Here is a 72,089-nt window from a genome sequence, read left to right on the forward strand (position 1 = left end):
AACATAAAGATATGAAACTGTAATTTTTTGTGAAGAATCAACAACAAGTGGGACACAATCATGAAGTGTAACGAAATTTATTGGATATTTCAAACTTTTTTAAATTAATAAAAAAAAAAAAAAAAAAAAAAAAAAAAAAATATATATATATATATATATATATATATATATATATATATATATATATATATATATATATATATATATATATATATATAAAAAGGAGTAAGAAACAAGTAAGAAAGGTATATCTTTCGTCTATTCCTGGTACAGTAGTTCTTTCTGAAAGTTCTCACGCCCTTCAGATATTTTTGGTTGTATCCGGTTAATGACTTATGACGTAGAAAGAGACGCAAGCGCGCGACGGGAAGGAGAAAAGCAGGAACAGCGCAGTGTAACCGGGGGATCCTGGTGTCTGACAGTGACACATTTGTTTGGAAAGATTTGGGCAAGTGAATAGTGAGAGATCAGATCTAAGAGACGATATCAGCGTTTATCCTTTGCATAATACACGACTAGAGGACGAAAATAAGCTGAGTCTAGAAATAAAGAGCAGTATAAAAATGGCTAGCAGGTGAGTCGCGCCTCTGGTGCATTCACAGCCTTTCCCATGAAAACCAGTGTCACGTAGATTCTCCGTAAATACATTCTCAACAAACATGTTCTATGAACAAGCCCAGTAAATTTCGCTAAGAAATCGAGTAGAAATACTAAAGCGAAAATATTTTCAAAGTGTGGGGCGTTGCGTCTCATAAATTTCAATCGCGCTTGTGCAAAATATTGCAAGGGATTGTGGGGAATGTATTTTTCTCACTGCATTGGTCCTCTTAAGAAGTCGGGCAAAACAAAAAGGCTGTGTTTATTATTGTTTTATTTGTGCCTGTTATCTTGCATGCATTGCTGTTCTGACTCTATCTGTGTTATTTTTCTAATGCATCATTTAAGATGAAATTTGGGATGCTGTGATCGACATGTCTAGTAAAGAACGTTCAGAAGGAAAAAAGGGGTATGTAATATATTGATGCATACAGTACTGTTTAAAAAGCCATTATTTACCACTTTATATTAAACCTTGTATAAGTAATTATTAAGTACCAAAAAAAAAGTTCTTTTTATAGATAAACTGAAATTAATGTAAAGTTCACAATGTCTTATTTATTTTGGAGAAATGTATGTAAATAGTGAATTTGGTAGTATTTCAACTCAAATGGTGATATTGTGTATTGCACATTAAACATATGGCAATATTTTAGCGATGGCATATGTTTTACATGCAAGTAATATGCTCGACAATATGACAACATAAAGGCTGGTTACTTGTTATTATTGTGATTGATGGATTGATTGATTGTTTGATTATTTATTGATTTATTTATGTCAACAAAGCAAATTCCTTGTAAGTGCAAACTTGGCAATAAAGCTGATTCTGATTTATTTGCAGCTCACACCACACAGAACTGTATGCTCAGGTCCCAGCAACATGTCTGCCAATCGTTTACTCTCCAGTGTATAACATCACCTTTATGGGTCTGGAGAGACTCCATCCGTTTGATGCTGGTAAATGGGGCAAAGTTATCCACTTCTTAAAAGGTAAAAACACTAAGGAATTTTTTTTTATTCCTCTAATTTTCTTGTTTATCTCCCAGTATTATATGAAAATAATGTAGAGAAATATGTATTGAGCTGTTTTAGTTGTTGTGTAATAACTTTAGGTATGTCATCTTGATCAGTGAAGTTGTCATCAAGTTCATTTTGAATGTACAGAACTCGTCATAATTTTGCCTGAATTCACATATGCAGTCAAAGGGTTGATTTATTATCTTTAACAGCAGCTCTGACAAAGTGCTGGCTACGAGAGAAGCCACAAGGTTTATAGCTGTTTCTGTTGAAAGGTTTATATTAATGCAGTATTGTTTCTTTGATAACAGCTTATTCACAAGGACTTTTATGGAACATGCTCTATATAATCAAAGACTGTTAAAAAAGTGAAAAACCCCACAAACATTTATATTTAACATTTCTTGAATGAGTCACGTTGGGAAAAAGTAAATAAAAAATAATGCAATAATATGCAAACTTCATAAATTCATTAAACCCTTACTTTATTTATAATAGACCATAGGAAACAATTTAATGTTCAAACTGTGGAAATGTATCATTTTAAAGAACATATAAGATTATTTTGAATTTGGTGGCTGTAAAATAAAAAAAAAAAAAATAAATAAAAAGTTGGGACAGGGCCATGTGTTTCATCCCCTCTTATTTAAACAACAGTCAGACTAAGGAGACCAGTTGCTGGAATTTTGGGAGAAAAATGTCGTCTCATTAATTTCTCATAAAGGATTCTTGCTGCTCAACGGTCCTGGGTCTTCTTTTTCATATATTCTGTTCATTATGCACCAAATGCTTTCAATTAATGAAATGTCTTGGCTGCGGCAGGCCAGTTCAGCTACCGGATCTTTCTGAATAAAGCCATGCTGGTGACAGATGCAAAGGACATCTCTAAAGTTCCTCCGGATGGAAACGTGAAAACCCATGTATACGTTCACTTGAATTTAGAAATGACATGGTAAACTGTGTTTACAGACCATGATTTCTGAAGGTGTTCTTTAGCCTATGCAGTAGGCTATGAGGCTATTTTTCACTGCAGAATAATGCCTGATGTCAATGCAGTGCCACTTGAGGGCCCAAAGATCATGGGTACAAAATATAAATTTTCACTCTTGCACCTTGCATGCAGATTGCTCTAGATTCTCAGATTCCTGATGAATTTACTGTAGATAGAGCTTTTTCGAGTCTTCATAATTTTATTTTGAGAAACATTATTTAAATAATAATAATAAAAAAATACAATCTGTTTGTCTTTACTTCTGGGTTATTTTGCCTCCCTAAAATATTCCCTCAGCTATATTATTTACTTGGCCCTTAATCCAGACTTTTGTTGCCCTTGTCCCAATTTTTTAAGACGTGTTGCAGTTATGAAATTCAAAATTAGCTTTTATATATAAATAAATATGGTACATTTACTGAATTTAAACATTTGTTCTGTTTTCTACTTTTTATTGTAAATAAAATGTGTGTATGAGATTTTTAAATAATTGCATTCTGTTTTTATTTACATTTAAGATAGCGCTACCATTTTTATAAAGCTTCTCTTACCCAACTAGTTTTGCTAATGATGTATGGCAGTTCTGAGATCATGAGACAATGAAGCCTTCTGATGAGCGACAGCAATATCAGACAAAAGACCAATTAGTGACACTACCAGACAATGCTGTATTTACTAATGGTTGGCAACCATTTTTCTGTTCACACATAGAGGAGCAGTTTATCACAGATGAGACCATTGTCGCAGCAAGAGAGGCGAGTGAGGAGGATCTCCTGGTGGTTCACACCAAACATTACTTGAACAGACTCAAGGTATTTCCTTGTCTTTACACCAGTCAGTACATTATTTAACACTTGCTGAGATAAAATGGTGCTTCTCAAACCCTCCTGCTTTGCTCCCATTCAAACGGATACAAAAATCCAACCAATCAGCAGCTAGTTGCACTTTCAGCATAGGCTAGATTTAATGACTGTAACTAAAAATATTTATTGGCTCCACCAAAATAAAAAAACAAACAAGCATTTAATGAACAATTTTTACAAATTGGTTTTCTTTGTATTTTGTTTGAAGGACAACAATTGCATCATGTGTGAAATTATAATTAGTGGGCATAGACAGATCTCTAAATATACAGTGTTTATTGTTGCAGATCTAAATGAGAGGGATGATAAGACTTCAAATCGTAATAGTCAAGCATACACATTGTTCATTGCTCTTTCCTCTGGTAGTGCAAAATGCCATCGATCAGACTGAGATATTAAACGATGACATTTACCATTAAAGTAATTGTTATACATGATGAATCGTTTTTTAAAGCAGATTATGTTTACCAGCGTTTAGTACTATTTTATCATTGCATTTTTAAAATGCTTTTTATATTTATTGAGAGCCCAAACAGCAACACTAATCCTAGCCCTAGCACATGATAGTATAACATCTATACTTAAGTATGGGGAGACTTTTAGTTTAACTTCACTACAGTTTAAAGTCAAACATATTACTTTTTTCTCAACTACATTTTGTGAAAACTGTTGTTCCTTTTTATTTATAAGTGGAAAAAATGTGTATTATTACTTTCAATTTTAGAATTTTATTAATAGTGTAGCGAGTGAAGTTTTAAGTCATCGATGATGTACTGCAGCTTTATATAAAGGTAGGGAAAAGTGAGAGAGAGGGAGAATTAATGGGTACAATAGGGGATTATAGTCATACTTTGGATACATTTGAAGTCATCTTTTATACTTTTACTCAAGTGTAAGTTTAAAGGAAGCACTTTTACTTTTAATGGAGTAATATTTTACCTACTGTATCTCTACTTTAACTCAAGTGCTTGCTTTTTGTGTACTTTGTCCACCAATGCATTCTCCTGGTGCAGGTGAAAGATGTCTCTGTGTTACTCTTAGTTCTGTAAGAAAAAACAAAAAACAAAACGGAAATTCTGACAAGAAAGGTCAAGTAGTAATGTCTTAATGACAGTCTAATGACAGTCTAATGGCCTGTCAGTTAAAAAAACCTCCCCATCTTGCAGTAGCATAGAACCTGGTTAGGTGTTTCGAGACTTGTCTTTGGAGAGAATACGGACGTATGATTTTCTAGTTAATTAGAATTTATTTATTTAGAATTTATAACTCCAATTCAAAACAGCTGGAATCATGATCATGTATCTAATGCTAAAAACACTAAAAGGCCATTCTGTGCAAATACTGTGCAAAACAATATATTATATATAAGTAATAAATCTGACTTTTTAGGTTAACAAATGACACAGTGAAATGTATCTGTTACTGTACATTCCACCCTTTTTTGGCTTTGATATTTCCTTCTATCACTGACAGACTAACTGATAAAATGCATGCACAATTAAAAACACCCCAAGGAACGCTTCTTCCCAGGTTCCTTTCCAGAACGAACAGGTCACATCATTCCTATTTTTTTTTCTCTCTTTCTTTCTGTCATTTCTTATTTCTTCTTATTTATTTATTTATTTATTTATTTATTTATTTATTTATTTATTTATTTATTTATTTATTTATTTATTTATTAATTTTAAGTATGACTCAACCAAACTCCTTTATTAACTCTTCAAGAAGCCTAAGTTAAGGGACTCCCTAATGCTCAGAAAGCACAAGCCAAGGTCAGTGTGTGGCCTGGCCACTGCCTGTGTTTACTGATGCATGACTCAGTGCAGTGTGAATCACAATTGCTCTCCATGATATGAGCATGAATTGACAACAGAACACTGGGGAATTACCACTGAGCCAAAATTTGTTTTCCACCCTCAAATTTGACCAGCATGAGCCTGTTCTCAGATGATGGACAACGTTTGTTCAGTTAGAAAGTATCAGTTCTATAAATTAGACGGAGTTCATCACCCTTAAAAATGCCTCTGTCTATTTATTCTCTTTCTGCATGCAGAACGATATCTTGGAGGGCTCGAGAGAGGTATATCAGCTTCACTATGGCCAAATTTATATATGCTTTTACTATTTTCTAGTGCTGTGTAACATTCTCTATAGGGCTAAAAGTATTTGGACACCTGACCATCAAGCCTATATCTGCTTTTTGAACATCCAAGTTTCCAAATTTAGTTTTTCTATGCTGTTATTAACTTCACTCTTTTTTGAAGGCATTCTCTTAAATGGTGGAACATGACTAGAGTTTAGCTTTTCAGCCACAGGAACATTAATGTGGCATTAATAAGGCAATGAGTGGTGTTGGGTGAGAAAGCCTAGGGTACACTAACCATTCCAGTTTATCCCAAAATAGTTGGGGTTAAGGTTAGTGCTCTGTGCAGGCCAATCGAGCTCTTCCACACCATTCTTAACAAACAATGTCTAGAGACCTAATATATTTATGCCTCTCAGTTCCAGTGAAGGAAAACTGTAATGCTACAACATACAGAGACATCCTTAGCAATTATGTGCATTCAGCTTTGTAGCAACAGTTTGGAAAGGCTTCACACTTGTGTAAGATTGTCCGGTTTCCACATGCTTTTGGTCATATAAGGTACTTGTGTAATGATTTGTCTCAGTAACTCCAAACAGCACACTGACACTAAAGGGCCAAATTTTAATTTAGGGTATGATTTACCTGATTGTGCGAAGTTCTCCAAAAGTATTGTGTGTTTCTCTTAATGACTGTTATAATAACACTTAAATGCTTTTGGAAACTATGGCCACAATGTTAATGCAAATTATATGATTTGTGTGGTGGTCTGGGAAAATGCATCAGATGTCATTGTAGCTGAAATTCAGGAAAACAGAACAAAAATATGTTGGTATGAATAACACATCTTAACATCTAAATAAGAAAACATACATGTTTTTATTTAGGTTGCTTTCTATCTTTGTCTTTGCTGCCTGCATTTCTCATGCAGTGAATGTCAGGGATTGCCAGCAGTTTGTGGAGAGCTGTTTACCATCACATTTAAATGAACTTGTTGAACACCCCATTTCTGATTTAGTAATCCTTTGCTGGTATAACAGCCTCCACTTTTCTGGCTATGGAGATTTGCTAATTCAGTCACATGAGCATCAGTAAGGCCAGGCATTGATGTGAGCTTTCATGTTTATCCCAAGGGTTGAGTTGATGTCAGGGCTCTGTGCAGGACACTCAAGTTCTTTCACATGAACTTTGACAAACCATGTCTTTTTGGTTTGTCATAGGGCATGGACATGCTGTAACAGGTTTCCATTTCCATGTCTAATTAATATTGACAGGGTCAGGATTATGTAATTGTAATTCTCTATCATACAAAGACATTCTGTTTAATCGTGTGCTTCTTTTTGGCAACAGTATGGGGAATGTGTACATATGGATATTGTGTTCAGTTGTCCACAAACTATTGTCCACATAGTGTACACGCAAGACATGGAGAAAGCATAAGCAGTTAAGTTTATACATGTTTGGACACAACAAAATAAAAACAAAATGCAGTGATTTGCAAATCTCATAAACACATTTTATTTACAATAAAACATAGAAAACATATCAAATAGAAAACATATCAAACATCACAGTGGACAAGGGACAAGGGCGAAAATCAATATTGGATGCCTTTGATTGCCGGGCACTTAGGTGGCAATGCATTTAAAATAGTCAAGATTTTGTACTGAAAATCACTGCATGGGCTCATTAACACCTCCATAATTCAATGTCTGTGAACACAGTTTGCCATGTCATACACAAATGTAGGTTAAATCTTAATCATGCAAAAGAGAAGGCCTATGTGATCCAGAAACGCCACAAACCTTTCTAGGACAAATCAAAATGTTAATTTGGAAACCACAGACACCATGTCCTTCAGACTAAAGAGGAGAGGGATCATCCGGCGTGTTATCAGTGCTCAGTTTAAAAAGCTGCATCTCTGATGATATTAGAGTGTATAATTGCCTGTTGAATGTGCTCTATCAATGCTGAAAGGTATATACAGGTTTTAGTGCAAAAAATGCTGCTACTCAGGAAAAAATATTTTCAGGAAAATCATTGCATATTTCAGCAAGACAATGCTAACTGCATCTATTACAATAGCATGACTTGGTAGTAGAAGAGCCCGCTTGCAGTCTAGACTGTTTACCATTAAAAAACATTTGGTGCATCATGAAATGTAAAACACAACAAAGGATACCCAGGACAGATAGAATCCTGTATCAGACACACATGAGACAACATTCCTCTCACAAAACTTCAGCAATTTTTCTCCTCAGTTTCCAGATGTATGCGGACAGAAGACTTGCTACACAGATGCTACACAGTGGCAAACATGGCCTTGTCCCAACATTTTTGAGACTTGTTGAATCCATCAAATTCAAAATGACCTTATTTTCTCAATTTCCTTATGTATTTTGTTTTATTATGAATAGAATATGGATTCATAATATTTGCAAATCATTGCATTCTGTTTTTTTTTTTACTTTTGGGAGGTTGTGATTGGGGCTGTAATCAGATAGAGGCTCTCAAAACACTCCTAGTCTGTCTGTAATGCTTCTACATTTTATCATCATCAAAATGGAGAGGAGGACAGCATTCTACAGATGACTTTAAAAAGGTTTTCAAAATGCATAAACTATCTAAAAAAACCCAGTAAAACAAAATTTTTTCAGTGAAAAAGAGATCAGTAAAGTGTTAATACAGAGACTGATGTGACTGATGCTGAAACTCAAATTTAGAACTCAAGTCATTTCCATTTATAAACGTATACGTTTTTTTTTTTTTTTTTTGAGAAATGGGCAGCAATAGTTTTTTTTCAAAAGTAGGTTATAAATGTTGCGGTAGATGGGATGTCTTTCAGTGGAATTGAAATAAATATTGTATTTGTTTCCCTCTTTACACTGGTGACAACAGGATATAAAATGCTGTTTTACTTCTGGTTGTCATACATGCAAAAGAGAAACAGTTAAACAGCTAGCAGCCTTCAGCACTTTATATTAGTAGAAAATCTTTCCCAGGCCATCATAAATGTTATACTTTTTTTGTCTCACAGGTACTTTGTCGTCCCGTTTGTTGTTGTGATCTGGTTGGCATATAAAATGTAATATATAAGCAAGACTTCTGTTTCAGCGAACAAATGTTTTTTTTCTGTCTCCAGTGGTCTCTGGTGGTTGCCACTATCACAGAAATCCCTCCTCTTGTTTTTCTACCCAACTTCTTGGTGCAGCGCAAGGTGCTGAGACCGTTACGCACCCAGACTGGCGGTACTATTATGGTAGGCCATTAGAGAATCTCACACACAGAAAAAAACGATTCCAAAGACCTTTAGATTCTGTGTTATGTGTCATGTTTCAATGTTGCACTTTCATTTTAACCACAGATTTGACATTTTTTTATCCTTTTCCTATTGGGTGTTTACTGGGTAGTGCCACTCTCTGCCTTACATCTCATCTTATACCTTTGCTTGATGGAGCAACCAATTTCAATATTCCATAAAAAATTCAATTTTAATGTTCCATTAAAAAGCAAAAGTTAATTTTCCATCACAGAATGTAGATTTATAGCAGCCAATAATAACCTCCTCATGCTCTGGGTCTGCCATTTTTCTGTCTCAGCTTTTTTAAACATTGTAGCATTGGCAATAAGAGGTGTATTGTCATCGGTCAGGAACACACTCCACTGGACACATTTCAGTGTTTTATTAAAAAAAACAAGTCCTTTCCTTTGTGGCGTAGTAGAGTCATTGTGGACACCTCATTAGCTGGAGCAAGTGCAACCTGGGGAGGAATGGCTTTATTTGAACATCTACATGACACCCGGATAGCAATTGCTGTATTAAGCCTGACATCCCCTTTTGAAATTATTATAGGAATAGACTTATGACTGGGTTTTTTTTAGCAGGCAAGATAAGCAGCACAAGGGAAGCGTGAATGCTGTGCTGTCAAAGCTAAGTGTGTGTTTGGAGAGAGTTTCAGGAATTGCTAATAAGTTAGTTAAGCATGGAGAAGTGGATGTTTGAACAGGCTAATCACAGAGGGAGGCATCAATCACTAGTGTGGCATACACTTGGGATGTAGTTACTTTCTTTAAGGTTTTACTTCTGTCATGTTTCACTGAAGATACTAATTATTTTAGTTCATAAACAGTTTGTAATACGTTGATTTGATGAATATGAATGCTTAAATACTTAATTTAAAGATGCACATCAATGGCAAAAATGGCTAAAATGTTTTAAACCCTTAGTCCTCTTGGCTGAGTTTAAATCATATATAATAAATATGAAATTTAAGATTGGCTGCTTTGGATTCATCCTGACCAGCATAATTCAGGCTAAAATTGCTGTGCATTATGTTGCTTTAATCAAGAATTAGTGTGCAAATATTGAATTAACGGTTCTCTTTGGATAAGTATGTAGTAAACCAATAAATATACTTAATCAAATGTGAATTTAAGCAGCATTACAACATTGCTGACTCAAATATAGTGTGCCGTGTGGTAAATAAGGAATAAATCGGGGCTCCCCAGTGGCACAACAGGAATAACATGCATTCTGCTCATGTGAAATTTGGGGAATCCAGTGATGCCTCAGCCATCTGTAGCCAGGAATGTAAAGGAGCCAAACTGAATATGTTCTCTGGGTGGGAACCCCATAACATTAGACCAATGAAATTGCAGAACGGGTTTAAGGTGAACCAATGAAACTCTTTATATTAAACCACATCATAAATATGGATGAAGTTCCTCTGACGTTTGACCTGCCGCTCACTTGGACTGTCAACAGGAAATGCGAATCATTCGTCATGCTGAAAACCACCGGGCATGAAAAAACACACTTCACCTGTGTTCACAGCTGCACGGCATCGGGAGAAATGATTCACCAATGGTGATTTTTAAACGCACGACGATGCCAAAAGATAAACTCTCGAGAGAAATAGTTGTGAAAGGAAGGGGAAAGACAGTGAACAATGACTTCCTTGGTCGGCTACTGTTTAGATACAAGCCGTTGTAACGCGTTGAGTCTGGGTCAAGGGAGAGCTCGCTAACTCCAGTTGCAACAGAAATCATAGAAGCACAGACAGGTTTCCAAAACTCGTGCTTTTTTATTTTTCTTGGCAACAGCATTAAGGGTTAGTCAAAGAAACTTAGAAATAAGCATCAGAAAATAATAAGGACATATTCCTCGGTCTTGCTCACATGCAGTAATACCGGAAAAAATGCGGCGGCAGGCTATTCCCAAAATGCCTCTCTGCTCTTAAAGGAGCCACAACATATTTCAACCGTGTAACAGGCACTGTCGTTAAAGTCTGTGTAAAGTTCATTAGTTTAATTGTAGGCTTATTTATATTAAAAATTTAAATCTTTGTAAAATTCAGTGGGTGCGGCTTATATTTGTGTGTGCTTAAAGAGAAAAAAATTAAAGATTTAATAAAGTGGATGCGATGAGGAATCTGTTAAACAATTTCTTCCTGTTATAACTTGCATATTAGCAGGATATTGTATTTTTTATTAAGAACTATATAATAATACTGAGTAAATCATTTTGCTTTCAAAACAGCATCAGTAATTAATGCCATGGATTCCGTTACAGTGTTGCAAAAATTCCTGTGAGATTCTGGTCCATGTTGACACGATTGCATCACACAATTCCTGCAGTCATTTTCAGGTGGACATTTCATGCCATGGTCAAAACTGACTATTTTTTCCCCATTTTGATGGATGAGGTGAACATTACCTAGAGCTTCTTTTTTATATCTTCAGGATTTTATAGACTGAGTAAATAATTACATGAATGAGGAGGTATACCACGGCTCCGTATTTACTGTTATATTAATACTTTCTCCAGAAAACAAAAAACCAAAAAATGCAACTTTTAAAAGGTCTCTTTCCAGAAGCTTAACCATTTTACAGTGCCAGTTTTACTTTGACCAAACAAATATACTGTATAAATAAACAGATGATTTTCATTGAAAAATCCTATAGCATGAATAAGAGCTTTGCACACTCTTGACATTCAAACAGTTTTTTCAAACTTCTTGTGAATCTTGCCGAAGGTGTTCTTTGCTAGATGGATATTACTTTCTGACTTTGTGATTCAGTTCATTCTAGAGAAGTTTATTTGGATTCAGGTGCCATTACTGGGCAGGCCAGTGCATATTAGATAACCAGTCGACTGTTTGCTCTCAAAACACATACAGATTTTGGACATTCATATACTTTGTCTTGTTGTATGGTGAAGTTGGTTAAAAATAGTCCAGACCATAGCTATAGTCTAGACAGAATTGCATGCTGTGGATAAGGAATGGTTGCATTGTTGGTTCAATATACCTTTCACCTGGAATTAGTCTCCAATCCTCTCTGCTCCAAAACAACACCCAAACCAGTAACCTTTCATCTACATGTTTAACTGTGGGTGTGAGGCAGTATAATAGCATTTTCCCTTTTACAGTGTTGTGCATTACTTTTTCTGTTTGAGCCAGATATATCAAATTTGGACTCCACAGAACTTTCTTCCAGTCGTTAACTGTCTAGTTCTTGTGTGATTTTGCCCTTTATCTAGTTTGTTGCACGAAACACGAATGCGACTCAAAAACGATAAAAGACTAGGTGTTTCCAAACTTTTGACAGGCATTGTAAATATATGGTTAATTTATTAAAAATAATATGGCTTTTAAATTTGTTTATTTTTAGGTGTACAGAGTGTGGACTGTGCAAGTCTGTGTGAATTTGCTGTTATTACATAATTCTTGTATTAGAACAAGCATATTGAAATACAACTTCTGTAAAACCTGTTATAAAAAAAAAAAAAACCTTCTGACCAATCACAGCAGAGAATTTATTAGCACTGTGGTAGGTATAAATAATAATTAGTGATTGCGTAAGTAAGCGATTATTTGGGAAGCATCAGTTTCTCCTTATATAGCTGTGCCAGATGGTGATGGTGAAGCAACAGTGCGACTTGGAGTTTGTGATAAGTTTGTTTCACATCACTCTTTCTGTCTCTCAGATAGAGAGTGTAATTACGCCACCTGTCTAGCCCTTCTCATTCGCGACCATGCGCTGCTAATTGACCACCAGTCTGGTCTGGCTTTGGAGCAGCATGTGGCAAAACTTTGAGGAAGAGTTAGTGTGTAGGTGTTCAGAATTGGTTTGCTGGAACACAGGAAAAGAGTGGATTATAAAGCTTTGTGTCTATAAACCAAAATCTCTTACTCAATTTCTGCAGGTCAATGCTGGGGATGCTGTGTACAATTGTACAATGGTATAGTTCCTTTTTTTCCTTCATCAAGACTGCATTTACATTTTCATTTACATTTATGGTGTTTGGAAGATTCTCTTATCCAGATAGACTCACACTTATCTTATTTATGCGGCTGAACTGTTGTGGGTTTAGGGCCTTGGTCAAGGGCCCATGAGTGGGAAAAGTGCGTCTTAACCACTGAGCTGTGACTGTAATGTGATCTGAGCAGCCAAAGTACAGACATAAAGAATATGCACAAATGTGTAAGGTTGCTGAAGGCAGCTTTTAGTCTTTCTTTTAGGAGCCAATGTGCCCCCCACCCAGAAAAACAAAAAAACATGTGGCATTTTTTTGGCCACGCTGACACATGCTGTGCAGTCTGTAGCTGTGTGCCGCTGGCAGCCATGTGTGACGCTCCCTCTCAGCTTAATGTGTGTGAATTAGGGTAGTGGAGAGCTATGAGATGTGTCAGTGATTGATGGTTCCATCAAAATGATTCTGGTTGACTTCTGGCTCACATTTGAAGCGGCAGCTTAATAGCTTTCCAAAAATGTAATACATAGGCCAATATATGCAAGCTATTCTACCCGAATCACTGAAGGATGATTGCAATTTCAAACATTTTGTGCTTTAGCAGGTGGGTCCTGCATTGAGGAAATAGAGACTATTGGCAGAGGGAGGTGGTGGGAGAGGAATGAAGGGTGAAGAACAAGAGTGAGTGAGAGAGTGAGAGAGTGAGAGAGTGAGAGAGTGAGAGAGTGAGAGAGTGTGAGAGAGAGAGAGAGAGAGAGAGAGAGAGATGCTTATATAGAGAGATGGGGCAGAAAGCGAGAGAGAAGTGCAAGAGTGAGGGATATGCTGCCTGGTGCCAACACCTCTCTGATTACTTTGTCATCATGCAAAGCCTTGTTCTGGGACTCATGGGAATTTGCTGCGTCAATAAGACTATACTGTATCTAGAGGTGTGTGTGTGTATATACATTTGCCAATGTAACTATAGTGCATGCGTTTTCACTGTAACTGTATAAAGTGTGTGTGTGTGTGTGTGTGTGTGTGTGTGTGTGTGTGTGTGTGTGTGTGTGTGTAAAGGTCCTGCTGTGGCTTTTGGTGTATGGTGTATTGATTAGATGGACTTTTCTCACAAGGGCTTGCCTCTGGATTACTACCTGAACTTGCACATAAACATGTGTACACTTAAAATAAAAACAAAAATTTAACTTGCTAAAAATGCTGGGATTAATAACTCTTTAGAAGATTTTTGCTATTTCTTTTCCCTGGAGCAGAAAGAGTTAAGGGCCTTGATCAAGGGCCCAACCCTGGCAATGCTGGGGTTTAAACACACATTGTGATCCCAGATTTTTGTAGTATGTAGAGTTTATAAACATTATACACCTGTTCCTATAAAAGCAGTTTTCAACAGAGACATGATGAGATGACAATATCTTTTACACGATCCTGGGATTTTATCGCAAGTTTTCTGTACCTTATCTCTGTATTTTGCTTGTGACCGTGCACTCAGAAGCCCATATTTACTAAGATTGTTAAATTGCCATGATGTTATCTGATCTAAAAGATACGCCCAGAAGAGTAACATTTAAACTTGCTGATATTTGAGAAATATGGCTCAGTGAACAGATAAAAACAAAACATTATACATTTTTCAATTTATAAATGATAGAAAAATAATGAATTTGAATTTAGATGGCTTTGCTTAATGCTGTTGTATTGCACTTGCCATATACCATATTTACTGCAAAAATTAAAGAATGTTTTTTAGAAACTTTAGATTAAGACAAGTGCTTATCTTATCTTTTGGGGTTTTTTTTTGTTTTTCTTCATTTAGTGTTCAAATGATGGAAATCAGCTTTTACAAATTAGATACCTTGTGTTTTGAACCTTTACATAGAAACCGTCTAGATTGCATATTCATTATGATGTACTATTTTTTTACTCATTTGAATGATGCAATCCTCTGTAGAGCCTGTAAGATATTCTGTTTGCATGGTATTGAGTTTGTGCATCTTTTTTTACACATGCAAGTCTTTATTTGACCATTTACATGGTAAAATTTACAATTTATGTTGAATATTAGTGAGAAAAATATATCCTCTTTTCATATTTCGAGATACACTGACTGACAGACACAAAGAAACTTGGACACACCTGTGCACAGGCTTACTGACAATTCACAGCTGAAAATTAGTAAAGAGATCATACAATGTTTATTTAATCTTCAGCTGTCTGATTTCGGTGGACTCATGCCCAGTGTAGCTTCATAGTCCTCTTCTTAACTGAGTACTCTACACACATGTAAAGAGTGATTATTTAAATCAGTGTCTTTCATCTCTATCTTCCCTCGTCATAAGAACTTCTTCTCAGTGGACATTTTTTCTTCTATGCCCTATAAAACACTGGAGGACAGTCTTGTCAAAAATCCTTTCTGCCTCCACTAATCATACCACAGTCACTGAGATCACATTCTTCCCTATTCTGGTGTTAAATGTGAGCATTAGCTAAAGGTCTTGACCTATATCTGCATGATTTTATGCATTGGGCTGCTGCCACATGATGCATGCCAATGTGTAACTCACTCATACACTGCCTGAAGCTGAGAGGATCATGGAAACCATTTCAAAGATTTTAGATTTTGTCATATGTTTTTGATGATCTTTGTTTCCCGCGTTTCATTTCAAACGTAATGCATGTTTAAAACAGTACTGTGAGAACTTTGCTTGTTTAAGTACATTCAGAGAGAATGGAACAGCGTGAAGCTTTTTGGAAACCTAAAAGTATTTGACTGTTCATTTGTGCCAATAAATCAATGCTAAAGCCCTTCATCTGAATAGCACACACTATTTTAATTTAAACATGTGCAAAGTTGTCATTTTCCTCTTTCTTTTTCTTTCTTTTTTTTTTTTCTTTTTTTTTTTTACAGCAGCCCTCCCCATTTCACAGCTTTAATAAAAGCATGTTTCAAAGCCTCTGTTAAAAATTGCATCATCATGCATAATAAAAAGTCACAGATCCAGAAACATGGCCATTTCATAACTTTTCAGATGCTCTAGAAACTCTTTAAAAAAGTATTACTGTGTGATGCCTTTCCCTCTAGCTGAGTGCTTTACATGCCATTTTAAGGAAAAAATAACATTTGTTTTGTTTTATAGGCTGGAAAGCTCGCCATGGACAGAGGATGGGCAATTAACATTGGTGAGATCTTTTTCATAGTCTTTCATTTTGTTTAGCCTAAAATTTTACCTCGTTACATTGCTGTTAAAGCAATGAAAAATGCTGCTTTTTTGTTTTATTTGTTCGTATTGTATGTAATTACTTTGGGTTGTTATTAAAAAATGATTATTATTTAGCAAAAGCACTGCTGTGACATCAACAGAGAGATTCGGAGGAAACGTTTGCTAAGCTGTTTTGGGTTCTGACTGCATTATTATAAAACATGTACAGAAACCTTAGTCCTTGATTTGACCAGGTTTGTAGGGCCATACAATCAGGAGCCACCAGGCAGGAGGAAAAGAGGAAGACCAAAACGGAGGTTTATGGATGTGGTGAGGAAAGAAATACAGGTAGTTGGTGTGAAAGAGGCAGATGTAGAGGACAGGGGGTATAGAGGCGGATGATCCGCTGTGGCGACCCCTAATGGGAGCAGCCGAAAGAAGAAGAATCAAGCCTTTCTTATAGGTTTATAAGAGAGATGGTGGATTGTGTTTCTGTATCAACGAAAGTTGGTGTTTGAATGTACCAATGCTGAAAAAGATATGCGGTCCTAATCTAGAGGCATTGTTCATAAACTGTAAACCTTTCGACTCGCTGTGGGAGTTTTCCTCTTTCAATCTCGTGAATGTGTACGTTCCTCCAGACACGTGCGTGAGACGGAGCAAAGGTACCCAGAATCTGTGAACTGGCAAAATACAGACAGCATGTTTCATGTCCCAGTAATATATTGGATCACTGTTACACCCTAATAAAGGATGCATATTACTCTGTCCCACAAGCAGCTATGTGTCTCTCTGATCACTGTCTAGTTCATCTCATACCAACCAACAGGTAGAAACTAAAATTAGCTAAACCTGTACTGAGGACTGTTAAAAGATGGACTAATGAAGCAGAGCAGGATTTACAAGCCTGCTACGATTGCTCTGACTGGAGTGTTTTTGAAGCTGCAGCCACCAATCTGGACAAGCTCATGGAGACTAAATTCATACATCAGTTTTTGTATATGTGGATCCCCACCAGGTCATTCTTATCATTTAATAATGATGAACTGTGGTTTACAGAGAACAGATTCATCATGCCAAAGAGGATGCTTACAGAAGTGGGGATAACATCTTGTATAACCAGGCCAGGAACAAACTAACAAAGGAGATTAGATTGGCTAAAAACACCTACTCTGAAAAGCTGGTGGGGAAGCAGTTTTCAGCCAATGACCCAGCATCAGTATGGACTGGTCACTGGGAACATCACCAAGTACAAGCCACCACCCCTTAGTCTTTGGAGACTCAACAACTGGCTGCAAACCCCCCTTCCTTTCTCCCCCTCCATTCAAACTGTGCTTAAGGTATTTGTAGAGAATGTGAAACGAGTCTTCTGAAGACAGACAACCAGGAAAGCTTCAGGCCCAGATGGTGTTTCACCTGCCTGTCTAAAAGTCTGTGCTGACCAACTGGCCCCCATCTTAACACAGGTCAGATCTTTAACAGATCACTGGAACTGTGTATAGTTCTCTGCTGCTTTAAACGTTCCATTATCATTCCGGTCCCCAAAAACCCCAAAATCGCTGGTCTTAGTAATTACAGATGATATTCTACGCAATGGATATTGTTTGTAAACTTTAGTTTAGCTTTTGATACTATCATTCCTGACCTTTTCTCAGCCAAACTGACCCAGATCTCCGTGCCCACCCCAATCTGTCAGTGGATCACCAGCTTCCTGACAGACAGGCAGCATATTGTGAACCTGGGCAAACTCACATGCAGGTCTCTTACTATTGGCACTGGTGCTCCCCAGGGTTGCATTCTCTCTTCACTGTTCTTCTCCCTGTACACAAATGACTGTACCTCTAAAAACTTCTCTGTCAAGCTCCTGAAGTTTGCGGACGACACTACAGTCATCAGCCTCATCCAGGACAGAGATAAGTCTCCAAGATCTTCACTCCTCCAGAGTGAGAAAAAGGACTAAAAAAAATCTCTTTGGACCCTACACACCAAGCCCACTCTCTCTGCAAATTGGTCTGCGCTACAGATCCTCGTCCACCACAAATGGATAGTGCATAGTAAAGTCTATATTCGGTATTTATTTATTTGTATTGGTGTCTTTGTGTATTTTTTTTATTACCTTTAAATATAATTTTAAGAATTGGGAAAGTGTTTCTATTTACTTTCACTTTGGTAAATCAACTTGTCCACCACTTGTGATATTCCTGCTATCATATGTGTAGTGGATTATTTTTAACACAGCAGATGCTGGTGTGTGTTGTGTTGGCATAGCAGCTGTAAATTTTAGGTATGCTATACAAGCTGGAGCTAAATCGGGGTGTTTGAGCTTGGAAATCACAGAATTTGCTGAAATCCAGCTTTGCAGGACTAGAGTTGTGAGCCTTTGTCTTGAGATAAACATGTAAAAAGCCATTGAGCATGCATTATCCAGGTGATAGACTTTGTTGTTGTATTGGAAAACAGGATTCTTTTTTCTTATAGCACACCAGTCCTGCTATCTACCCAGTGGGACTTTTTTTTTTCTTTCTTTATAATGGGATCTCCTGAGGAGTTGTGCATGGCTGATAGCACTCGATCTGTCTATCTGTCTTTCTGTCTCAGGAGGAGGCTTTCACCACTGTTCCAGCGAAAAGGGAGGAGGTTTCTGTGCATATGCCGACATCACACTTGCTATTAAGGTACAACCATAAAATTTCAGAATAGCAAATTATGTTTTAATAGGGATTTATCTCCTTTTTTGAATAATAGACTGCATATATTTTAGTAGACATAGATAATCCTATTTTATCTTCCATATCTGCCATTTACTGTCCCCCTCACATTCTGTTCCCTGCTTAGCTTAAATTGTAATGTTTAAGGAATCATTTCAAATTTTTTCAAGTCTTTTTTTTGGGCAACACAGTCATATTTATTTGAACTAATCAGAATATTTTGCTAAATATCTTATATAAACCATTTATGTATTCCTTTTGGGCATTGAAAAAATATTGCAACAATTTTGGGGTTAAAATGTCTCAAGATGTAATAATAATTTAGACTGTCAGCTTTGGTTGTTGTGATGTATTAACTTTTTCGGAATTACAGGCATTTGTTATAGGCTTCCTCCCATTTTCAGAGTCAAGAAACTGGACAATTATAATGATAAATATAAGGGTCATTTTTACCTAATGCAAACTCTTTACATTCAATAAATTATGGAAACCATATTAATAACTAAATGTGGTATGCTTTGAATCCGGAGACCTTGCCTTTTTTAAACGTTTCTTTTCCCTGTCTTCTTGGTCCTCATTTATTCATGTTAATCTTGGTTTCATTTGAAAAGAAGAATCTTGTTCCAGTGCTTTGCCTCTTGATGCAAGGTCTCCTATCTACATTTATAAAGCATCTCTTGATTGTAGACTTTGACAACAATTGCCTACCTCATTGAGAGTGTTCTTGATTTGGTCATATGTTGTAAAGGGGGTTTTCTTCACCAAGGAAAGAATTCTGCAATTATCCACGTCTGTTGTATTTTGTTGTATTTTTTGCTGTTGCTGAGTATGCCATTGCATTATTTATTTTTAAAGAAAGTACCAAATTGTCAATTTGGCACCTATTGTTTCTAATGTTTGTGCTATCTCTCTAATAGGTCTGTTTTTGTTTTTTTTTAATCCTAAATATGGTCTCCTTTACTTGCATCAACACCTCTTGCACCACATTTGTTTTCAGTTTTCATGAACAGCTACCACATGCAAATTCAACATAGTCAATTGTCCAATTAATCTGAACCTGTAAAACTAAAATATTATAAAATAAATGTCTGTAATTCCTAAACATTCAATGCAGTAGTTTTGTTGGATTGTGTCACTATACTAATGTACTGATTGCAACATCTAAGAGAAATGTATTTTATATGATCTTAATATACATTGCAGACATTATCCAGCAACCATTAGGCAAATCTTTTGAGGATTTTTAAGTCCTTTTCTTTTTTTTTTTTTTATATATAAAGAAACTTTTATATATAATCAAAGGATTCACTGTTAACAATAGTCAGCTTGCTAACCTGAGCTAAGCAGACAGGTCTACTGAGAAGATCATAATGCATATTTCTGAGGTACATAATGCACCATTAAATTGTTTGTCCCACTATCATGCAGTCTTTGTATAGAACTTACCAAAATAAACAGTGCCTGTTTACTACTTGTATGAAAAGGCTCTAATTGCAAAACTTCAAATAAAAGAAAAACGATATAGATATAATAATATAATAATTACCATATTATCCATTTTTATACTTACGACCAGTCCTTTTTTTTATGCTTAAATCCACCTTACTACATTCAGCTCAATGGGACCTGAGCCAAGATCATCATATGCTGTTTAATACAGAAGTAATTCTTTATGTTTTATTATGAAACTATAAAATCCTGACCCTTGTGGGTTTTCTCTGTACAGTTTCTCTTTGATCGAGTGGAGGGCGTCTCCAAGGCCACCATCATCGATCTGGATGCTCATCAGGTGAGCAGCAGTAATTTTCTGTGGTACTACAAAATAATTGATACTATAGACAGGATAATGCCTTCTGTTTAGCACTGCAATCAATTGAACTGCTGTTTGCCCATTCATTGCCCTTCTGCATTACATATGCACCAGTTCTTGTTCAGTTCATGTAGCACAATATGAAATCTTATTCTTTTATTTCCCTTTTTATATATTATTTGAACATGCTTATATATGCAATGCAGAGGTTTTAATTGGGCCTTCAGTATGCCATTACAGTAAGTGCAGGTTAATTATTGTATATTTAAAAGGATGACATTTAATACTTGTGACAGTTTATTCAAACCATTTATTATATTCTTACCAGCCACTTACCAGCAACAATAGGAACACTCGAACAATACAGTTTAGGTGTAGTAGAGTTTTGATAGGAACATGATCATTTGGATAAATGTTTTTTTTTATCATTTATGCTTCTCCTGATGTGGGAGGTGAACCCAGTAGATTTTCAAAATCGCTGGTGATGTAAATAGCTTTTGTCAAAACATGACATTCATTTACTGGGGTTTCGAAGAACAGTGTAGATGACAGTTTTCTCACTTGATTGCTTCAAAAACTACTAGCGATAGAAATGGACGTCATTAATGTTGTCCATCACTGGTGAAGTATCTTTTTTTTAAACCCACAGTAAGAATACAGTACAGGGGATAAATAAAACTGTCGTGCCATATTTTTTCCACCTTTAATGTGATACAGCAAAGAACACAATTAAAGTGAAAACAAGTCAAAAAGAAAAAAAAAAAAAGCTGGTGTAAATATAGAGATTCAGAGTATACAGAGATTATTGTGTGTGTGTGTGTGTGTGTGTGTGTGTGTGTGTGTGTGTGTGTGTGTGTGTGTGTGTGTGTGTGTGTGTGTGTAGAATGAATATCAATTTTGCAGATGATCTTGCATACCCGTCTTGCATTTTTACTAGGTTACTAATTAATACATACTTAATCAGCTATTAATTCTTGGTTAATATCTCTGTGCTTCCCAACTAGTCTAGCAAGGCAGATTTCCTTCATCTAAATTAACACATTGGTAATGAGAGAGAGAGAGAGAGAGAGAGAGAGAGAGAGAGAGAGAGAGAGAGAGAGAGAGAGAGATTATTGAGCACCTGAGGAAAAAGGGGACAAAAGGAGAGACAAGCAAATGCATTAAGAAATGTTTTAACCACAGCCATAATTTGCTTTAACCGAACACAGTTGAATTTTTTGCTGGGAAAAATGTGCAAAACAAAGCTCTTGTAATTAAATATAACATCTTATAAACAGTCTTTCCTTCATTAATAATTTTTTTAAGTTGTTAATTTTCGAGAATAAAAAAATGCATGTGAGATTACAGAGAAAACAACTTACAGTAAAATTTCTCTGTCCCACCAGTCAATAAAAAAAACCCATAAAACTACGTCATATGTGAAATCCTATTCAGCTAATGGATCATATAGTACTTTCTAGACACATGTTTTTTACTTGATTACTCTTAGGGCCTCACTATTTGCTTATATTTGATGTATGTACTAATTTTTGTCTTGCTGAAGTGTCAGCAAGAGATATTCAGCTGTCAAGCTACATTTATCTAGTTAGTTAAAATGTCATTAGATAACACTAGATATATGCATTCACTTCCATGCTTTGAATGTTTTTTCGTGTCAATAACAAGTATGTAACCTGAATAACCTGGAAATATATGGCCAGTTAAAAAGGATTTGGAAGAAACCAAGCTGTCCATCCGTTGTCCAACTTACAATATATTCTGTCACGTAATTGATCAAGTAAGGAATAAAGCACAGTGAGACTAGGCATGTAAATATGTGATGAATAATCTACAATATAGGGTATACTGTACATCATAATATTGCTTACAACATATTCATGTTAACAGTTAACAACAGTTAAGCCTACTCCATCCACTGAAAAAGTAGCTTCTGTTTTTATTTCAAATCAGGAGCGGCTACAAGGGTTTAAATAAAGACAAACTTCCTAAGCATACTGTGTTTAGGACCCAATACATTAGCATACAAGCCAGCACGATTTCCATTCTATATCTGGTTGAAAGAAAATACCACTGTGGTTAGGAAGTTCATAGCTGCAGATATGAGAGTGCAAAACGAACGCAAAGTTCAAAGCCAAGCTTGAGCCACAGAGAGCTGCCTGACTCAGACACCCTGTGAGATTCACAGTGAAGCATGTTGAAATTTAAGACTGTTAAAAAAAAAATGTTGTGTAGTGTTTTTGTATAGTTTTTGAAATTAACTTGGCAATCCTGTACATTGATGAGGCTTGGCCACAGAGTTAATGTATAATAAGACAATCTAATGCACAGCTTTTGTTTTGTTACATGTAATTGAAAGAAATTTTGTGCAGCATTACAGTACATCCCTAAAATCCCAGAGAGAAGATATTGTCTTCTCTTCTGTTATAAAGCGGAAATACTGTGAACAGTCACTCAATCACCAGCAATCTTATTTCTCACTTATGAATAATGAGCCAAAGGTACAGTAGTTAGCTTGTCATGTTACCATACGATTTTGCCTGTGGTCATGTGATAGTTTGTCACAACATAGTTTATGCATTCAATTCACAATACATAAGAATGCCATGTTTTTCTGAAATGTAGTGAGGAAGAAAAATACATATTATATTGCACATTAAAGTGTAATTGTTTCCTAAAATGAAAGGGGAAAATACATAAAGTACTTAAGTTCGTAATAGAATACTCAAAATACTTTCATTACTGTTCAACACTGTCAAAGAGCCGTTACATACTGTAAAAAATGGCAATGCATTAGATCAAGTGTAATATTAGAAAGCTGGAGTTTTCAATATTACAGGGACTATTGTCAAAGCTGCTCTTTATAACCACATTCGAATTTAAGATTTCAGCAGTGTTATGGGTGAATATCGTTCACATTATTTGACCAAAGTCAGTGTTTGTTTATAGAACATTTACATGTTTATTGTAGAACACAGCAATCAGTAATCGTACCTAATGTCTTAAATGGTGGAGAAAATTATGATGCAGGTGCAGTCTTTATTTGTGCTAATAGCATGTTTTAACATTGTTTTAATGTGTAATTATTCGCCCCACAAACTTGTTTTGTGTGAATATGAACCATAGAGTGGAGTGTGGCTATTATTTTTCTTAATCTTTGCCAAGCAGGCAATTGAAATCTTTAGTTTCTATTTAACTGTGCCCTGCCACTGTAATGACTCTGCTAATGAGGCAGGCCATTTAATGGAGTTAGCATGGTCGATGGGCTGAGCACTTTCTCTATGTTTTTGCCTTCTGTCCACAGAAGTGCAATGAGCAGTTTGAATCATAGCTTGATTATAATTATGGTCTTTTGCTTATCGATGAAGACAAGGTGGAAGTGAATCTATAAACACGCAGAGTAAATAATTCATATGTCCGCATGGGGAAACAAGAGAATAAATGTGCTTATGGGCTCATAAACAGGCATGGAAGTGCTGTCTTAGCTCTGCTTAGAGGCTATGAGGAATACAGAAAGGCACAAAGGCATTAAAATGGCAATTAATCAACCAGAATATGTTTTTTCAAGAAAATATCTCTTCTGGTACTTTGCATATATGAAGTGCTAATTAGACGCACAATAAAAGAGCAAATTGCTTACAATATACAGTATATAAGCAATAATCCATTTTTAGCATTCAAATACTTTATGGTCGGGAGAACAGACCTTCTCTCACCACTGAGGCTATAGTGTCTCACAGGTTCCTATGGAAACTGTTGTCTTTGGAAGATGCAGTCTTCAATACCTTTACAATATCCAATACCAACTCCTCTTTTGGCACCCTTTCTCTAAATCCACACACACACACAATGCAGCTTCGTCTGACCTTCTCTATACTTCTCCATCAACATTTTCAAAGCAAATAATGCATCTGTGGTGCTCTTTCTCGGCATAAAACCATACTGTTGTTCACAGATGGTCACCTTTTCTCTCAGCCTGGCTTCCACTACTTCCCATAACTACATGGTGTGACTAAAAAACTTTTGTTACTGCAGGTCTGCACATCTCCCTTGTTCTTAAAGTTTGGTACCAGCAAATTCCTCCTCTATTCCTCAGGCATCTTTTCATCTTCAAAAATCCTTTTAAACAATCTTTTAAAAAATTCCACTGCCATCTCTCCTAAACGTCTCCATGCTTCTACCGGTATGTCATCAGGTCCTACTGACTTTCCACTCTTCATCCTCTTAATCGCTGTTCTCACTTCCTCCTTACTAATCCTATTCATTTCCTGCTTCACCATCTCCACACCATCCAACCTGCTCTCTCTCATTTTCCTCGTTCATAAGCTGCTTAAAATACAGTCTTCTCAACACACTCTCCTCACTAGTCAACACATTTCTATCTCCATCCTTTATTGCTCTAACTTGCAGCACATCCTTTCCAGCTCGGTCCCTCTGCCTGGCCATTGGTACAAATCCTTTTCTCCTTCCTTAGTGTCTGTCTTTAGTGTTCTGTTTTGCCAACCTTTTTCACCTTGTGCTTTCCTGCACTTCCTCATTCCACCACCAACACCTTACACCAACACCTTTCACAACCCGGTTGTGGAGCATAAGCACTGATGTCATTTATCATCACCCCTTCAACTTCCAGCTTCACTGCTTCAAACTCTCTTCACCTCCACTACACTCTTACTGTACTCTTTCTTCAGAATCACCTCTACACCATTTCTCTTTCCATCCACACCATGATAGAACAGTTCAAACCCACCACCAATGTTCCTGGCCTTACTCCCTTTCCATCTGGTCTCCTGAACACACATGTCTACCTTTTTCCTCTCCATCATATCAGCTACCTCTCGCCCTTTTCCAGTCATAGTACCAACATTTAAAGTACCAACCCGAACCTCTACTCTCCTACACTTCTCCTTTTCCTGCTGTCTCTGTAGACGTCTGCTGATCCGCAAATTTGATTTGGCATGTTTTGCGCCGGATGCCCTTCCTAACGCAACCCTCCCCGTTTATCCGGGCTTGGAACCGGCACTTGAGAGTGCACTGGTTTGTTCAACCCTAATAGCTGGGTTATTTCTGCTAGGAGTTACTATGTGAAAAATTTTCTCAGTCCCTACTTGTAACAATTTTATAGTTATTAGTACAGCTTGTCATCACACTGCCATTACACAATTGCATTGATGGCTGTTGCTTAGCCTGGAGGTAGTTCAGAATTTGAAAAAAATGGCCAAGAACAATAAAAATTCATCACAGATCCATGTGACCGGTTCATCTTGTGCTATAAACAGTGTTGGGACCACAGGGCCTGTGGGTGATACAATGTTTCATATGCAAAAGCAGAAGTTTCCTCTTTGCATCACAAGGACGGTGCTCTCCCTCTTTCTCTCTTTTTCTCTCTCTCTCTCTCTCTCTCTCTCTCTCTCTCTCTCTCTCTCTCTCTCTCCTCTCTTATATATATATATATATATATATATATATATATATATATATATATATATATATATATATATATATATATATATATATATATATAATATAATGGTTCCCTTCCAATTGTCCAGGACAGTACTGGGATTAAAAGGTCATGTCCTAGCTCAATTGTATTCAGAAAATTAACATTATCCTGTTTCAAAGGTTTCTAATTGTTCAGTTTTCCAGTCGATTGAATCCATTCTGTAATCAGAGAACACAGCAAAAAAATAAGATCTCTGCGTTCCTATATCCATTTCATAAGCATGTAAAACACAAAAGCTGTTCAGCTGTTCCATTTTCTACCAAGTGACGTAACTAGGCTGCCTTTATTTTCCTATTCAAAGATTAATTTTTGATAGCCTTCACATTTCAGTTAATTTGAATAGTACCCTTCTTCACTGTTGATGCAGGTGATTAGAGAAGCTTTATGGATGTCTTTCTGCTTTTGGAAGCTGAATAGAGTTTTACTGCTTCATTGCATTGATTGAGCTTTAAAAAGAATAAGATTTCTCCCCCTAATGAATGTTTTTGTTCTTATAATTAGCCAGCAGTCTCTCTCAAGCTTAGAGAAGTTGTGAAAGCTACATTGACATGTTTTAAGACATGAAGGGAAAAGGTGACAGTGATCACTTGAACACTGGTTGTGATGGAAAAAGCATGGGTAATGAAGAAAGATGGAGGTTCGGGTGACACGACTGTGATCGAACAGGAAATACTCATCTAGCCATCAGTTATACTATTTTTTTTTATTTGTTTTGTACAAATAGGTACACTGTCAGTATTGATTGGGGATTAATTAGAATATAGAGCGAGAGAACATTAGAAATTGCATGTTGCAAAAATACAATGAAATTATGTCCCTGTTTGGGGAACCTCTGAAAACACCTGAGGTTTTGCCTGTAATTGTGAAGCAATGCTGCACACAGTTCTGGGTAAATGAATGAGTTTTTCCTCAAGTATTAACAGTTTATACAGTACATCAAAGAGCACAGAGTAATTAAAATCTGTCCTAGTGGCACAAAACTCCCATGGCAAAGTGGCCTGCTATGTCTACTCATTCATCATAGCCCCAGATTATACAGGCTTCATTAGAGTCGCTGGTGTCACAGTCAAGGCTTTTTTCCTAAGCAATTTGGGAAGAAATCTCATTTCATGTGAGTCATCTTGTATCATGGCTGTATAGTGTATTACTGTGTGTACTGTGGTTTAGGGCAGCTGTTCTAAACTGCAATCCAGTGTGCTCAGCAATTTGCTGTCAAACTTGATCCAAGGTTAACTAATCTCTAGAAAAACCTTTTGCGATTGTGTTATCACAGCTTGGTAATTCTAGTTTCAAATGTTAAGCAAAACACAATTTTTTTAGCATGTTAAGTCATATTTTGGTTTTGTGTGGCACCATGTGCATTGTAGGAACTGTATAAACCATTTTGTTTGACTTTAGAGCTAAATACCATCTGGTCTTTTACCAATCTACAACTGTTTTATTGATGGTGGGACCCCTTTATCGAAGTGTTTCCACCCAAACAAGTATTGCTCACTAAATGTTTTTTGTTTTGTGAACCATTCAGTATAAACTCTGAAGATTTGCATGTGAAAATTATAGGAGATCAGCGGGCTTGGAAACTTAGACAAGCTCATCTCTTTATTCTGATGTTTGATGTGAACCTTAACTGAAGCTCTTTCCTAAATCTGCATAAAGTTTTCTATTATGCTGCTGCTACAGGATTGGCTGTTTGAATTAATTAGCAGTGATTGTAGGTGTTCTAATTAAGGGTGAACCTTTCTTTCTACCCTTAATTAGAAATTAGTAACTAATTTATAGGACTGAAATGTATGTTTGTGATCTATTTTTATAGTATAAACCTGCTTTGGGACAGTGTCCATTTTTAAAAGCACTATACATATAAAATTGTATTGAAAACCTGAAAGGGTGGGAATATTTGATCATAATTTGTGTTCACTAGATTCACTTTTCTTTTTACTTAATTTACTTTTCATTACATTTTTGCATTATGAGCTTTTATGTATTTTGCTCTCTCATTTATGTTTTCCAGGGAAATGGACATGAGAGGGATTTCTTGGACGACAGACGAGTTTACATAATGGATGTCTACAATCGCCACATCTACCCTGGGGATGGATACGCCAAGAGTGAGTTCAAAGCTTCTATCTTAAAAATCAGATTGCACAAAGGGATTATCTGAAGATGCCTGTTATACGAAAAACTGTAATCCTCTATTAAGGTACTTGGAGCAATTCTGCACAGTTATGATCAGCATTTGCATATACAATTATTCAGAGAGAGAAACAGGACCTTACATTCAGTCATGAAACAGTGCTTTTCTCCTAAAGGGGGCAGTGTTGTGCAGAAGTGTTAAGTTGTGTTTTCTCCTTTCACTGCTTTCTTAAATACATACATAAAAATACACACACACACACACACACACACACACACACACACACACACACACACACATATATATATAAATTATAAAAGCAGAGACAGAAAGAAAATACTAAAATCTAAGAATACATCAGATATGAAAAAACAATAAATAATACAAATTTAAATAATAAATATACATAAGTATATTGCCACCAGGACGATGTGTCTATTAAAACACAATTAATTTTGTTTTAATTCTACGGTGCATTTCTTTTTAGCAGCACGACAATCAATCATAGAGTTGCATTGAATCAAACAGGAAAGCACAGACAAATCTCATAAATCAATATAAAAATAATCATCATTAATCCCAGACATTTGGAGCAAACCGAAACCAACACAAGCTCAAAGAATGAAAAATATACAAACATAAGAATCCCCCAAATAATATACTTACAGATTCAAGCACACAACTCTGAAAGTCCATGAGAAAAGAAAAAGCCCATGCTCCAGCACAAACCAAACACAAGCTACTAATTAAGCAATGGCTGATGATGCTAAATTATAGCTCATCACCAGCTTTACAACATCGACTGGCCAGGTGGGATTCCTCAACATATATTGATAAATAATAATTGTATCATAAATGGCAACAAAACTAAAGAAAATAAAAAGTTTGTTAAATGCAAATTTTATTTTTTTTAGCAGATGGAGTCAAATAAATATGAAGTAATAATGTTTAACAGATTTTTTTTAAACAAAAGGATGTCTTTTTTACACTTCAAACATGGAATGTAGGGAACTGTCAGGCACAAGAACTCGCAGGAAACCGGAGGTTGAATGTACAAGAAACGTGTTTACTTAAGTCACTCAAGAAATGAAAGAGCAAAGCAGAACAACACGCAGGCATGAACTAAAACACAAAAGAAATACAGAAAACAAAAGAAACGTCCAACACACATGAAGCGTGATGTAAACACAAAGGGTGAGAGAGTCCACAATGTTTGTAGGCCTAAGCTGTAGAACGGACGGTGAGACTGTGAACCACTGGGGTTTATATATGGTGGTGACTGATGTGACCCAGGTGATGATGATTAGTAATCAGGTGAGCTGCTAGGGTGGATATGAGGGTTAGGAGAAGGCGTGGCTGGTGGATCCCTGACAGTACCCCCTCCCCCAGAGGCGGCTCCTGAAGCCCTGACCCTGCGCCGCGGCCGACCCCGACCCCGGGGGGCAGGACGCAATGGATGAGCGGCGTGGTACTCCTCCAGGAGCGCAGGGTCCAGTACGTCCCGCCGCGCCACCCACAACCGTTCCTCGGGGCCGTAACCCTCCCAGTCCACGAGATACTCCAGGCTGCTGCCCCGACGCCGTGAGTTCAGTATCTCTCTCACCGAGTAGACCGAGGGCTGCTCCAACACCTCCGGTGGCGGGGGTGCAATTTCCCTGGGTAGCAGTGTGTCCACGGGGGTGTAAGGTTTGAGGAGCGACACATGAAAGGTGGGGTGAATCCGGTACCGCGGTGGGAGTACTAGCCGGTAAGCTGCCTCGTTGACCTGCCTCTCGATCTGAAATGGCCCGATGTACCGGGGGCTCAGCTTCCTGCAAGGAAGCCGCAGTCGCAGATCCCGAGTGGACAGCCAGACCCAGTCTCCGGGCCTGTACTGGGGGGCCTCCCTTCTGCGTGCGTCAGCATGACGCTGGGTTTCTCTGGTTGTCCGGCGCAGTTGGGTGTGTGCAGCCTCCCATGTCCTAACACTCTCCCTGAACCAGTGGTCCACTGCAGGTACATTGGCGGGCTCGTCGGTCCAAGGAAACAGCGGGGGCTGAAACCCTAACACACACTGAAAAGGCGTGAGTCCTGTTGTATCCTGGCGCAATGAATTCTGGGCGTACTCCGCCCAGGGCAAGAACTGACTCCACTCCTCCTGATCCTGGTGGCAGTATGACCGTAGGTACCTTCCCAGGTCTTGGATCCTCCGTTTGGTTTGGCCATTCGACTGGGGGTGATACCCAGATGACAGGTTGACCGCGATCCCCAGTAGCCGAAAGAATGCTCTCCAGACATGTGAGGTGAATTGGGGACCTCGGTCAGACACCACTTCCTCCGGAAGGCCAAAGTTGCGGAAGACGTGATGGAAGAGGGCTTCTGCCGTATCCAGGGCTGTGGGGAGGCCTTGTAGGGGAACAAAGCGGCAGGCTTTAGAGAACCGATCGACGACCACTAGGATGCATGTATAACCCCCCGAGCGAGGAAGGTCAGTGACGAAGTCCACGCCGATGTGCGACCATGGTCGTTGTGGAATAGGCAGGGGGATGAGTTTACCCACTGGCAGATGCCGGGGGGTCTTTGACATGGCGCAGGTGTTGCAGCCCCGGACGAACTCCGCCACCGTATCGCTCATCCTGGGCCACCAGTAACGTCCCTGAACCAGACGTAGGGTTTGTTTCCGACCCGGGTGCCCCGAGCCTGGGTTTTCGTGGACAGACCTGAGCAGGGTCTGTCGGCATTCTTGTGGCACATAGTTTCTGTTTCCGGGGCAACCAGGGGGCGCGGGTTCCCTCCGTGTGGCCGCGCGAATATCCCCGTCCATGTCCCACACAATGGGACTCAAAATGAGCGTGGGAGGCAAGATCGGTCCTGACTCGACGGGTTCTTCAGGCCCATAGACCCTGGAGAGCGAATCAGCCTTGCCGTTCTTTGACCCTGGCCGATATGTGATGCTAAAGTTGAACCTGGTGAAGAAGAGAGCCCAACGCGCCTGACGGGGGTTTAGACGCTTGGCCTCGCGGAGGTACTGGAGATTCTTGTGGTCGGTGATGACTATGAAAGGATGAGCGGCCCCCTCCAGCCAGTGTCTCCACTCTTCCAAGGCCAGCTTGATGGCCAGGAGTTCCCGGTTACCTATGTCGTAGTTCTGTTCAGCGGAGGATAACTTCTTTGAGTAGTAAGCACAGGGATGGAGCCGCGGGGGGTTCCCTGAACGCTGGGAGAGGGCGGCCCCTACTCCCGTGGAGGATGCATCCACCTCGACGACGAACGGGAGCTGAGGGTCAGGGTGACGAAGAACCGGGGCGGTACAGAACCTCTTGCGTAGTTCCCCGAAAGCCTTCTGTGCCTCCGGGGTCCAGGAAAGGACCTTGGCCTTACCACGCAATAGTGATGTGAGCGGGGCGGTAACCAGGCTGAAACCTCCTATGAACCGGCGGTAGAAGTTAGCGAACCCTAGAAACCTTTGGAGCTCCTTGATCGTGGTGGGGGCCGGCCAATCTCGTACGGCCGTCACTTTTCTCTCATCCATCCTGATGCCTGCTGCGTCGATGACGTAACCTAGGAACTGCGTCTCCGAATGGTGAAACTCACACTTGGAGAGGTTGAGGTACAGTCGGTGTTCTCGCAGCCGTTCTAGGACTTGGGTGACGTGTTGATGGTGTTCTTGTAGCGTACGTGAGTAGATCAGGATATCGTCGATGTAAACGATCACGAACCGATGGAGAAAAGGACGGAAAACCTCGTTCATGAAGGTCTGAAAGACGGCTGGAGCAATGAAGAGCCCGTACAGCATGACCCTGTACTCGTAATGGCCTGAGGGAGTGATGAAGGCCGTCTTCCATTCGTCCCCCTCTCGGATGCGCACCAGGTTGTAGGCACTTTGGAGGTCTAGTTTGGTGAAAACGCGAGCCTCCCGTAGTTCCTCCAAGGCTGCCGGGACCAGGGGGAGCGGATACGGAAGCGGGGAGATCTGTGCGTTCAAGTCCCTGTAGTCGATGCACGGCCGCAAACCCCCATCCTTCTTGGCCACAAAAAAGAAACTGGAAGCCGCCGGAGAGGTTGACTGTGTAATGAAACCCTGACGGAGGGCCTGCTGGATATAACCCTCCATCGCTTGGTGTTCCGGGGCTGCCAAGGGGTATATCCGTCCCTTCGGTAGCTTAGCTTCGGGCTTCAGTTCAATGGCACAGTCCCATGGCCGGTGTGGGGGTAACCTGGTAGCAGCCTCCTCGCTGAAGACGTCCGAGAAAGCATGGTAGACCTGGGGGACTTCCACCTGAGAGGGTTGTTTTGCTCCTTCAACTCGAGTTGCTGCCAAGGTCAAGGTGGTCCGGGGTGGAGTCGGGAGTGGATGTAAGCATGTCTGCCGGCAGGTGGGGCTCCACTCCAAGATGTCACACGGGTCCCAGGAACAAGTAGGGGAGTGTTTGGCTAACCAGGGAACGACCTAGGATCACGTCCACTGTCAAATCCTCCAGTACGAGAAGCTGGATTTCCTCGTGATGTAACACTCCGACCTGGAGGGTGATAGGGGGCATGCAGTGCTTCACCTTACCCCGTCCTAAAGGACGTCCCTGGATAGTCTGCACGGTTAGTTCCTGAGATCCCCGCTGCCGGCGTAGCTGGAGGCGTTCTAGACACGCCTGTGAGATGAAGTTTCCCGCTGATCCTGAGTCGACCAGAGAAATGACAGATAAAGAGTGAGCGGGGGTTTTTAAGGTGACCTGGAGTGTGGACAAATGAGTAATGTCAGAAGTAAGAGTGACACTACTCACCATCCGACGGGGAGGTCTAACTGGGCATTGGGCCACGCGATGTCCTCCTTCTCCACAGTAGAGGCAGGCCTGAGTCGCCCGTCGGCGCTCCCTTTCCTGCTGAGATAGTCGCTGTGAGCCGAGTTGCATGGGTTCCGGCAATGGAGCTGCTGATGCCGCCATGGCGGGCGCTGGGTCGTGCAGGGGAAACCGGCCAGCAGTCAGGTGTTGAGAAACGCGGATAGATCTCTGAAGAAACGCCTCTAGTCCTAGGGTGTCATCAAAGGTGGCCATTGCCAGCCGGAGCTCTTGGTTTAACCCCCTGCGATACACAGCCAGCAGCGCCTTCTCGTTCCAGCCAGCAGATGCCGCCAGAGTACGGAAGCGGAGGCTGTAACCCGAAACGCTGTTAGTTCCCTGCTGGATGTTCAGCAGCTGATCTGCCGTTGAGGTATCCCCGGGGGCGGTGCTAAAGACCTCGGCGAAATGCCCAGTGAAAGCGGCAAATGACGTCAGCGCCGGGCTCGCTGCGCTCCAGAGCGCTCTCGCCCACGCGAGCGCTCTTCCGGAGAGAAGGGATATCAAAAACGCGACCTTAGCTCGTTCGCTGGGAAAGTTCTGGGGTTGCATCTCGATATACAGGGATACCTGAAGCAGGAAGCCCTGGCACCCAGCCGTGTTTCCGGAAAAAGAAGCCGGGAGCGCAACCGGGCTGCCGAAAGCTGAACGGGGAGGAATCGCGACCGCGGGTTGGTCAACCAAATCCGCAGCCGCGGCTGCGGGCTGATCCTCCATACCGAGGTAACGCGGTTTAGCTCCTTTCCCTGTTGCCCTTCGGTTTTGTTAAGGGTCCGTTCTTCTGTCAGGCACAAGAACTCGCAGGAAACCGGTTTACTTAAGTCACTCAAGAAATGAAAGAGCAAAGCAGAACAACACGCAGGCATGAACTAAAACACAAAAGAAATACAGAAAACAAAAGAAACGTCCAACACACATGAAGCGTGATGTAAACACAAAGGGTGAGAGAGTCCACAATGTTCGTAGGCCTAAGCTGTAGAACAGACGGTGAGACTGTGAACGACTGGGGTTTATATATGGGGGTGACTGATGTGACCCAGGTGATGATGATTAGTAATCAGGTAAGCTGCTAGGGTGGATATGAGGGTTAGGAGAAGGCGTGGCTGGTGGATCCCTGACAGGAACATTGGGGAAGGATATAATGTAGTTTATCAGGCCTTCAGATATGTATGTAAATGGTATCATTTAAGAGATTTAAAAATATCCTGCAGTCTGTGTGCTTGAGTAAGTTTCCTCCAGGTTCTCCACTTCCCTCACACAGCCCAAAAACATGCTGGTAGATGGATTGGTGACTCTCAATTGCCCCTAGGTGTGAACCAATGTGTGTATGTATGGTGTTTCAGTAAAGGACTTCAGATCTACTTATTACATTTGGTAGACTTTTACACCCTGATATATATGAATTCTGCTGTGCAATGCAGGTAGTTTATGTGCTTCAGCTGAGTGGCAGTATATACATTATTCCATATATTTTTCTCCACAAACTCAAACTGCCAATTTAGTTTCTTTTATTCTTCAACATTTGTAGTCTTTATTTTATAAACAAAAGCTCCTTTATATAAATGTATGAATGGATTTGTCTGTCAATCCTACATATTCATTAGAAAGTGCAGCCTGGGTTCCCAAGATAAGGTGTGTCTTGGCTTAGTTTCTCTTTGTTTTTTTCCCACTTCCTTTCTCAGACATTTTCCCTCAGTGACATTACGCTGTGTGTAAATAGAATGTGCCTTGCGTTTTAACAACTTTTTCCAACTATGTCTTCCTTTCCTCTGACAAACAAAACAAAAGAGGGTTAATTATGTCTTGAAAGTGTTTTACAGCGCATTGTTATTGTACATGCTATTATACAATGTTTCATTTATGTTCCAGTAATTATTTACTAATAGTTCTAGTAGTTATTTCTCCTCATGTTATAGCTTATAGTATGCATATATATATATATATATATATATATATATATATATATATATATATATATATATATATATATATATATATAAACAAAACACACATTATATATATATATATATATATATATATATATATATATATATATATATATATATATATATATATATATATATATATATAATGTGTGTTTTGTTTATTGGCCATATGAGACATTAAAATGTAAATCCATGTCTCCTGTATAAGACAGACCTGACAGTGGAGCAATGCAGGAAGTTCAAATGTTTTAGGAAAATCAGTAAGATATCAGTAATATTATATGCTGGGTCTGAACAGATGGTTTATTTCTGAAAGAGTAATAGTATTATTTAGGATAGCAGTTTGTACTGTAGGGAGGCCTGGTGGTGCAGCGTGTAGCGTTACTTGTTATGGTTATGAAAAAAGAATGAATAAGTGAATAAAAAATGCACACTGAGATAAAAGATTAATTAGAGCTCATGTGTTTGTATAGGGGCCATTAAGAAGAAAGTGGAGCTGGACTGGGGCACAGAAGACACTGAGTATCTCCAGAAGGTGGAACTACACTCCGAGGGCACATTGAATGAGATCAGACCTGACATAATTGTGTACAATGCAGGGACTGATATTCTGGATGGTGACCCTCTTGGAGGCCTGGCCATTTCCCCTCAGGTACAACACCGAGTGATATCTACAAATTTATTTGGACGATTTGAGAGAAATAGTTTCACGAAAGTTTAGCTGGATGCCAAGTGGATTTTATTGAACCAGCTTTATTATGTTTTCTGTTTCCCACATTCTTTTTGGTTATGTAACCAGGTTTAATATCAGATTTAATATTAGGTTTATTTTGCAGGTGAAGTATTGAGTTGGATCTAAATATAGAGGCAATTTTGAATTTGACTTTTTCATAAAGAGCCGTTTTTTACACAAAATGTGCTTCATTAAATTCTACCAGATATTTGAAGTCACAAAGAAAAAAAATCTTCTTTTCAAGTATTTGCAGAAAAATACATTTTAATAAAAAACACAGCATGTCTTCCAAAGGCCAGAAAAGGCTTATTATTAAATTATTAACTGATTCATTAAGGTTGTGTTGTACACATCTGTTTCCTTAATTTAAAAATGTTTATTTAGAAAACCATGATCTACAAGCTGTAATATTAGTGATATACTAAGACATGTTAATAAGTTAAAATATTTCTATGAAATTGTTGCTGCTGCTTCTACCACCACAGCATTAATCTCGATATTCTGAATGGATTAGAATTTTTTGAGAGTTGTGCTTTTGTGAAATATAATCAATGCCTTTTGAGGCATTGATTATATTTCACAAAAGCACAACTCTCAAAAAATTCTAATCCTTTGAAGGTTTTCTAACACAGAAGGTTTGCTAACCCTAACCCTAACCCTAACCCTCATCTGAAGTAAACCTGTTCAGCAGATGCTTCGCATAAACAAGTTAAAAATAAACTATATTCATTAGTTTCTTGAAATTTTCTGTGCAAAGAAATTCTTTTTGCATTTAGGGAATGAATTAGCAAATATTTGTAAAGGTATTTGCAAAGCAGGAAAGCCCTCCATGAGTCCCAGCAGGGGGATCAATGCTTTGTGGTTTTCAATAAAAATATGTAATGTTTATTATTTATTGACATACCATTATTTATTAATTTATTCATATGATGTATATATTTAATTATCAATTATAGTTAATATTAAATCATAGCAATTTACGAGCAATAACTTACTTAAGAGAATAAATGCATTATAGATTTTGAAATGTAATGTTATTGCACTCATTTGGCATTGATTAGCACATCCTGAAGTGTTTTATTCTTACTTAATAATTACTGTCATTATTACAAACTAGACAACAGTTTTATTATAGCATTGGTTCTGAGAGTTTTTGCTTAGTTCTCTTGCTCAATTATTGCATTGTGTTTTTCGTCCGCACTCAGGGCATCGTGAACAGAGATGAGATTGTTTTTAGGGCAGCACGAAGGAGAGGGATTCCCATTCTCATGGTGACATCAGGAGGCTACCAGAAGAAGACAGCACGAATCATTGCTGACTCAATCCTGAACCTGCACAGACAGCATCTGATTGGCGGAGAGGCATTGGACGAGGCAGGGCAGTCAATGGTGCCTGTCATGATGAGCAAGTCTGTGTCAGCGGTGGCATCTTTCAACGCTATCTGATGTTTACATCCAGCTCTTAGCCGTTTGTTTAAAGCTCACAGCACTGTCCTCGTTTTTGTTTTATAAATGAAACATTTAATCCAAAAAAGGGTGATCCAAGGAACTTTATTCTTCAGTTGTAAGTTTTTGTAACTACTACAGCCTACACTGCTTTCACCTCTAGTCCTTTATTAATGGATTAATTATTTTTAGATTGTAATACTATACGTTGGAACTTGATGCAACGCTCATTTGCACAATTTGAATTTTATTTTAAGTAATGTTAAAAGCTACAGCAATCCTAGGTAGGAAGCAGGTTCTTAATTTACTGTACAACATATTTTCTCTCTAACATTACCGAATGTATGGCATGGTGCAAATTACTACTTTTTTTATTATAAGAATTTTATTTGAATATTTACATGCATTATTCATTGGTCTGTTACTTTTAGTACATTTCTGTACTGTTCTTATTTAAAAGAAAAGCCATAATTAATGCTTATAGATCATCTCCCATAACTAGACCAATCCAATAGCCATATTCTGAAAAAAGATTAATCTGCAGGTTTTTTCTACCTGGCTTTGTGGCTCTCAATTTCTGAAAGTGCTTTTCTGGAATTCTTGCCTCAACCATTCAGGTTTTTCCCACAGACTTAAATTAAAGGTGATTTTTGTGAACCATAACCCTGTCCGTGCCCCCTAGCAAGTCTTTGCAAGTTTTTTTTTCTGCATGCTGACTCAGCATGCGCGTTAAGAAATCCAGCATTGAGGGGAATATAAATTATAAATATGTGCACTCCTCCTGGGTCAATCCACCTCAGAAAAGTGTAGGCTTCTTCTTGAGGCTTCTTCTGACCAGAGGTATCTTCTTACAGCCATGGCTATATTTTTTCCAAAACACTTAACAAGAAAGAAGCAACCTGAAATATATTTTCCCTGTTATGCAAACATAAAGGTTTCATTCTGGTTAATGGCCATTGAAAACAAGGTCTTCTTGTAAAGTTGAGAAGTTTCTGCCGTCTGCTGGGTTTAGCGCTTGGCTGCTGGAGTGCATTGGGAATGGTAGTGGCTAATAAATAGTGTGATGATAGCTTTCTTTGTTATGAGAGAAAGAGTATGATGAAAGATTAAAATACTTTAGATTGTACATTTTCTTTTGAAAGATTTGCAGGCCAAATTTATTTATAGCTTGTTAAGGAAAATTGAGTATGTGTGCATGCAAGATTCAGTACTATTTGGTAAAAGAAAATGTGTTTACACTACTCGATAATGACATTAATGTGTTCATTCCCTTGGCTTTATACTGATTTTGGTTGATGTGTACCTTATTGACATGAATATACTTTAAACCTGTACCCCTCTCAGGGGCACTTAATCTGATGATTTGGAGGTCTATACAGGTGTGTATACTGTAAGTGTTTAAATACTAATGTACCCTCGTATATCCACACACTACATGTCGTGGCACCTGACATAAGTGCCATTATATGTATTCTTAATTTTCTCTGTATCTGGCATTCAGATTTAAACCACTTCTGTGTGAGAATGGGAAAAATAAATTCAATCTAATTACATGATTATGCCTGAGCTTGTTTTAGCTGTTCACATGATTTATGTTGTTCTTTCTCTATTCGCGTTCTTCCTCCAAAAGTGCCCCCTTTTTTATGTGAAAGCCTCTTCTCTCCTGGAGAAGGTGATTAATGATGGAGAGCACTTATTTCCTGAGCATGGTGAGAAAATGTGTGATATTATTTATCATCATTTCTCCACACAAAGATCTTTGTCTCTTTGATGCTGATGTGCCCCTGTGACAGTTCACTTATTTATTTATTTATTTATTTATTTATTTATTTATTTATTTATTTATTTATTTATTTATTTATTTATTTATTTTTTTTTTTTTTTCATTTTCCCTCAGGTGTTCATTAACCCACTGAACTGCTCTAAAGTGGCCTCAAAGATTTGAAAACAGCTTACAAATGGTTAAAATAAGCACAATTATAGGTGATGTCATAGGTGGGCTCAACAAAGATATCAATGAAAAAAAAGTCCTTTAAATCACATGCTGCAAGTCACAAAGTTACACATTTGCTTGAATGTCCTAACCTCACAGAGGTGGCAAAAGTACACACATCCATTATTTAAGTGGAAGTACAGATACTCATGTTTTAAAATACTCAGGTAAAAGTTGAAGTACTGATTATACCTTTTTACTTAAGTGAAAGTAAAGAAGTCAAAAATGTTGTTTGTATTAAACACATTCAGTATACACAGGGACCTGTTACTCTCTGTCAGGCCCCTTTGAAAATTATTGAACTTTAGGCTATGGGCTATATATCATATAGCATATTTGGAATAGTTCCCACTTCAGGACATACCTGCTTAAAACCCTGTGTTCACAGTGTGATAGTACTCAAAATGGCAAAACCTAAAGCGCAAATGGCTAGGAGTACCATACATTTTCATCAGTGACGCTGTAATGAGCAAACCAGTGGCAATAGTTTTAAGGAAAAACTCACTGAGATGACATGAGGAAGAAACCTGAGAAGCTATCAGGCTTGAAAGGCAAAAACATCATCTTCAGGGGAGTTGTAATGGATAACTGCATTTTATAATACTCACTTGTGCAGCAGACAGTCAGACAAGAAAGCACATATGCTCAGGAAAGTGTCACTTGTACCCAAAAATCATTACAATTCTATAGATGTAGACAATAAAAGATAGATCTTCAGTACAAACATAAGGAGCTTTTTTTTCTTGAAGGTTTAGCTTTATATATACAGTGTAGTGTCTAATTTAAGTTAAGCTACTGAAGAATAAGTGAGACCCGGCTGGTTTCAGTAAGTGCATTCATAAAACTATCCAAGTTAGACCATCCATAGCAAACATAGGAAATCTGTGGTAACAGCTTTATTGATTCTCAGGTCCAGAAGGCATAAAAAATCTGTTGCTGTTGATCACTTGCTCAATTCTGTTTACAGTGTGTAGAATCAGCAAAGGAGGTGGAAAAGCTTAGAATAGGCTGCAAGGCTAGTTGCAGCCTAGTGAGTCCTGTCCCAATGGGCTGTTTAGCTCTGCAGGGTAGAATCAGTCTTAAAAATGATCAAATCTATGTCAGAAAAGAGATTCACTTGTGTCTGGCTAAATTTTTCCCAGATCTGTTGCAGCACCTCTGGGTACAAGCAACACTCTCCTGGGCATACATGCTTCTTTGACAGCATGTCCTGCTTGTGTTGCCCCTGCAGGTGAGTTTTTTCTCATTGAAGCTATCTACTAGTTAGCAGAACCTGGAGAGGTACTATGATTTTAAAATACAGGATAATAATACAGGGCAGTGTTGCTTGTGGCTGCTTAAGGAGTACTTGACGCAATCACACTTAGCCTTTAAAAGTGTACAATTAACTACAATAAGTGACTATAATAAAGTAAGTATGCAATGTGGCTTCTCTAAACTTTGAATACAACCATAATTGAATACATAGACAATGCATGCACTATTCCTAATGCATAGAATTTGAATGATGTTTAAAGAACTGCTGAAAAAGTTGCAGTCCTTTATATTCTGGGCCTATTATATTATATTTTGGCCATATACCTAATTTGTTTAATACAAAAGTCTGCTTCTCTTAAAACTTTATTTTTTAAATTAACATAATTGTACTTTATTGGTAGATATCAAAAACTATCAGATAACTGTGAAACAAATTGCTGCAAGACAAACCCCCTAAGGATTTGGAATAAAATGATTTAAGCCTTTCTATTTTAAAATCCATTTATTTGAAATTACAGACAGTCGAGATGTTTGATCTGGAAGAATTCAAATCCTTTTTCAAGTACTTCAATCTTGCTGTTAAGAGATTCATAATTGAATCTGCTTTTCCAATAGTGCCAATAAAATAACTAGTTGTGTGTGAAGCAAAATAATAATAATAATAATAATAATAATAATAATAATAATAATAATCTCACTGGCTATAAAGTCAAAACAGTTCTTTATCATTTATGCCTGTCTCTCCAAGTTATCTAAAACGCTAGTTTTCTCAGGACCAGCTCACATCAGTGGATCCCATGTTTATGCTTTTATCCATCCATTCAGTAGTTAGCCCATTCAATGGTTATCATTTTCCATGTAGCCAGTGCTGATGTAATAAACAAAACAAAAAAAGCCACCCTCTCTTCACATGCCTGGAAATTGCCTCTGAGATCATCTGTTGGTATAGCGGGAATTACCTTGAGGAGTGCATAGTGCTATAATGGCAATGTAATATAGATGGAAATGAGATTAGATTGTTTTATTAGTTCTCTCATTCCCAGCTACTCTGTTGCTTCTTAAAATGTTTCAGTGAATTTTCTGTGAGGCAGCAGGTGCATAATGCATTGTTTAGATTCAGGCTTCTGTTACAGGTAAACACAGCCTTGGAGTAATATATATTTAAAATCTGAATAAGTTTGTGATTGCACTCATCCATTTTGAAATGGACTCTTTCATTAAAATGTGATTGCTCATTTTTTAAAGGCATTTCTCAAGCCCTTTTCTATGCAGAGCTTTATACCAGGGGTTACAAGATTTAACAGTGAGACTCTAAATGCTGCACTCATTACTAATGCAGATTCTGAAGGAACTTAGAATCTTTCATCTATTGAAAAACATCCTGGTCCCATTCATCAATGCTTCAGTTGTTCCTATTGAGCAGATTTGCTACCAACTCTACAATTCTGAGATTTCGATCCAAAGCTTTGACCTTGTTTACGCAACTTGGACAGCTGTGGAATGGTTTTGAACAGCTGGGCTATAACCAGGTTTATCAGTTCTCTGAAAGCAGCCAATCACCCATGATAAGTGGCACCTTTGCTGCATGGGAGTCAGACCACAGGAGGTGTTATTAAAATCCTGTCAAAGTGAATTTGCTTGAAGCAGACAACAGCTCAGACAGCGACACATAACTGGCACAGGAAGCAATTTCCTCCACTTGTGGATTGCAGTAAAGGAAAGGCAACTGGTTTTACTGTACCAAGGTGGAGGGATTAATTTTCCGTATTATTACTTCCACACACCATTTGATTTACCTACACTTAGCCTGCTTACTAAGATAATATTAAGACACAAACAAATTCCACAGTGTTCCAGGAAACATCAATTTAAAATGATGTGGATTTGTAAATGATATAAGACCAAAAGTCTTCTGTATTGTCGGGGTTCTGTCTGAAGTCTTTGCTGTGTAAGAAATGCAACAATAGACCTAATTTTAAAAGAATATCTTAAATAACAGCAAAAAATTATAAAATTATAATTTATGTATTTATTTTGTGTTCATACAACAATGTTCAGTTTACTGTTATCACTAATATCAGTAATAAACAGCGATTCCCTCACAGATGTTCTTAGATCTTAATAAGCAAGAAAAGAAAAGAAAAGAAAAAAATGGTTTTCCTGTGTCAGAGAAACTGTTATGCAATCAAAACTTAGGAATGCTTTAATTTACACCCTTACCTCTGACTGTTACAAAGTGCGGATAGTGAAGGCTCTTACCAAGAATGCATAAGAAACTTCTCACATAAACAGGACGCTTTATAAAAATCTGCTTATTTGGTGTGCCTTTCATTCAAATCCCTGTGGTTGTTCATGTTATTGTAACCAATGACATGATCAAATTCATTAAAATAGACCAGTGATTTGTCTTGCAGCTAGAACTGCTGTCAGCGTTGTGCTGTTTTATATGATACGAGTTCTGTCATTGCTTACAATCACTGAATTAACAGGATTCTGAGAGCGACAATTCAAAGTAAAGTCCCTTATTTGTTGAGAAAAAAAAAGTAATTTCATTTTCTTTTTAACTGTGAACACTGCTTTCATTACATTTCAATCTTTGATCATTTTATTTATTTCATTAACTCATTACATCACTTTTATTACATGTAATGATAAACACATTTTGTTTCTCTCTCTTAATGTAGAGTTTGTATACATGTATGCTTATCTATAGCTATAATTAAGCCATGTAAATCTCCTCTCACTTTTAAGGTTCTTTGAAAGGTATGAATTGGTAGCTTCACTAATGGCTCAGTGCTTTCATTAAACATCTTTCTTAATTTAGTAGGTGTAAACATTGCGAATGGCTTGTTAAATTAGGTTGTTTTTGTTATATATAGATCAAAACATGGGTAGTGTGGATCTGAGTGCATTGTTTTGCTTTGGGGGCTTGTTTTGAGTCTCTTTTGGATTTTCTCTCTTCTGTGAAGAAAACGACACAGGAACACTGAGAAACCTTTGGCTTAAAGATTCTAATCTTCCCAAAGATAACTCCTTGTCTAGTGTAGCATCAGGGTTCTAAAGGAACGTTGTCTCATTTTTACTGTGTACTGTGTACCACTGTGTACACTTGACTTGACTTTCCTAGTTATGGTGGTGGGGGTATTTCTCTGAAAACTGTACACCACCAAAGAAATTAACTATCATCTAACATCTAAACAATAACTATTTGATGCACTTATAAATAAATGTTATTCTTGTGCATGCAAGCTGGGGGAATATGGGCATGGTCTGTCATGCAGCTGGTATTTATATTGAGACTACTGGAGTGTGTGCCCTCTTATCCCACTTTGCCCAAATTTTACATTATTGATGAGACTGTCATGGCATGAAAGAGAATGAAGCAGAGCGACCCAGCTTTAAGCCTTTGCTTTAAATCCAGTCACAGTTTGAACTGCACATTTAGGCTCAACAGATTAGGTACTCTCTTGCCTTGCTGCATTAGCATCATTAACATTATATGGCTTTTTTGTATCTGACTAACTCTCTGTTAGGGAAGTAATCTACTGAAAGAAAGAACTCACTTGGGCGTCTTAGCTGAAAGGAAATCTTTAGAAAAAAATTAACATTTTAAGTGGCTTTAGAGTGTTTTCTTTTTAGTAAAGAGAGGATAGTTGATTGTGATCATACCCGTATATTAAATAGGTATTATTTGACTCTTATTATTTATTTTATGTTTATTATTATAGCCAGTTATCCTCGATGGCTCTCCACTATTCATAAGAGCTGCAATATATGCCGTGTACCAGCAGGTGGCTGCAAAAGGATCATGTGTTTCTGGGCTGGTCTATAAAACACACCCTGTTGTCCGTATTCGCAGATACGAAATGCTTCGTGTAGTTAAAAAGCTGGCTTACATAAAGAATTGGAACGATACAGTTACTAACAAAGTCTGTGTTCTTTGTATTGATCCAATGTCATTTCAAGAAGTCAACACGAATGCAAACATATAAAGATAGTATTATTTGTGTGTGTGTGTGTGTGTGTGTGTGTGTGTGTGTGTGTGTGTGTGTGTCTGTCTGTCTGTGTGTGTGTTGGGGGAGGGGGGAGTGTTACACTTATGTGTACACTTATGAAGTCACTCGGTCACTCTAAAATTGTTTGTTATGTTAAGTTCATAAAAGTACAGTTAAAGGGCATTACATTGCTATGTATGAGATGTGTCTCTGGCTGATTTCAAGATACTTGTGATCATGGAAAATTATACACAGTAATAAAGGTATTGCATATATCAAAAATACAACAGCAGGAAACCATACAGCTACAAAGGCCACTGAGCGGATGGCTGCACTTTCATCATCACTGGCCTATCCTAGCCTGGCAGCTAGCCAGATCTCTGGAACAAACCCAAATAATAATCAATCTTACTAAAGACCAGCCAAGACAAACTTAGACAGAAAGACCCCATTCTCCAGACCAAAATCCCCTGGCCTTAAGAAAGACCTTTATGGTGCCAAATATTCCAAGAACCTTAATTTAATAGCTGCATTTTATTTTTTATAAAGCATATGTCTGATGTAATAAACAGGATATATTAAGGACTTCATCCAAGATTGTAGCATTTTCCTCAAACTAATCTTTTTTGCTCTACTTCCCCCCACCCACAACTGGTTAATGTCATTGTCATTGACAGGGTAGTGAGAGTATGTCATCATTCCCAGAGTATAGACCATTTTTGCCTACCAGGCACAGATGGCTATGGTATTGTTTGGAATGCAGATCTGTGATAAATGCTTTATAGTTGTACTGGAGCCTGGTCTACTTCTGACAGCAGTGTTTTTTGACCCTGACTCTTCTAACCCTGGTTACCTTTAGGGATTTTATGCACTCAGCTTTTACACAAAAGAACTGACTTCTTTCTTAATCCTGGAATTAAAAAAAAAAAGGATCATAAGTAAGCCAGAGCATAGAAGAAGGAATGATAAGGAAGGAAAACACCAGGATACTTGAGCAATGTGCAGAGTGGAATTAACTGACCCATTAAAGCAGGTCCCTCAGAAAATTGTCAGCTGCAGATGCCTACATCAACACAAGGGCCATGTTAGAGGGTATGGTGTGTTTCAAAATGTGCTGCAATTGTATATTTATTTCACTCCAGCACAGTCTTCCAAAAACCACTGTGTAAGAGTTGAGAAACCTCACCCAGCCAGAGAATGTCCTCTAAAATGCAGCAATGAGGATTTTTTTTCTGTATGGTATGTACATTTAGCTATTAAGAGCTTCCATAATGGGAAAGGAAAATTGGGTTGTCTCATTCAGGAAAGGCTTGAAGTTCGACTCAACAAGGGAGCATTGTTGTCATCTTCAATAGCAGCTTAATTGCACCATTTACGGAAAGCAAAGTAGGATCGGAATTACTTTCTAAAACTTAAAGCACTTTGGAGTTGACTAGTTGCTAAAGAATACAATGACATCTCTCATGAGAAAGCAGGACTCTAGTACTTTTTAATTCACTGGCCCCCTAAGGTTTCTGCCACTAAACTTCATATTGTCTGGAATTCTGCTGTTATTATACACTGACACTAAAGTTCTGTTTAATGTTTGACTCTACTAAAAACTGGTGCATTTAGGTCCCTATTCAAAAAAATATTTTCTGGCAGTATGTAACTGTTTAAGTATGAGAAATACAAATATATAGAGTGACAAATGCTGCCAGATGCCTTGTGCAAATGGGTTTTAAAGTCTGTGGTGAATATTGGCTTCAGCTTAGACACCAAACCTGTCTGAAGTTCTCAATATCTGTGCAAGTGTTCTTGGCAAGACAAGAATCAGAATCCCCAGCTAGATAAACTAAAGGTATGTGAAGTGTTATAAATGGACCAAAGAGAGCCTATGTGTATAAGATAGAACAGTTTAAGATTAAGATTAAGTGATTACAAAAATCCATCTAGGTGCCAACCATCTGTGACCAATTGGCAAACATACGTATATACGCACGCACGCACGCACGCACGCACGCACGCACACACACACACACACACACCTTTAAATGCATTGTGTGAGCGCCAGGACTGTGCAATTTGTGCAGGATGTCAAACAAACTTTACCTTAAATGTCCTCAGATCACTTTTATTGAGTTACATGAGATGTGCATTTCTCACATTATACAAACGCAAAAGCAAAACATGACGCATCTGTACGTTCATATTCCATTTCACACATTTTTGCAACACAAGTGGCGGACTGCACATTTTTTTTTATTATTATTATTAAACATTAAAACATATTAGCTCAGTGGTTGAGGTGCTGGGTTTCTGATAAGAATTTCGGGGGTTCAAGCCCTTAGTCCTCTGTGTCCAGGTGCTCTGTATCATGGCTGACCTTGTGCTCTGACCCCAGCTGCTGAACAAGCTGGAGTTTGTGAAGAAAATGATTTCACTGTGCTGTTATGTATATGTGACAAATAAACCATAGTATTATATATATATATATATAAAATAACTTTTGTTTTAAATAGATAGATCTCTGTTATTCTATGCGGTATGTATGTGGAATTATGTGTCTGCATGGTGCAGTAATATCAAATGACGTGCATGGGAATGTTTCACACAATTACACAGAGTCACACATTATCATGATCCGTGTTTATAATCGTGATTATACAGTGATCTAAATGTACTCATGCACTGGTTGACTAAAATGTATTTCCTCTTTCTGTACTTAATAGTGTCACAGCCAGTAAACATCAGCAATAATTAGACACTGGCATATAAGATAAGATAGTATTATCTATAAATATGCAAGAGTCAAATCATATTATAGTCAAATCATATAATTAGCTCAAAACTGTTAATTAATTCATATAAACACGTTATGCCAAGATATTGCTGATTTCTTAAATGTATTTTTAAGGGAATTTTACAGTCAAACTCACAGCTTGGCAAACTGCTTGTAAATATACAATAACAACCTGAGAAATGTTCATGTTATATGCTCAGTTAAGTGTAATAATTAAAGCTGTAGCATATTTCACAAAAAAAGGCAAGTAACACCTATGATTACAATTATAAGCATATAGGAACCTCTCGGTAAAAGGATTAGTGTCTGTATGTAATTTGTACATTTTAATCAGAGGCTGAGAGGTGGATGCTTGTCAGTTCTGTACAGTATGAAGTGCATCTGCTTACAAAATGTGCCATGAAACACTGATCTGGATGTGGATAGTTATTGGACAGGGAGGTTATTTAAAGATATTTAGAGATAATTCCATGGTTTTGAGTTTATTACATAATTTCATATTAGCACTAAGACATCTCTGATGCGATTTTAGTAATTCTGTCTTCTATTCTCAGTATTAGATTAATTTATTGAACATCTGATCTTTTTAATATGTAATATAAATAAATGTAATAAAAACATATCTATAATTTTCACATAGCTACTGCACTGTAAGTTAATTCCTATGTGATTTTATAACCATAAATTAACCACAAATTATTTTAATTCAATACATTTTATACAGCAGTAATATGGTACGATTTTAAGAAGCTAATTTTGAAATTTTCCCCGTTACAATCCCAAAGAGCTTTTATCCATGAGAAATCACTGAGCAGTGCTAATAGCATCTGGTCCTGTCACACCAAAACCTCCTGCTATGAAATGTTACAATATTCTGTCCAACAGCTGGAACTTGAAAATTAAGATTTATGAGCGTTTCATTTTTTCAGACAGAGTTCAAATGCTGCTGTGTTATACATAATGCAGTGGCGCATACATGGTGTCTGAGACATTTTGCAGTTTGATCACACCATGCTCCAGCTCCTTTTTATCAAAAGATGTTTTGCTTTTCGGCCTAAACACAATGCAGCGGCAGTAATGGAGTAGGGCATTAGTCTCCCACTGCTCTTTTCTGACACACTTGCAAAGACTTCCCATAATAATAAGAATGAAGTGGATTACCTCATCACAGATGTGGATACCCCTGTAATCTCCTAGCTAAAGAGCATCATGAAGCTATCAAGACACAGGAAATACTGAAAAAACAGCCAGTGTGGGATCACAAAATCATTCTCTGGCCCGGTGTTATTACAGCTCATTTTCCTCTTTGAAAAGAGGAGCACGGAACTAAAAGATATAAAATAAAAGACAGGACAATATAATTTTACACAGCATTTCTAATTATTAATCATGATCCACATTGCAAATGTTGATTTCCTGTTTTTTTCTGGCTAGGGTGTCTATGGTAGCCCACCTGGTTAAAAGTTGTTAAGTTCGGCACACTTATTAAAATCTCTATCCGGGTTGTCTCATGCCATCTGGACACCTTATTGCCTATTTGATCATCTAGACAGTGGTGGAATTCTCCATGAACAAAACATCATGAATGAAAATACAAATCATTCTTAAATCCCTTTGCTTAGAGTTATGGTTTCACTTTCCTGTGATTGCTTATGAAAATAATTGTAGGCTATGTGTGTCTTGTTTGGGTGCTTGCATATGCAATTTTGCCTGGTATATAAAACGAAGTTTTGAATTTCAGTATGCAGAAAAAACATTATGCACTCATGGTTGCACTCTTCTGACTTTACATTGAAGTTGTTACTGGCTGGAGTTAGTAGAAGTGTTAAGTCATGCACCACCATAGTCTGGCAGCACCACTAATAAATAAATAATATATATATATATATATATATATATATATATATATATACACACACACACATACAATATATATATATACACACACACACACACAGTATATATATATATATATATATATATATATATATATATATATATATATATATATATAATATTCAACCTCTACATTCTAAGTTTGGTGCCGAGTGTTTTGTTTTATTGTACAGAGAATAAAAAATCATTAACCTAGTTTATCAACTATCTGTGGTGGTCACCAAACCTCTGTAAGGCCACTGCAGACCTTCTAAACACACCTGCCCCTGAATGTTATTATAGGTCCTTGATGGTCCAAGAAACGGTTACCTCTTTAGTTACAGAATGAAACAGGACATGTACAGCGGGGGTGCCCAATACGTTGATCGCGATCCACCGGTCGATCACAAAGGTAGTGTGGGTAGTGTCAGAGAACCACCAGCCACGCCTCCCTCCTGCACTCAGCACACTCACTCCCTCTCCCTCCCAAATAAAGGCAAAATAAAGAGTATATACTTTACTACTGGGTTCCGACTCTTGATCCGTGTATGGCAGGTGCATAAAATAAAAAATTATATTTATTTATGCAGTTTTATATTAGGTAAATCATTTTCACTTGGTCATTTTATAAGTAGCTCGCATGCTGAAAAAGTGTGTGTGCCCCTGATTTACAGAAAATGAAGTAAATAATCAATAAAAGACAGTATATACAAAAAAACTTTATAACTTTCAAATAACTTTCAAAACAATCAATATAAAGTTTTTACTAACATTTTAAAATATAACTTGATAGGTAAGATAAAACTTTATTCATCCTACAGTGGGGAAATTTGTTACAGCAGCAAATAAATAAATAAATGCAAATATATAAAAGAATAGACACATACTATACTATACAGTATTTACACAACACAATGTATATATACAAACAAGGAAAAAAAGTACGTATTGAACCTTCACTCAATGCAAGTGTTGCATATGTGCAGTTCATGTCCAATATAAATCATCCCAGATCTCCTGTGAGATTTCCCTACTGCATTGTTAAATATTGTAAACATTTTAAATGTCTAAACTAATTTAACACTAGCATTGCGAATTCACCTGACACTTACATTAGTGAAATAATTTCATGGATTGCACCTGTTTTGGAGAGATCTTTTTCCACAAGAATCCAGTAGATTGTAGGCAGAACAGAGATGACGCTAAAGGTTATGAATCCAGTTAAAAGTTTAGTGAATTAAAACAGTTGCTTTAAAGTACTGGAAAGCACCCAGAAAGAGTTATCGTGCTTTGCAATGGTTTGCCTCATCTTTCATTAGACAGAGCTAACCATATTTAATAACAGACTGGGTACATGAAAGGGAATTTGTGGTAGAAATGTGGTTACACTGGTTAGCTGGTACAAGAACAAGTAATACTTAAGAATGCCTACATGTAAAAAAGACATGTCACAGTGTTTGTCAGGGTGCGAGCGAAACCGAAGGCGGAAGCCGGAGTACAGCTCGCTTGGGTTTTAATGCAAGTGTGAGGGAGAGAGAGAGACACGAGCACACACACACACACACACACACACACGGCAGTCCTACGGTTGAGAGAGTCCGAAGTGCGCTAGCTGACCCGAGATGCACGCGCAGCCGGTATGGGATTGTCGAGTCCGGATGGAACGGACAAGTAGAGTTCTGTGTGAAGACCTGCACACGTGAACATAGATAGCACGAACAATCCAACACATACAATAACAAACGGGGAGTGGGAGTGAATGAAGAGCTTATATAGAAGCAGGGTGGAGTGATGAGGAGCTTCAGGTGTGCGTGATTAGGCCTGGAGCTCCAGAGAGAGTGGGCGCATGAATGATGATGAGCTCCAGGTGTGCGTGGTTAAACCTGGAGCTCTAGGGAGAGCGGAGGCATAGAGAGCCACCAAAGGGGGCGTGGCAGGTGGATCCCTGACAGTTTTAGACTTAAAGAATATTACACTACATGTCACCCTGCTTTAATACATACTGACATATAGTATGTATCGTTACTGAATTAGACTTCTCTTATTATTATTCTTCCTCGTCCTCTTCTTCTTCTTCTTTCGGCTTCTCTTACCAGGGGTCGCCACAGCGGATTATCCGTCTCCATACTACTCTGTCCTGTACATCTGCCTCTTTCAACCCAACTACCCCCATGTCTTCCATCACCACATCCATAAACCTCCTCCCTGGCCTTCCTCTTTTCCTCCTTCCTGGTGGCTCCATCCTCAGCATTCTTCTACCAATATACCCCATGTCCAATTTTGTGAAGAAGGAATGGAGATGAGTGTGGTGCAGTCTATACACATTTATGTCATATGGAAGATGCCTTTATCCAGAATGACTTATACTTATCTGAGAAGTTGAGGGTTAAGGGACTTGCCCAAAAGCCCAGTCAATGGCAGTTTGGTGTTGCTGGGATTTGAATTCATGAGCTTCCAATCAGAATTCCAGCATATTAACTCCTGAGCTACTAGCTTTCAGTTTATAGCTTATACAGTAGGTCTCTGTCCTTCCTGCAGCTTTTAGGTCATCCTGCAAGTCTTTCGAGTGCTTTTTTGTTTTTCAATTATGCTGTCATTTTGTTTAATTCTGTCCCTTACAGCCTTTGAAAGCTCCTTCAAATTGACAATGATTGCAACTTTCACTAATTGCTCATTGACTCCTAAGAGTCAGGACCTAACAAGCAGTCTCATTCCTTTTTTATTTCATTTCTACACATAAACCCCAGTAATGTTCACCTGACTTTCATCTGGCCTCTGATAATTTTCAATATGTACTAGCAACCCTGGAGTGTTGCCTCTTTAATAGTAACAAAAAATGTTAGTACATATTAAAGCATTTCACTGCATGTCGTACCCTGTATGTATGTGTATGTGACGAATAAAATTTGATTTGATTTGATAAAGAAAAAATGCAGCTATTTTGGCTTCATGTACAATGCCGAAGTTTGACAGCAAGGTCATGAACACAAAAGTTTCCATCTAGTATCCTTATAAAAATGAAAGAATAGTTGCATTTCTCTTTCTCTAACCTCTATGTCTCACACAAACACACACACACACACACACACACACACACACACACACACACACACACACACACACACACACACACACACACACACACACACACACACACCCACACACACAAAGTACATATATGCACTTTTCCTATCCAAATCATGTTGAAAATCTGCATGCAAGGAATACATATTTCTTGAAATCAAAACGTTATTGTGAGCAGACGCTGACAACTTTAGCTAAGAAGTTATCCTATTGCGTAAAGTGTTTCTCAATCACCATTAGTCAAAACACCAACAGCGAAGAACAAAATCTGCCGTGTTTCAAAACAGCCTTCATCCACTTCCTTCTCTAGCCTCAGGGTATCACCAGTAACCCTATTTCAGAGGGAATTTTTGAATTAACTTTAGAAACATTATAGCTAACCCCTGAAACTGCAACTGAAGTTATAATTGGTGTCTGCACTGATAAGGGACAGAAGGGATAAGGAATAATTAGAAGAATATTTAAAGCTGTCACACATCCTTAAAAATTCCACAAAATGCTCTGATCATATCAGTAGCTCTATATCAATGTAACTACTTTTTATATCTGTTCTATAATTACATGTGATCTGTCTTCTTGTACTATAAGCATGTCTTCATTCAATTATTTTCATGGAAATCACATAAATCTTCAGATACTGTAATGATCTGTTTAATGTACCATTTTATTTGATATAACCTATGCTCTAACTAATTAAATGTCTGTTGTTAGATGACCATGGCAGCAGGTAGTCAACAGAGGCATTACTCATGAAATCCAATGCTGTGCACACACATTAGTGCACAATGCCCCTGTGCACAAAACAAGCTATGATTTACATGAAATGGAGTGGGGGATCTCAAGTGGGAGATGTTAAACATCTTTGGGATGAATTCTAAATGCTGACTGTGCCTCATGCCTCCTCAGCTTACAGCACTACCTGAATTTACTAAAACACTTGTACTTGTGGCTGAATGAGTGCAGATCTTACAACCTCACTCCAAAATCTCTCTTCCCAGAAGAGTGGAGGTTATTATAACAGAAAATGGGGATTAGATTTTGAACAGGGGGTTACTTTTGTTGTGTTGATTACAGATCTGGATTCAATTAATATTAAAATACTGTAGATGAGAGATAAAGACAACTGAGTAGAAAATTGACTTACACCAAATTCTCTATAATGCTATTTAATGTATCTAGCTAGAGAACCAAAGTATACACAGGATGTGGGAAAGAAAAGAGCCTGATACTTTGCGTGTTCTTAAGACATACAGTGTGACAGCAGCCATTTGAAAGACCCACAGTTTCCACTGAAACTAATTTCTTCTGTCTGGTACTGCTTGATTGCCCTTATTATTTGAATGACTAAGACAAATTGAGTTTCTTGGAAAGTGCCTTTCCCACCATTGGCAGATGAATACAAATAGTTTCTCTTGTTCTGATTATCACAGTTGACAGACTGTAGGGAGCTAACTGAAGCTTACCAACAGATAAAAAACAAAAAGTCCAGCTGAGATTACAGTAGAAAATTATGTTAACAGTTTTGCCCTCTTCTTCTATCCATATCATTTACTTACTTATCAAGGTTTACTGATTGTTGAGAGATATCTCTATCTGTATTTAAAGTCGTCTTTCCATGCACGCTAAGGTCCCCTGGTGGTCTAGTGGTTAGGATGTGGCGCTCTCACCGCTGCGGCCCGGTTTCGATCCCCGTTCAGGGAACCAACCCCAGCCACTCTTAATGCCGGTCCCAACCCCGGATAAATGGGAAGGGTTGCGTTAGGAAGGGCATCCAGCGTAAAAACATGTGCCAAATCAAACGTGCGGATGATCCGCTGTAGCAACAAGCCGAAAGAAAGTTTTTTTTTTTTTTCATGCACGCTAAAAGTTGCCATTCATATTCAGTATAAACAGTTAATGACACAATAATGTTGAGGGGGAAAAAATGTGTTTTTGAAAATGAGTGATATAATGTATTTGAATTGTAAAATACATTGTGAGCTTATCAAATAAAATCTGACTGTGTGTAAATCTGAGCCCCTTCCTGTTTCCTGCGCCTATTGTCATAGAAAAGTAACGACAGATTTGCAACAGATTTGTGGCTGCCTGCTGCGATTGATGGAGCACTTGATGGATATTCCATACCCTACTGTTGCACCCATTTCCTTTCATCCTGGAAATTCCTGCTTTTTCCCCACACAAAGTCACCTAACAGAGCTGGACTTATTAGTAAAACAGTATACTATTAGTAATTACAATGTTCCATGACTGTTTCTCTAATGCTTTACACTGGAGTTTAGACTGGTAAAGCATTAGAGAAACAGTCATGGAACATTGTAATAGATGTCTCTGGAAACAGGGGTAAACTTAGAAATACTGAATTGAATTGCACTGCATTGCTTTGCTTTAAACTGAAGTGAATTTTTTTTTATTATTTAAAAAAGATTTCATCTCCATTGTTGTTTTGACTAAATGTGCTCTAATACACTAGACCTAAATCTGTCATAGATGCTTAACTGGATTGAGGCCATAGAGGAATTGTTGCCTCACAGTTCTATGTTCCCATTTATAATCTGAGTTACCGCTTGTGAAGGGTTTCATAACAAAAACAGAATATTTTTATTGCTCAAATGTCTTTATGTGACTTATTATGTCACATTTTAAAACTTGAAAAGTGCCATAAACAAGTCTGTTTAACAAGCAGCATGAAACTCTAGCAAAAGACAAATGTATAGACACAATTTAACTATTAAAATCTAATTAGAGAAACTAAGCTTCTCAGCACATGTATTTGATAATAGATGCAAAAGACTTGGTGCATTGAGCATTCTGGTGTGTCAAGTGACTCAAAACATGTTGATTAGAGTCACATGCCTGGAAACACACCAAGATATCTGATGAAGTCTTATTGACACTACTACAGGTGCTGTATTGAACATTTCAAAGAAGTTATCAAAACAGTTTTTCTTTGTAATCGATTAATATTCATGACCAAATTGCATATAATATTACTCTGTCAAGTGCCATTACTTTAAGCCTTTCTTTTATGGTCTTTTATGGTTTCTAGAAGAGTTTTGGAAATGGATTACCCAGGCCTAGCAGTGGCATTTTAATCAAATATAGGGGCAAAGTGCTTAATTTGTAAAACTAAAATGCAAAGAGAATTGCATTTATCCACAGATGGGAAATGGGCACAAACATTTATAGTATAGACTATAGTGTTGCTTGAAATTGCATATATTCCTAGAGACAGAACAAAAGTTGAATTGTGTCCAGTGGAAGATATAATTTGAGTGCCATAAGTCTCATCGTTATGTGACTCATATTTGCCCCCACATTATACGAATTTTGTTCAATAGAAGAGTGAAAGCTGTGCACCGCCCAAAATTCCCATATGACCCTGTCTCGTTTGTCTTCATCAAAAGACATTCTTTGCAGGATAACTCCCCTTTCCACAGATCACACTGGGATTCCATAAATCTCACCTTTTTACTGTGAGCATGCCTGACAGCCCCACAATGCACACTCCTAGCCCCATCAATGCTGTCATTACTGGATCCAAGATCCAGATTTAGCAAAGAAACCTTAAATTACAAGGATTATAGTAAAGTTCATTTGCTTTCGTGTCATCCAGTCTGCTCTGGATTGTTAAAGCCATGTCATTAGACAAGCCTCATTTAGTGTAAGTGTCAGAACTTAGAACACAGAAAATTCTTGAGCATCTGATAAGCAACTTCAAATAAGAATTAAGAGAAACAAATAGGAAAGGAATGTAGTTAGAACAGTGGGAAGTGTCTGGACATGCCATCAGGAAGTATATGCCATCAGTATTCTGCAAGTATAACCATTTATGAGCATGAGTATGTTTATTAAGATAAACTGTCTCCAGTTTGTGTGATTAAAATGACTTGTGCTGTTGTGGATCTTATACATATGGCTGCCAGATGGGTCTTATGAATATTTTTTTACTTAGAAACACTGTTTGTTCATTGTTCCTATTCCAAAAGTCTGGAACTTAGCTCAGGGCAAAAATAAATGTGTATTAATGTGTGAATTAATTAAATAATTTCTGTTTTAGTATTTATACACACACACACACACACACACACACACACACACACACACACACACACACACACACACACACACACACACACACACACACACACACACACACATAACACAACTCATCTCTAAAACAAGACAGGTCTGAAGGTTCTTAAGCGGGCAAATAATTCCATGCAATCATAGATAGGTTTAGCTCATGTATTTTTTAACACAGCTCATACTCTCAGAACAACCTATTTAGAATAAATTACGGAAGAACATTTTTCCAAAAGGGCTTGTGACTACCACATTAAAAATGCCAGCGCTTGAATTCTCCGAAATTGACTCTGAAATTGATGTTGGCAATTTTTCTCACATCAATTTCACACTGTTCATCCAAACCGCTCTCCAAAACACATCCTAAAGACATGTAAGCAGACTGAATAGTTTGATGCTGTGCCATCATGATCCATAAAGTGCTGGTCTGATTGAAGTTTTTGTTCCATGCAAGCAGTATTTTAAATGTGAATAGCTTTAGATGCAGTTGTTACCATGTTCACAGGCCTTCCATGGAATTGTGATACTGTGATACAGATGCAGCTATAGCAGTGAAGCTATCTAAAAGTTGTCTGAACAACAAATAGCAAACACATATATATTCCCTCCATCAGTATATTTGATGATGATTTCAGGCTCACTTAAAGTGAATTTTCAAAAAAAGTTATTAATCAAGTAATTCAAAAACTATTGTGTACATATTCAAGCCTTCTAGCAATTTCCAGCAAATAGGAAAGATATTGACCTATTTAGGACCCATTTGATTTAGAAATGGTGTTTACCTGCCTAATATTAAAACAGATCCTATTTTCTAAGAAAAACCTATTTGAACTGCCATTTAAGAGAATGTCAATCTGAAGCAAATAAAGAAAAACGCTAAGAGCTGATCAAAATAGGATATACAATTTGATCAAAGCACTTGGCCACCCCAGTATGCACTGTATCAGAGGTAAGGAAGTGGATGTTGTCCTACAATAACAAAATGGAGACTAAAAGAAGTTGTAGTGATGGCAACAGTCACTCTGAAAGATGTATAGAGGATAACGGTTGAGAGTGGAATGAAGCTGTGATGTGTATGAACTGTATTTATCATTATGTCTTAGTTAATTTTGTGTTATCTAGTGTAAATGTATTTTCTCTTATGTTGTTTTATGTTGTTCTATTTAGTATATTGGTCGTGAAGTTTGTTTTACTGTGTGCTGTACCAAACTATACAGATGTGGCCGTCAACAAACTACATCCAACTCGAACATCCTTGAGCAAATATACAATAATTTGTATCCAATTTTTATCCATTGTAAAAAATACAATGGATAAAAATGTTTTTACATTACTGCAGTAATTATCTTATGTCTTATGTGACACTTTTTGTCAAGTTTTTTTCATGGCGTTAGACTGTAAAGAGCATTTTATATGCTGATTTTGTGGGGAAAAAGCTGCCTTGGAATTGACATGCCTCAGCCTTAGCAGAATGTTTGTACTGTAAATTTATTGTATCAGAGCTGAAAAAATTGTTGAGTCGACACATCTGTGAAACTTGTTTGGTAACATGTTATACGATTGCGGTATTTAACCTAAAAAGAAGAAGAAGAGGAAGCACGATTTAAATGATTGTTCTTGGCAAAAAAAAAAGACATTTGCAGGGAATGGTCTACATAGTGTGTCCCTCCCCTTCGTGTCATTTCGCGGGGTCGTGGTGAGCAGCTGTGTGTAAGCTGAAGCTCTGCACACATGCACTCGCTATTCGGAACTTTGGCACAAGGCTGGCGGCGCGCGAGCTCCCTCTCCACACACACTTCACTAGGTAGGTGAAAACTTGTGTCTGATTGTCTGCTTTAAGAACACAAATGGATAAAGGAGAAATGATCGTATCATTGTTAGACACTTGGTGCGTCTTACTTTTGTTGCTGAACGTTATAAATGACTGTGAATATTTCATTGTCTTAAAATCACAGTGCTGCTCAAAACAATACTATTGTTAAATATGTAAGAAAAAACCAACTCTATAGAATTTGTATTAACACCCCCCCCCAAAAAAAAAATAAAAATAAATAAATAAAATAAAAATACTACAACCATGCAGTCAATATGCGAGACAAGTTCCACACATTTCAACCGTATTGCAGCATAGAAATGGTTACAAAGTGCAAGCTGAGCAATAGTCATTCTTATAAGGAAAAATAAATCAGTCGGTGTAAACTGTGCAATTTGATAATTTTAGTAGTGAGCATATTTTCTAACTACCATTCATGCTGCCGTGCATCAGGCTGTAGCAAAAATAAAAATACATAAAAAATAATGCATCTTTGTCCTGCATTTATGAATAATTAATACTTAACATAACTCACCTAGATGGGCACAAGTTAGTATATGTAAACATGCATCATTCTGCAGCATTCGGAACTACTCTTAGTTCCGTTAGGATTGCTTAAAGAAGTTTTTTTTCATTCTGGGCAGAAATCTGAAAGATCCTTGGGGCTTGAAAAGTCTCCAGAGAAAATAGAATCTGTTCCCCAGATGAGTATTAAGGCAAAGCTGCTCAATACATAAGCAACTTAACCAAACACTTACAAAAGTTTTTTTTCTTTTTCTTTTTTCAATTTCCACTGGTGGTTAAAATCAAGTTGCCATTCCAGACACGATTCCAATTGGTAAAACTGGCACTTTTGAATAAGTTTGTTAAATAGTTTTTTTGTTAAACCTATATAACACCTGATCAGTACATTTTAATTGACCCCGATATTGTCAAGGTAGGAAAAACAGAGTTTTCTTAAATATTCAAAAATGTTTACGTTGTACCTTTTTTGAGAAGAGGATTCTGCACAGAACCTTTCTTGTGCGATTTTACATAGAAACTTTTAGCATTTCTACAAATATCCTTGTAAAGTATCTATAGGTGAAAGGGTGTGTTTGAAATATTTATATTAATGATACATTTAAATATTAGTTTGTTTAGAATTTAATGAATGATTCTGCTGTTGTTAAAGTATATGGCTCAAATGTTCTTTCATACAATGACAGAACTGCTAATCTGACCACAAAAATTAAACTATATTAATAATGTTACAAAACCTTTTTTTTTTCCCTAGGATTTGCTTAGTATTGAATAGCCTTGAACTCAATCTTATGCATAAAGCTTATAGAATATGGGACAGTTTGTTTCAACAACTTATTTCAACTAATGCAGATTTGAACTGACGAGGCTGAGACTGATTATGGAGCCAGTGACTTCATGAAAATTGAAAGAGGTCCAACGGAAATCTGTAGCACACTCCCTTACATGTATTTTCTTTCTCACCCTACATCTCTGACACTTTCTTTTAGGTTTTACTGACTGCTGATTGTTTATGAGACAAGTGACAAGCTTGTTTCATATTGTGGAGATTTGGAGAAACCACTATCCAGCTTTGTCTTCTGTACTGAAACTAATATAAATTCATATCTGAACTGGCAGCCCCACTTGACCATAATGAAGCTGCTGTTGTTGCTGCTTTTGCTTTGTACACATGAAAGTCTCTGCCAGAAAGACTGTACTGGAGTGGAGTGCCCACTTCTTGACAACTGCATTGAAGAAGTTTTGGAAAACGGTGCCTGTTGTGCCACTTGTCTACAAACTGGCTGTAAATGTGAGGGCTACCAGTTCTATGACTGTATTAATGCTGGCTTCAGATCTGGCAGAGTGCCCGAGGGAAAATCTTACTTTGTGGATTTTGGAAGTACAGAGTGCTCTTGCCCACAGGGCGGCGGGCGGATTAGTTGCCATTTCATTCCATGTCCTGAGGTCCCTGCTAACTGTATTGAAATCTTGCAGCCAGCGGATGGGTGTGTTCAGTGTGAGCGGATAGGCTGTTTGTATGAGGAGCAGAAGTATGAGGCTGGCCATTCATTTCAAATGAACCAAGACTGCCAAGTCTGCCACTGCCCCAATAATGGCGGGAACTTAATGTGTTCCCCGATCCCAGACTGTGATCTGAGGCCAGTAAATAAACCCCTGCTTGCAAATACCACAGAGAAAAACACACCATGGAGACATCAAAATAATGTCCAAAATCTTTTCAATCATCAAGGCTCAAAGAGTCCCTTCCCCAAACCTTTTCCACAGTCAGACCATGACAGTCTGCCTCCGTTCAAACAATTCCCAAGTGATGTGGAGGAGGAGGAGGAGAAGGTGGAGGAAGAGGAGGCCTATGACTACCCTATTACAGATTCTTCAAAAGAAATTAGGCATGACCTAGCCTCTCCAGTGGAATCCTATATTACCTCAGTTTCTGATATGGAAAACATTCCCTCCCACCAAGCCAGGGGAACTAAGCAGGAGCTTAAAGAGAGATTTGGTGTTCATGAATCAACAACAGAAAGACCATGGTTTCCCTTCTATGAAGAGAAGAGAAGAGGGACAAAAAATTATCAGCGTAAAGTGAACTCTATGAAAGACGCTTTAGAAGTTCCTGAAGACAGTATAACAGGAGCACAAATTAACATTCCTAAATTTGGTGGGTCCAAAGAGAAAATCCCCATCTATACAGATACCACAAATGAAGAACAAATCTCTATTTACAGAGACTTCACTGTAAATAAAAGTTCTAGCCCCCACAAAGACATAAGCAACACAGAAGTTCTTGAAGAAAGTGAAAGAGACAGGCTGAGGAAGGCATCAGACAAGATCATCAAAGACACCGCTGACAGTAATACGTTTGATTCATATGAAGATACCACATACAGTGAAATAGTCACTGAATCTCCAGTTACTGTAGTTCCAACAATGCCTCAAAATACAGAGGGGACACAGATGACAACAACATGGCAGACTACTGGAAGCAGTTTTTCACCAGATCAAGTTTATTATAGCACACAAGGAACTCAAGAATCTTACAGCACACAAAAGATAAAGGTGAAAGAGCAAAATGTCTCATTATCTAATGTCACTGAGAGTGATAACAATCATAATAAGGATAAAATAGTTGACACACAGGAAAAATATACTCTTAGAAGATCACAGTCTATAATGGTAAACATCTCAACCAGTGAAAACGCAACTTCAGCTACACCTGATGGACTTGATGAAGCTAAATTATACATAAATCCAGAGGTGTATACGCATCCTCCGGTGATATTCAGCCAAACCAGCCAGTCAGTTGTCAGAGTGAAGGAAGAGGATGAGCAGCTTTTAACTAAACATTTGCAGAGTGTGCTTGAAGTTGCAGAGAAAGAGGAAAGGGAAGAAAAATACAGCACACTCAGTTCCATTACAAACTCCAGTGAGGGTGAGTATGAACATATGTGCCTACAGATTACAATAACTTGGACTTTTTTTTATCCTGACTACAATAGCATTTTAAAACACCAAAAACACTTTTCTACAATGTGGGCAAATAAGGAAAGATTGTCATGATACATCTGCAATTCTGCTTTATATAGAGCACAGATTATGCTGGAAAGAAGAAGAAAGTATGTTTTATTTATATTTTGTCAAACCAAATTACAACGATGTAAAGGTCATGGGTTAGACACCCAGTGCACATGCCCATCATGGCATTTTTTTATCATTTTGACATTTTACTGCAAGTTGGAAACATTTGGAAAACTGACTAAAAATAACACAAAAAACATTGAAATTGCTTCTCATAACTACCTCTGTTATTATGGATTAGCACTTGAGCTTATTTAATCACTGTTTATAATAAACAAGTGTCTACAACATCAAGAGGTTAATTAATCCATTCTGATTACTGATTGGCATTGACTAGGCAGTTACTCATCACATCTGCCAGCCTAAACACCTGTGATTGCACCTGTGTATAAATAAAGGCAACTCATAATTACAACTTTTCTGTTTACCCCTACAGAAATCTGATATATGGCAATATATGCAAAGCACATGCTGTATTTTGCATACATGTTCATGATTGGATTTCACAGATATAGAAATATATGTCAGAATTTCTTTTCCTAAGGAAACATGGCAGGAACCCATTATGATCTTGAAACTATTGAGTATAAAGATGCTTACCTGCCTTTATGTGTGTCTAATAGTTAGCTTTAAAAGAGTTAGTCTAATGTTTCAATCAATCTGCTGGTTTAGATTTTTATTTTGCCACTTTACTCACTAATACAATAATTTCATTATTTAAGCATTTAAGCTGTGCAGCCATTCATCTTTTTGGGATGAAAAGGTCAGCTTATTGTGTCAAGACCTTTTAAAACAATGAGACAAACATTATTTATTTCTCTTTGCATGTGAAACTCCCCATACACACTAATTGAAGATCATCATTTTATATATTTTCCATAAAAAATTATTAATGTTATAATTTTCTTGTTTTAGAGAAGATGACCCAGGGTCTATGTTGAGTGCTGTCTTCCTGGGGCTGGTTGCTCATGTCCAGCTAGATAAGCAGAGGAATTAGTTATCTTGTTAAATGCCAATTGGACACTGCTCAGAATAGAACCACTTGGGGCTTTTAACAAGTTTTTACTTGTAAGTCAAAAGGCATGGAGAAGGGAGAGCTTTTTTGTATGCTGCTAATGTTGTAACCATGGTACCTGAATGCACTGATAGGAAACAAGTCTTGAATTTAAAGGTTATACTAAGACTCTTTATTTTCTTTTACAAACCCGATTCCAAAAAAGTTGGGACACTGTACAAATTTTGAATAAAAACAGATTGTAATGATGTGGAAGTTTCAAATTTAAATATTTTATTCAGAATACATAGATTACACATCAAATGTTTAAACTGAGAAAATTTATAATTTTAAGGGAAAAATAAGTTGATTTTAAATTTCATGGCATCAACACATCTCAAAAAAATTGGGACAAGGCCATGTTTACCAGTGTGTGGCATCCCCTCTTCTTTTTATAACAGTCTGCAAATGTCTGGGGACTGAGGAGACAAGTTGCTTAAGTTTAGAAATAGGAATGTTGTCCCATTCTTGTCTAATACAGGCTTCTAGTTGCTCAACTGTTCTTTGTCGCATCTTCCTCTTTATGATGCGCCAAATTTTTCTGTGGGTGAAAGATCTGGACTGCAGGCTGGCCATTTCAGTACCCGGATCCTTCTTCTACTCAGAAGAAGTAAATTTGTAATTTATGCAGTATGTGGTCCGGCATTGTCATGTTGGAAAATGACGATGTTTTCTGGAGGTATTCCTGAGCCCATGTTGTGGTTTCCAGTGTTGTGGGATGCAGTGCCGTCTAAGGGTCCGAAGATCACGGGCATCCAGTATGGTTTTCCGGGCCTTGACCCTTACGCACAGAGATTGTTTCAGATTCTCTAAACCTTTGGATGATATTATGCACTGTAGATGATGATAACTTCAAACTATTTGCAATTTTTCTTAGAGAAACTCCTTTCTGATATTGCTCCACTATTTTTTGCCGCAGCATTGGGGGAATTAGTGATCCTCTGCCCATCTTGACTTCTGAGAGTCACTGCCATTCTGAGAGGCTCTTTTTATACCCAATCATGTTGCCAATTGACCTAATAGGTTGCAAATTGGTCCTCCAGTTGTTATTATGCTTATGTGTACATTAACTTTTCCGGCCTCTTATTGCTACCTGTCCCCACTTTTTTGGAATGTGTAGCTCTCATGAAATCCAAAATGAGCCAATATTTTTGGCATGACATTTCAAAATGTCTAACTTTCAACATTTGATATGTTATCTATATTCTATTGTGAATAAAATTTACATTTATCAGATTTGTAAATTATTGCATTCCTTTTTTAGTCACAATTTGTACAGTGTCCCAACTTTTTTGGAATCAGGTTTGCAAAACCTGTGCTTTTTTAGCTTTTATGAACTGCCAGGCTAAAGACTGAGAGGCTTATCATCTAGAACAAAAAACTTTGTAGATGTCTGGGTTTGAGTATGGTGAAAAAGAAAAAGGCTGCCAGTTTGCCCTAAAATCTCAAAGCTTTGGCAACTAAGTGTGTCAGGTTTCATAAAGTTGCTAGATTGATATATGATAGAGAACTAAGATAAGCGTTATTAGTAAAGTGAAGCCTTGCAATCTGATATAAGCTATCAAAAGGTCTGACACTGCTGCACAGTCCGAATTAAATGTTTAATGTTGGTTGCAAAGGGGAGTGTATATATATATGTATATGGCACGCAACAGCACTGTCCCTCAGAACAAAAAAAAGAACAAAAAAAACACACACTATGAGAAACATATGCAGTTAACTCAATACATATAAGTCACTGTGTCTGTGTGTATTGGCTTCTTTCTTCTGATAAATAATGCAGTTATGTTTCAGTTTAACCTGGTCATGCCTTGTTGTTTGGCCTCATTGAGTTCAAGGCACGATTAGTGTTTTAGTGTTGGATTTCTGCCATTAATTGTTGATACTGGACTAACTCTTCCACTCTATTGGAAAGGGTGGGAAGAGCAGTTCAGCCAAGGCTGGAATATCTCCTGTGATACAGTCTTGGTTCTGTACTACATTACATTATGACATAATAAAAACCACATTGTAATGTTTTCATTTTAATTTTATTTGCATAGTGCTTGTAACAATAGACATGTCACAAGGCAGCTTTACAGAAATCAAGATTTAGGTTTAGATCCATAATGAGCAAGCCAGTGACAGTGAAAAGAAAAACTCCCTGTGACAACATCAGGAAAAAATCTTCTGAGGAACCAGACTCAAAAACAAACCCATCCTCTTCTGGTTGTTACCAGATACAAAAATTTAGAATCAAGTACATTGACTCAACATAAGGAGTTGAGTTTTCCATAGAGATTTATTTATTTAAAATCAAAAACAAGAAAACAGGTCCAGACATACATTCCAGATTTACTTTCTTAACTATGTTTCTTATGACTTACAATATACTTTATTACATTTTATATTTATAACATTTTAAAAACGTCTAATTAACTTTCATATTCCATTCATCAATTTGTAATATAAAAATTCTCCCACAGGTGTTTTATATAAGTTTTATATGAGGTGCTTTGACTGATTTCCTGCCAGAACAAAACAGAACAGGATAGTGGATTTTCTTTAGAATTTTCAATCAGTCTTTAAATAAATGTATAACAAATATACCATTTAACAATTGACTGGATAGGATTTTTTCCTCCCTGAACTGGGATGCCCACCTGAGTTACAGCAATTCTTATTTACCCACTAGGCCCATGAAAACCTGGATATGAAAATCTATCCTTACTGTGAACAGCATTAAAAAAACAGTCCAGTGACAGTTTAGCAGACAGTTTACCAGTTTGATTAAAGATGTCAATGGATAATGGTCAGACTGTTTTGATCTGACAAAAAGGCCACCAAAAATCAAATAAGCACTCAGAATATAAACAGATACAAGAGCAGAAGACTACGTTAGGTTGCACTTCTCACAGCCAAGAACAGAAAGCTGAGGCTGCATTGGGTATAGACTCACCACATCTGTATAACTAAATATTAAAATGAATGAATGTTAAAATCGTATTTTCTTTTGAGGCACACAGATGGTGGGGTCATAATTAAGTCCTATGGACCCAATATGCCTTGTATCAACAGTCCAGGATGGTGGAAGTGATGTAATGGGGTTTTCTTAACATATATGTTAAAAGTCTGTACTCCTATGAAACAAAGCTTCATCATGCTTGACCATACATGACTAACTAGTCTGTTAAACAGTTAAATTATTGATCAGGTAATATTGTTCAAATTTTTCTCAGGTTTTGTGAAATAACAAAAATTTTAAAATCCATTAGTTTTATATGATTTGGAACATCTGCCATAGCCTATGTTAATTAATTGTTATATATACATTTTAGGTATTAGAATGAGTGCATTTATATAAACCTGTCTAACTAAAATTTAAGAATTCAGCAGCATTGTGTAAGTCTTGACTATCAAGCTCAATATCAGTGTCAATGATTAGAGTTTTCTAATGCTGCTGAGCTAATTGGAGTCACTCAGCTTATCTGTATGCCCAGCTGGCGAAATAAGAAACTTTTGTTTAATTTCAATTAAAAACTATGGTATGTTCACAGTCTCCCTTGCTTTAAACAGCAAGCCCAAACTGCTTTTACAGTGGAACTAGGAAATCAGGTCAACTCTGATAACTATAACTGTCTGAAGCTCCTGTTTTACTGAAGGAGGAGCCTGGTCTAGAAAAGTATAATTGGAAGTCATTCATCATGAACTGTAACTGCCAATAGAACTTTTCCTCTTCGGGCAGGTGATTGCAGACACCACATTGCTATTTTTTAAGACTAATTAAGATAAAGATCTATGACAAACATGCAAAACAATGGCAATGAACATATGTCTACTGCATTCCACCAAGGAACAGAAAAAGACAGGAATAAAGAGTAAAGCTGAGCAAGAAAAAGACTTTCAGTTGATATACAGTATGTTAAGTATGAAAATATTTCTTCAAGTAGAATAGCCTTAATTTAGTGAGATGCATGTACACTAGAACCTCTTGATTTATTGTAACTCAGGCTAGACATACAGTTGTTGAGTTGAAGAATCCCAGTCAGCTAATTTACAGTGCATGTTTTTACATCAACCGCAACTTGACATGAAGCACTGGTCTGGATTGAAGCTTGTGGTTCAGTTTTTTTATTTGCCTTAATCTTTTCAGTGCTTTTTGTCTGCTTTGTAGCTTAGCCCAAATGATTTGTCTTGGTGAGCTTCCAAAGGTCTCAGCTGAAGAGTATGAAGTATTAATATTTGAATGATATTTAAAACAGTCGTCGTTCCTATAATGAAAAAAGAAATGATGGATTAAACATTTGAGGTAATTCATCAAGAAGTATATGGTGTCAGTATGGTTGAATATGAGGATACAGTGGAAAGTATATATTTCTGAAATTGGACATTTTTCTATTAGTTTTTTTATTATTTTTAATTATTTTTGATTACTATTTATTTTTTTTTATTTAAAAAAATATATATATTTTATCTACACTCACTTTATAGAATACCTGAATTCATAAAAATGTTAATGTTAATTCATATCAGTATGCAGTAGTATATTAAATTAAAATAATAATGAAGATAAGGATAATGAAAACGAAACTGAAATAACACTTTAACAGCAAAATTTCTTCTTTAGAAATTTCCACTTTGCTCTTCTGTTTAGGTTTAGTAAAACTTAGGTAAGTAATACCTAGTGTTCATTGTAATACCTAGTGCACAATCAGAATAATTCTGAAGAAATGCTTGTAAGAAGATACAGCATAAAGCACATATTTAAATGTATATTATTTTACAATTTTTGGTGTAAATTAACTGTAAATAGTAAGAGTAGGTTTGTATAGTGGGTAAGTACTATTCAGTTATTTTTAATAGCAGAGCTACACAATATTGGCAAAGGTTTGCAGACACCTGTTCATAAGAATTGTATGTGCTTTTTGAGCATTGCATTCTACTTTTGGTCCCAATTTGCTCTTATATTTCCCTCCACTCTTCTGGGAACATGTTTCACTGGATTTGGAGTGTGCTTGTGGAGATTTGTGCTCATTCAGATAAAAGAGTATTAGTAAATTCAGGCACTGATTTAGGTAAGGTGAGTAGGCCTGGGGTGCAGTCAGTATTCCAATACATCCCAAAGATGTTCAATAGGGTTGAGATCAGTGCTCTATAGCAGGAGATCTTCCACTCAAACCCATGCAAAGCATATCTTCATGGAGTTTGCTTTGTGAACAGTGGCATTGTCATTTCGAACAGGTTTGGGTCCTCTTGTTTAAGTCAATGGAAAATTTCATGCTACTGCATTTAAAGACACCCTATAATTGTGTGCCTTCAGCATTGCATAAAGAACCACATATGGCTGGGAAAGTAAGGTGTACCAGTACTTTTGTCAATATAGTGTATAATCCATGTAGTCCAAGGCAGGACATTGATTTTCTCAGTCTTGCTGTTTGATTAGCCTTTACTCAGGGGCTGTGACATGTTTCACTCGGTGATAGAATAGCACACACTACTGGCTTGACAGTAGTGTGGGTCAATATGAGAGATGAATCTTGCTAACAAAGAAACTTAAAGCTGTGTTAAAAAAAAACAAAGCTAGAGAGCTGTCTGGGGAACAGTAAACTAATTTGGTCTGAATTAGCACTAAGGCATTTTTGATCAGTTTTAATTAAGACTGTTGGGAGTTCATTGCTAGCCTAGACACTCTTGAAGGTTTTCATTCAGATGTGAAATTGAAAAGCATAGTATCATGAATATAGATTTGAATACAACAAGCCACTTATTTGGTTCTTTGCTTTCCACTTTTCATAGTTATAGTAAAAAGCCATCAGTGATAAGAAAAAATATAAAAATTGGATGAAGTGGTATGAGTGACAGCTCATTTCATGGGGTGTGGGTTAAAGCCAACAAAAATAATCAAGTACTGGATAGCATCACAAGAGACCTGACTTGTGTATGAGAAACACATGTATTCTATTGTGCTTTCTACACTTCTGTATAGAGCTTTATCATTCTCTGAAGCACAAGTTAATCCCTTATCTTTGTTATTATGCTATGCATTTACTTCAAATATTTTCTAGCTTGGCTGAGGAGTTTGGACCATTTATTTGAAAACGGAAAAGCTTTGGGCTTTGTGTATTTTTTTTTAGTGAATGGCTCAACTATGTGGCCCATAGATGTATGTTAAATATACTGCTAAACTGAACATGGGAATAAAAGATGCTGTGTGTTTAAGTCAGAGTGAAGTCTTCAGAACGTTTGTTTGCTGTAATTGACCATCATAGCACTTGTCCATTTATCACTATTATATTTGAGTCTGGGGTGCTGTCATCTCTGTTGACCAGATCCTCAGCAGAATCTCCTGAAGAGACATTTGCCATCAGCATCAGAGCACAGATTGTTCATCATTATGGAAAGCTTTTCTGTTGTTACAGTGGTCTAATGCTTTAAAACCTTTATATGTTCTTTAATCACATCACGCAGGAAAGAAACATCAAGTTTGAATTTACAACACAACTTCTAAAAGAAAAAGGGGATGCTGTGTAAAAAGTAAATGAAAACAAAATGCAAAACACATTATTTTATTATTTCCCATATTTTATTCACAATAGAACATAGGAAATACAAGAAAATTAACCTTTTTCAAGGAAAAAATTATGTAATTTTAAATGTGATAGTGGCAACACAACTCATGGGGCGGACCATGTTTACCACTGTGTTGCATTTTCTATACTGTACTTGTATGCAATTCAGCATTGTCTTGGTGAAATATGCAAGAACTTGAAAAAACATCTATGGCCTGGAAACATATTTTGCTCAAAAACCTGTATATATCTTACAACATTGATGGTGCCTTTCCAGATGTGCAGGCTGCACATTCCATAGGCCCAATGCCCCCTATACTGCTTATTCCATAGGCACAACTGCCCTCATGAGATCTAAACTGCTTTTGTGGATGACACATTAAACTACAGCTGTCCACAAGTTCTTAATTTTTTGGTCTTTTTTTTAACAAACCATACTGTCAGTTCACTAACTAGATAAACCCTATGAAAGTATTTTCTGTAATTAGCTGCCTTTAGCCAAATAATTGACATAAATGCCACAACACAAAATCAGTTATGGTAGCTGCAATGGCTAATTGTTTAAAAATATTAGTTACTGAACTATGGATAGTTTTGTTGTACATTGATTGCTTCTGCTTCAGTATGTTTTGCTAGCTCGGTGCAATCTGCATAAATACTTTGCTGGGTCAACATCCAGACCTCCAGGTGGTATGTGCTACACTGATTAAACAGTAACAAAGCAGCATTGACATAATCTATTATAAATAATAACACTAATCTTTGGAAGAGCAACCCAAATTTGCAACAACACTGTAATAAATAAGTTATTTAGCCAGCACTCTGCAATAGGGAGCTTCAGTTTTAAACATCCACGGTATGGAAGTGCAGAAGCTTTTCAAAATGTTTCATGTGATTGCATGTTATTACTCTTTAGAATTATATATTTATGCACTGTTGTTCATTTTTATCAAATATGTCTGACTACAGCCTGATGAGAAAATATCCAGAGGCCATTCTCTATAATGTTGTGAAACTTGCATTTGGGAAAGTCCATATCAGCGGGCTAAAAAACAAATCCTGTTTGGGTTTTAACCATAAGTTGCTGAAAAAAGAATGTATCAAGTACTAATGAACCACTTGTGTCTACCCCAGGAGAAAATCCCCAAAACTGAAAGACAAGTTGAACAGAGAGTTTTCAGACAGAAAGGTCAGGCAATTAACAGTGTAAGGTCAACTTGCTGCTGTTAGTCTAACATTTTTGAAAAATAAAACTAACTTCTATATTTTCATTATTATTGTGCTGCTTAGCAAGCAGCAATTTATCTAACAAATACCTAAATATATTCTTATAGCTTTTTCAAATGTTTCCCCCTTATTCCATGCAGCTCTGTCATTGTTCTGTCACTGTTTGTTATGGGCAAGACCTAATCTCTATCATTCAAACCTCAGGGATCTTTTAAAAGGCATTTTGTTGCTCTACCATCTGCTTTACAGATGAGTTCCTGCAGACATAAACCAAGTCAGGAGAACTGGAAATGTTCATTCATCCATGTAACTATTTAACAACATTGTGTATGTGTTATGTCAAAGCAGAACTTGGAAATGTGTGAAAAGCTTGAAAGAATTCACAGGAGACACAAATATCTGAACATCTGTTGGTTGAAGAATCACTCATTCACTGTAGTGCTTAGGGGACATTGACGCAAAGAATCCAAATAAAGGCTTTCCAACAGTGTACAATGATGAAATAAGTTGTATCTTCCACCCACTGGAACAGACTCTGTATATTTTGGACTATATTCTGGACAGTTTGTTTTGTGAGTAGGGCTGTCAGGCTGCAGAAGTGTACCTGCATGCAATCTGTTCTGGATCACAACATTGTAGTCCAAGGATGACAAAAGCCTTTCAAATCCCTCCTATTTGACAAAAGGAAATGGCTGTATGTAAACTGCAAACCCATATCTGAAATGTTATAAAAATATGTACCCTATGTTGAAGCTGACTGAGTCGTGTTCTGCATCTATTTGTGTCAAAGCCTTTGAGGCTTAAATAAACTGAACATACATATACGTACGCATGAACCCTGCAATACGGACAATTTAAATTAAATACTTTAAGGGAATTTAACATCATGCTTGTTGTAGCAGTTTTTGATATCATGTTATGTTTGTGATGGGTTTTGCATACTTCTCTAGTCATGAATTTCAGTCACAAGTGGTCAATGAAGACCTAATTGAGCTCCATGAAAAGGCAAACTGTGATCACGACTGACTACTTGTGATCTGCTCACTCAAGGCACATGTTAATACCAGCTGTAAATGGGAGACTTTCTTTTACACAGTAACCATATGATTTACACATCAGGGATTCCAATCCAAATCCAGATTTCTGTAAGCCTGCTGGGTAACAATGTATCTTGCTATACAAATATAATGAACTGAAACTGCTGAAAACTGTTTTTTCATTCCATCAGACAGAAATTTTGGAACAGTGTTTGTGCTTGTGATCTAAAGAAATGTTTCAACCCAATCTTTATCTGTAACATTTGTACAATTATTACAGACATTAATTTTGACATTTCTTTCCACAGAGGAATGAACAGAAGATCAATTTTATTGACTAATATTAAGGGACTTAGTTGTAAATTTGTTACTAATCAACTTCTGCTTTTCTGTGGCATCCATATATTAAATTTAAAATGACACAGATTATATGTGTAGCCCAAATGTCTCCCTCAAATAAAATGTATATCTAGATCTCAAAGGACAAAATATACCGATTTAGAATATTTTTTCTGACATTAGTGGGGGCTATAATTCAAATTACAGCCTAATAGCAATGCTCTTGTTTTGATATGTCCTATTTTCACTATTGCACTGGGAGTTGTTTGGTTGAAGGTCCACATTTATGCAGTATTGCAAAAGAATGAGTCG

At 37.4% G+C, this 72,089-nt stretch overlaps 2 protein-coding genes across 5 annotated transcripts in view; both read left to right on the forward strand.

Moving 5' to 3' along the window:
• Window positions 1-317: 317 nt before the first annotated feature.
• Window positions 318-38,649, forward strand: hdac11 (histone deacetylase 11). Of its 4 annotated transcripts, XR_014532246.1 has the most exons (13): window positions 339-574; window positions 946-1,006; window positions 1,442-1,590; window positions 3,320-3,420; window positions 5,525-5,551; window positions 8,697-8,813; window positions 15,941-15,983; window positions 18,602-18,678; window positions 20,438-20,500; window positions 28,033-28,129; window positions 35,389-35,567; window positions 36,854-37,676; window positions 37,711-38,649. XR_014532246.1 is itself a non-coding variant. In XM_083534246.1 (12 exons), the coding sequence occupies exons 2-12, from the start codon at window positions 972-974 to the stop codon at window positions 37,091-37,093; spliced, it is 1,128 nt and encodes a 375-aa protein (XP_083390372.1). In that variant the 5' UTR covers window positions 339-574; window positions 946-971; the 3' UTR covers window positions 37,094-38,649. The 4 variants fall into 4 exon arrangements, 3 of the variants coding, with proteins under 3 accessions (XP_083390373.1, XP_083390372.1, XP_083390374.1); XM_083534246.1 differs by having other exon boundaries at window positions 36,854-38,649; XM_083534247.1 differs by lacking the exon at window positions 5,525-5,551 and having other exon boundaries at window positions 318-574; window positions 36,854-38,649.
• Window positions 38,650-57,828: 19,179 nt separating this feature from the next.
• fbln2 (fibulin 2) overlaps window positions 57,829-72,089 on the forward strand; it is a 71,451-nt gene continuing 57,190 nt past the window's right edge. The window contains exons 1-2 of the mRNA XM_083534332.1: window positions 57,829-57,966; window positions 59,487-61,426. Of these exons, the coding sequence (XP_083390458.1) occupies window positions 59,632-61,426 (1,795 nt within the window). The 5' untranslated portion in view covers window positions 57,829-57,966; window positions 59,487-59,631. The remainder of the gene's footprint in view (window positions 57,967-59,486; window positions 61,427-72,089) is intronic.

Source organism: Silurus aristotelis, assembly GCF_946808225.1.
Source record: "Silurus aristotelis genome assembly, chromosome: 28".
Lineage (NCBI taxonomy): Eukaryota > Metazoa > Chordata > Actinopteri > Siluriformes > Siluridae > Silurus > Silurus aristotelis.

Coding starts and splice junctions, on each gene's coding strand:
- hdac11 (XM_083534246.1), top strand. CDS start 972: ATGTCTAGTAAAGAACGTTCAGAAGGAAAAAAGGG. Junction 3,421..5,524: donor ATTACTTGAACAGACTCAAG/GTATTTCCTTGT, acceptor TTCTGCATGCAG/AACGATATCTTGGAGGGCTC. Junction 28,130..35,388: donor TGGGGATGGATACGCCAAGA/GTGAGTTCAAAG, acceptor GTGTTTGTATAG/GGGCCATTAAGAAGAAAGTG.